Source organism: Salvelinus namaycush, chromosome 5 (assembly GCF_016432855.1).
Source record: "Salvelinus namaycush isolate Seneca chromosome 5, SaNama_1.0, whole genome shotgun sequence".
Lineage (NCBI taxonomy): Eukaryota > Metazoa > Chordata > Actinopteri > Salmoniformes > Salmonidae > Salvelinus > Salvelinus namaycush.
In genome coordinates, this window is record NC_052311.1 from 28719621 (window position 1) to 28784107 (window position 64487).

The 64487-nt window shown below is 42.4% G+C and overlaps 3 protein-coding genes across 6 annotated transcripts in view; 2 read left to right on the forward strand and 1 right to left on the reverse strand.

The window, feature by feature from the left end:
* Positions 1–75: 75 nt before the first annotated feature.
* LOC120047008 (diacylglycerol kinase theta-like) lies at positions 76–17650 on the forward strand. The gene is made up of 23 exons (XM_038992554.1): positions 76–298; positions 1572–1651; positions 2078–2177; positions 2483–2568; positions 3375–3500; positions 3615–3839; positions 5413–5419; positions 7251–7351; positions 7808–8022; positions 10259–10343; positions 10705–10759; positions 10911–10972; positions 11071–11221; positions 11430–11468; positions 11976–12091; positions 12224–12375; positions 13857–14005; positions 14119–14297; positions 14526–14626; positions 14716–14862; positions 15071–15182; positions 17258–17410; positions 17549–17650. Exons 1-23 carry the CDS (start codon positions 76–78, stop codon positions 17648–17650), a joined length of 2766 nt encoding a protein of 921 aa, XP_038848482.1.
* A 9308-nt stretch (positions 17651–26958) lies between these two features.
* Positions 26959–59561, forward strand: LOC120048158 (nuclear factor NF-kappa-B p105 subunit-like). Of its 4 annotated transcripts, none has more exons than XM_038993904.1 (24): positions 26959–27199; positions 27710–27768; positions 33954–34026; positions 39023–39063; positions 39205–39303; positions 45793–45941; positions 48261–48424; positions 48695–48853; positions 51207–51311; positions 52778–52869; positions 52957–53095; positions 53277–53420; positions 53635–53733; positions 53811–53930; positions 54116–54257; positions 54478–54592; positions 54697–54898; positions 54974–55143; positions 56426–56528; positions 56668–56801; positions 57038–57107; positions 57242–57408; positions 57719–57857; positions 57989–59561. In XM_038993904.1, exons 2-24 carry the CDS (start codon positions 27733–27735, stop codon positions 58066–58068), a joined length of 2742 nt encoding a protein of 913 aa, XP_038849832.1. In that variant the 5' UTR covers positions 26959–27199; positions 27710–27732; the 3' UTR covers positions 58069–59561. The 4 variants fall into 4 exon arrangements, with proteins under 4 accessions (XP_038849832.1, XP_038849831.1, XP_038849834.1 ...); XM_038993903.1 differs by having other exon boundaries at positions 27728–27768; XM_038993906.1 differs by having other exon boundaries at positions 27728–27768; positions 52778–52788.
* Positions 59562–62529: 2968 nt separating this feature from the next.
* LOC120048159 (ubiquitin-conjugating enzyme E2 D2-like) overlaps positions 62530–64487 on the reverse strand; it is a 19984-nt gene continuing 18026 nt past the window's right edge. The window contains exon 7 of the mRNA XM_038993907.1: positions 62530–63352. Within this exon, the coding sequence (XP_038849835.1) occupies positions 63307–63352 (46 nt within the window). The 3' untranslated portion in view covers positions 62530–63306. The remainder of the gene's footprint in view (positions 63353–64487) is intronic.

Consider the following 64487-nt stretch of genomic DNA (forward strand, 5'->3'; position numbering starts at 1 on the left):
GCTAGTTTACCAGCGGAAACATATTTGAATTAACTATGTTTTCATTGTACGCGACCCTTGTGATGCACAGATACGATGGCAGACAGCGCTCGAGCTAAGAATGATCATTCCATAATGGAAAGCCCACTCGTTAGCCCCTTGTTCGGGAGGGAAAAGCCTCCACAGTCCCCTGGCTCTCGCTCAAGGTACCAGGTCAGCGCACCCGGACACAGTTTTAGGAAAGTGACTCTCACCAAGCCAACGTTCTGCCACAACTGCAGTGATTTCATATGGGGTCTTAACGGATTCATTTGTGAAGGTAGGTTGTTTTTGATTTTTGAGAAAAGGTGCCTTGGTTCTGTGTGTCCAATGAGTTTGTTTGTATGTGGAAAATCACTGGCTTTTAGGGCTATGCCATCATCATGCACAGACTAACATTGTGATTCTATCAATTAATGTGAATTTAATAAATTCCCTCTCTTTTCCTACATGGTTGACATCAGAAAATGTTGCTCCCTTGAAAAAGATTGAAAACGTGAATAGAACATGTAGTAAGCGAAGCTACCCCCTCGCCTAGCACTAAAGCATATAGGAGCAGCACTGCACAACACAACAGAAGATGATGGATAACACACAGTGTTAACCATGCAGAGTGGAGAGGGGAGATTCAAAGCCTCTGTTGCGCAATCAGCTGCAGATATACTTTAACTGGTCGGCATGGCAACAGGGACCTGGATGCTGGAGAGCAGAGGCAGAGCATCTGTAAAAGCATATCACCCTAGACACAGCATAAAAAATGTATAATGCTACAATGGTGCTATATTTTAGAATAATGTGCCTACTTAAATGCAGTAACAGCCTATTTGTTAATGTGTCAAATTCTAGCAAAACTATGCTAGACTAGTACCTGAAGCGTATACTGCGTGTCGCCTCCATGAAATTGGATGCTTCTCATGGACTCTTGTTGTTAGACAGGTTGCCTTATTAGAGGGCAATGGATGCACAAGGACTAAAGCCTCCCTAGCCAGCTTGAGGTCGACTGCTCCTTTGTGACAAACCTCTGCTCTATGTAATGCACTATGACTGAGTTTGAAGATACGTGGATCTATTAGGCTACTGTGAATGCTTAGCAAATACCATAATGCATTATTGGGTGAAGGCATTACTAATGCATTTATAATGCATTAGCCTATAGAAAGGCAATGTTTCCCTTTAGGATTTATTTCAGCAGCGGTGGCAGGGGTGGTAAAAGGACATTCTATTCCAAAATACATAAACATTTAATTATGTTCTCTTCCTTTTGAAACTCATCTGAAAATTGAGGACAGTTTAATTTGATATCTTGATCTTAATGACATCACCAGCCAATCCTGTATTAATAAAAAAAAAAAAATAGCTAGCATAACGTTACTGTATCTTAGCTAGCGATACACAGCTGCAAAAATAATATAGGGGAAACACTGAAAGGTGGTTCATAGACAATGTTACAACAAAATCTAATTACAAGAATATGAATGGGACTTTGGATAGCCTAGTTACTGATGCTCCTCGACTGACTGACTCTGTTATTTGGTGTCTCCTCCCACCGCTAGTGTGTAACTTTATGTGCCATGAAAAGTGCCTGAAGATGGTGAGGACTGTGTGTTCATGCATGGCCCCAACACAGGTGCGGGTGAGTGACACTGACACCATAAAGTTACACTGCTCTGTTACTGCCTGTGATCTGATGAGTGAGTGCATGCTCCTGTTGAGTGCATGCTCCTGTTGAGTGCATGCTCCTGTTGAGTGCATGCTCCTGTTGAGTGCATGCTCCTGTTGAGTGCATGCTCCTGTTGAGTGCATGCTCCTGTTGAGTGCATGCTCCTGTTGAGTGCATGCTCCTGTTGAGTGCATGCTCCTGTTGAGTGCATGCTCCTGTTGAGTGCATGCTCCTGTTGAGTGCATGCTCCTGTTGGGTGCATGCTCCTGTTGGGTGCATGCTCCTGTTGGGTGCATGCTCCTGTTGAGTGCATGCTCCTGTTGAGTGCACCCTGGCACGGCAATCCTCTGTCATGGTATTTTTGGTCATATTCCTTTTTTGTCCATTTGTGAACTCCAGGTCCCTGTCGCCCATTGCTTTGGTCCAGCAGGGCAGAAAAAGAGATTCTGCTGTGTGTGTCGAAAGCATCTGGAGGGAAACACTGCCGTTCGTTGTGAAGGTTGGTTTTTAAGAGCTTTCACAACATACAATGTACAACTTATGGCCAAAGTTTTGCAGGTTCACTTTGTAGAAGTGTACAGGTCATGATGTAACAAATGAGTGAAATCTAGCAAGCTAAACCTCAGCGTATGTGTAGATAGGCTACATGACAAAGTAAACGCACAAGTTTACACACATAAAGTACATTCTATGTACATTCAAATTGTATTTCAACTTCCTTGGGGGAAATCTGATTGGGAGCCAGTCCATCAGTGATAGTAGTGACTTTTACAGAAGTAACGTAACCATTGGTTCTGCTTTCAGTTTGTGAGCTGCATGCCCACTATGACTGTGCTACGTTCAGTTGTGGCGACTGCCGTCTCTGTCACCAGGATGGGAGTCAGGACTTTGTAAGTATCACAAGCCTTCTGTCTAAAAGGTGCATTCTGTTCACAATGTTCACTTAATTTCCCCAGTGGCATGTTAAGATATTATAAACTCATTAGGCCAAGAAGCTAAACAAAAGACAAGTGCACTTTTGAGTTAAAATGAAAGTCCAATGCAGCCATTCTTATCTCAATATCAAATAATTTCTGGGTAACAATTAAATACCGTACTGTGATTGTTTTCAATTACAATGGTCAAAAACAGGCAAAGAGCAATTTCTGAAGCAAGATTTTTGCTAGGAGTGGTCTGAGTGGGGAGGGGAAAGCTGAAAACTAGCTGACAGAGAGGTTTGGAACTCTCTTATTTGTCTAATAACTAATTTACTGCCTATTGATGTCACCAGGTAGGCCAAAACTCCATCCCACCAAAACAGGCTGAAATTTCAGGCAGTATTTCACAGTATTATTCCAACCTCCGTAGTGTGAAAAATATATATACAACACAGGAAAATCACATTTTTGAATGCACTGGGCACTTCACACTTATCACCTGCCACTGTCAAGGGACGAATCCTCCATAGAGAGTTCCGTAGAGAGGCTTCGAGGGCCTGATTCTGAGAAATCACACTAGAACGGCCTGAGAGAAATGACAGCTGTGCTGAGCAATACCAAATATGTTTGGTCCTTTTAGATTAACATAAAAGCACATCCAACAGGATAATGAGTTTCTTCCTATGTTTTGACTGGTCTACTATTTGCTTATTGTAATGCATCTCTCTCGGTTGTCTTTTTTAAATGTATTTTTATTTATTTTTTCCCTCTTGGCCAAGGATACGTTCCCCCACCACTGGCGGGAGGGGAACATTCCTTCAGGTGCACGTTGTGAGGTCTGCCGGCGCACCTGTAGCTCCTCAGACATCCTGGCGGGGATGCGGTGTCAGTGGTGTGGTATTACGGTAAGACTCAAAACGAAAATAAAAGTACCGCCACAAAAAAACTATTGTAGCTAATAATGCCAGACAGCATGTTGCATGTGCTTGTTTTAACAGTGTTTGTGTCATACTTTGCAGACACACGCTGCCTGTTATCTCATCGTGGCCCCAGAGTGCAGTCTGGGGCGGCTACGCAACATGCTTCTTCACCCTGCTTGTGTGCGAATATGCTCGAGGAACTTTAGCAAGATGCACTGCTACCGCATCTCTGAGAGCTACCAGAATGAGCTGGGTAAGCTTGTGGTCTCCAACATCCATTACCCCTCCCCTCCCCCTACCCAAAGTCACATCCTCTCAGCAACTGTTTCACTCACAGAAATGTACATACAAAGGAATATTAAATTGGACAAAAAATATACACATTGGAAACTATACTGAACAAAAAAATAACCGCAACATGTAAACAGTTGGTCCCATGTTTCATGAGCTGAAATAAAAGATCCAAGAAATGTTCCATATGCACAACAATTTGTTTACATCCCTGTTAGTGAGCATTTCTCCTTTACCAAGATAATCAATCCACCTAACAGGTGTGGCATATCAAGAAGCTGATTAAACAGCACGATCATTACACAGGTGCACCTTGTGCTGGGGGCAATAAAATGCCAGTCTAAAATGTATAGTTTTGTCACACAACACAATGCCACAGATGTTTTGAAAGAGTGCAACTGGCATGCTGACTGCAGGAATGTCCACCAGAGCTCTTGCCAGAAACGCTGGAGAAGTGTGCTCTTCACAGATGAATCCCCGGTATGGCGTTGTGTGGGCAAGCGGTTTTCTGATGTCAATGTTGTGAACAGAATGCCCCATGCTGGCTGTCCAGTTGTGGTATGGGCAGGCATAAGCTATGGACAACGAACACAATGCCGTTTTATCGATGGCAATTCGAATGCTCGGAGACACCGTGACGAGATCCTGAGGCCCATTGTCGTGCCATTCGTCCGCCGCAATCACCTCATGTTTCAGCATGATAATGCACGGCCCCATGTCGCAAGGATCTGTACACAATTCCTGGAAGCTGAAAATGTCTCAGTTCTTCCATGGCCTGCATGCTCACCAGACATGTCACCCATTGAGCATGTTTGGGATGCTCTGGATCGACTTGTACGACAGCATTTCCCAGTTCTCGCCAATATCCAGCAACTTCGCACAGCCACCGAAGAGGAGTGGGACAACATTCCACAGGCCACAATCAACAGCCTGATCAACTCTATACGAAGGAGATGTGTCACGCTGCATGAGGCAAATGGTGGTCACACCAGATACTGACTTGTTTTCTGATCCACTCACCAACACTTTTTTTAAGGTACAGTTGAAGTCGGAAGTTTACATACACTTAGGTTGGAGTCGTTAAAACTCGTTTTTCAACCACTCCACAAGTTTCTTGTTGACAAACTATAGTTTTGGCAAGTCGGTTAGGACATCTACTTTGTGCATGACACAAGTCATTTTCCCAACAATTGTTTACAGACAGATTATTTCACATATAATTCACTGTATCACAATTCCAGTGGGTCAGAAGTTAACATACACTAAGTTGACTGTGCCTTCAAACAGCTTGGAAAATTCCAGAAAATGATGTCATGGCTTTAGAAGCTTCTGGTAGGCTAATTGACATCATTTGAGTCAATTGGAGGTGTACCTGTGGATGTATTTCAAGGCCTACCTTCAAACTCAGGGCCTCTTTGCTTGACATCACAGGAAAATCAAAAGAAATCAGCCAAGACCTCAGAAAAATAATTGTAGACCTTCACAAGTCTGGTTCATCCTTGTGAGCAATTTTCAAACGCCTGAAGGTACCACGTTCATCTGTACAAACAATTGTACGCAAGTATAAACACCATGGGACCACGCAGCCAGCATACCGCTCAGGAAGGAGACGCGTTCTGTCTCCTTGAGATGAACGTACTTTGGTGCGAAAAGTGTAAATAAATCCCAGAACAACAGCAAAGGACCTTGTGAAGAAGCTGGAGGAAACCGGTACAAAAGTATCTATATCCACAGTAAAACAAGTCCTATATCGACATAACCTGAAAGGCCACTCGGTAAGGAAGCAGCCACTGCTCCAAAACTGCCATAAAAAAGCCAGACTACGGTTTGCAACTGCGCATGGGGACAAAGATCGTACTTTTTGGAGAAATGTTCTCTGGTCTGATTAAACAAAAATAGAACTGTTTGGCGATAATGACCATCGATATGTTTGGAGGAAAAAGGGGGAGGCTTGCAAGCTGAAGAACACCATCCCAACCGTGAAGCACAGGGTGGCAGCATCATGTTTTTGGGGTGCTTTGCTGCAGGAGGGACTGGTGCACTTCACAAAATAGATGGCATCATGAGGCAGGAAAATTACGTGGATATATTGAAGCAACATCTCAAGACATCAGTCAGGAAGTTAAAGCTCGGTCGCAAATGGGTCTTCCAAATGGACAATGACCCCAATACTTCCAACGTTGTGGCAAAATGGCTTAAGGAAAACAAAGTCAAGGTATTGGAGTGGCCATCACAAAGCCCTGACCTCAATCCCATAGAAAATTTTTGTGCAGAACTAAAAAAGCGTGTGCGAGCAAGGAGGCCTACAAACCTGACTCAGTTACACCAGCTCTGTCAGGAGGAATGGGCCAAAATTCACCCAACTTATTGTGGGAAGCTTGTGGAAGGCTACCTGTAACGTTTGACCCATGTTAAACAATTTAAAGGCAATGCTACCAAATACTACCGTAATTTAGTGTACGTAAACTTCTGACCCACTGGGAATGTGATGAAAGAAATAAAAGCTGAAATAAATCATTATCTGTATTCCCAGTCGTGAAATCCATTGATTAGGGCCTAATGAACTTAATTTAAATTGACTGATTTCCTTTTATGAACTATAACTCAGTAATATCTTTGAAATTGTTGAATGCTGCATTTATAATTTGGTTCAGTGTAAATCAAGAAAATTATTTTCCATTATGACAATGTAAGACATAGGCTTAATTTATTCACCGCTAACTCCACACAGTCAACTTTGCACTCCCTTTTGTAAGCATTCGTACTTGGGCACCTAGGCTGCCAGGAATGAGAGGTGCTTGGAGCAAGTGTCAACATGTTGTTGGTCACTTGTTCTACGTCAGGCAAGATGAGTCACAAGCCATTTGTCAAACAAGATGAGCAATGGTAAAACTGTGTTTGGCTTTAACCTGAAATGAAAAAGGCATCCATTCTTCAGTAGACTGTTTGCACACAGAAGTGAAACAATGTAAAGTATGTGGGGAAAACCTGTAGCAAATGCAACGTTCATTCTATTTCATCATTGTTTGCTTTCATGTACCTATAACTTGAACTTTGCTTCATCAGATAACTTGGAAGATGCTGACAAACCTACAAAGGAGAGCCAGCTGGCAACCACACCAGATTCAGGTAGGTACAGGATGAGTTGTCACACTGTATTTAGCCAAGCATGTCCCCATTGAAGCCACATGTAAACGTATGATTATTCCCATGTTTCAGCTAGAAAAAAGATTCCCTAACGTTTCTGGTTTAAAGTTATTTTAAAATGCTTTAGCTCTGCTATTTAGAGCGTGACAGTAAGCTAACAGCTGTCCTACCGCTCCTGTTTTGCAGCATTTGCTAATGCTTAGTTATCAAATCCAAGTCTACCCTAATCCTAATCATACAGGTCCATAGAATTGACCACATTGGTCTAAATATTTTTTTTTGTGTGCAAAATTGCAGGGAAGCAGGTTCTCAAGGTGTTTGATGGGGATGATGCAGTCAAGCGTAGCCACTTCCGTTTGGTCTCCATTCCTCGGATAACCAAGAATGTGGAAGTGGTGGTGAGATTCTCCCCATTCCCTAAAAACAGATTTACACTACATTAATTAAGTGCTTCATTGTTTTAAGAGTGCATTCATTTGTGTTTCCACAACTCCTACTACTACTGTAATACTGATCTAATATTGTTGAACTACTACAGCAACAACAGGTACTAATAATATTTATACTATCATCACCAATACTACCGCACTACTATCACTAGTAACATCACTAATGATGATAATAACAATAGTTTTGAACAACCTAATCCAAGGCCAACCCTCCTGGAGAGCAGGCTTTGGCTCCAGCCCTGCTCTAACACACCTGATTCATCTAATCAAGGGTCTGACATGCACCTGATCAGTAGAATCAGGCCAGGTGTGTTTCTAAGAGCAGGGATAGAGTAAAAGCCTGCACATCCAATAGGTCTCTCCAGGAGGAGGGTCACCAGTCCCTGATCTAATCGTTTTCTGCAGGAGTCAGCGTTGAGGGCCTTTTACATCCCAGATGACCCCCTGGAATATGAGCTCCAAGACAACGGCCAGCAGGCTCTAGTCGATGACGACGTCCTCAACCATAACGGCACCCCCGATAGCAAGGCCATCTTTAAGGAGAATGTGCCCGAGGCGTGGCTCCTAAGGGCCAAACCTCAGGAAACCGAGGTCCTCAAGATCTATGCCGGCTGGCTCAAGTGAGTAATGTATAGGGAAACTGCTCAGTTATGGCGCAAACTAGTGATGCATGACTCAGCTGTTTGTTCACCCGCCTGTAGTTGCTATTAACCCATCCGCAACCGCCCAACCATATGTGATAAATGGAAAGTCTGAGGCCTGCACCTGACCCTAACCTGCTAATATAGAAAATGTGCTGTAGGTTAGTCAAAGACGGCGGAACGATTTGCCTGATTTAGATATGTTTCTGCTTATAATTTCCAATGTTTTGGTAAGCTATTTGTTAGTCAACTTGTCTATAATTAGATACAAGCAGCTTCTCTTCTGTCATTATATGTTGCCCTAGAAGACTAAATAAAGCCCTGCTCACCAGAATGTCATAAATCAATAGAATGAATGCTTCAATCTATACTGAACAAAAATATAAATGCAATATACAACAATTTCAAAGATTTTACTGAGTTACAGGTCATATGAGTCAATTAAAATAAATAAATTAGGCCCTAATCTATGGATTTCACATGACTGGGAATACAGATATGCATCTGTTGGTCACAGATACCTTAAAAAAATGGGCCTCAGGATCTCGTCACGGTATTTTTGTGCATTCAAATTGCTGTTGATAAAATTAAATTGTGTTTGTTGTCGGTAGCTTATGCCTGCCCATACCATAACCCCACCGCCACCAGGGGGCACTCTATTCACAACGTTGACATCAGCAGACCGCTCACCCACACGACGCCATACACATGGTCTGCGGTTGTGAGGCCGATTGGATGTACTGCCAAATTCTCTAAAACAACGTTGGAGGCGGCTTATGGTAGAGAAATGAACATTCAATTATTTGGCAACAGCTCTGGTGAACATTCCTGCAGTCAGCATGCCAATTGCACGCATTGTGTTGTGTGACAAAATTGCACATTTTAGAGTGGCCTTTTATTGTCCCCAGCATAAGGTGCACCTGTGTAATGATCATGTTGTTTAATCAGCTTCTTGATATGTCATATCTGTCAGGTGGATGTATTATCTTGGAAAAGGAGAAATGCTCACTAACAGGGATGCAAACAAATCATTTTTTTCATCTTCTTTAATGGAGCAAAGACGTTTAGGGACCGGAGAGAAAATGCAATTACAAAAACAAAACTGAAAAGATTTTCTGTGCAAAATTTCCAAATGACATCAGTTTGACCGGTTGTAAGAAAATGGAAAGCTGTGAAAATGACCCAACATGTTTCTGATAAGATTTCAGTTCGGCTTGGATGCATACTTTATGTGGTTGAAATACTTTCAGCTTTTATGATTCTGGTAAAGATAGCACCTCTACAGACTGTATCTAACTGCGCAATCGCATTCTCTCAAGATGCTGAAATAAATAAATCATATTTCTCCACTCCTGTTCCAGAGTCAAAATTTGCCTACATTTAGTGTATCATTTTACTGCAAGAAATGCTTAATTCTGCGGGAGTTCATATTAAGGCTGTGTGAGAGGTTATAGACCTACAGTTTCCATGTAACCCATCTGAACAGTAGGCCACAGTTCCGATGACCTGCCATAGGCCTATTTGAAGTCCCCGTCTTGTGGCTGTCGAATTTGTGTAGCGCCTCACAATCATCACATAACATAGCTGGCCCGTACTGCTATAATTCTATTTTCCCACTTCAGGAAATCTTTCCCAAACATTACTTTTCTGGCCCTCCCTTTTTAGTTTCAACTCTCCATGTTGCAGCTTTTCTCTTGTATTAAACTGTGACATTGTCCATTTTGCTTCCGTGGATTGACGTGGACTTTTTCTGCCCATTCCCAAAAGCATTTGGTGATTGGTGTGTAGGCTATTTAGTGCATGTGCACTTAGATCTTAAAGCTTAGGCTTACGCACTAATACCAGATAGCCTAAAATAATTAAAGAAAAACCTCAATGTAGCCTATAGATGTAAATTGCACAAGAATTATAAATGTATGGATTTTTTAACGTATTATTTTCTCTTTATTCAACCCGCCCTTCATCCACACAATATTTAATGAACCTAAACCCGTTCGCCCAGCTGATATAACCACATCACTAGCGCAAATCTCAAATGCGCTAATGAGTTAATCTCAAACGACTCATTAGGCATCAGAAAATGCTTTGGTCAAAAGAGCATTGGGCCAGTAATGCAAAGGTCGCTGGTTCGAATCCCTGAGCCGACTAGGTGACAGTTGCCCTCATACCATACCTTTTGATATCTTCCATCGCTACTGCCTGGGTCTGTTTACAGGGTTATTGTGGCGTACATATCCATCTCCAAGAACAGCACTGTGGATTCTGTCATTAAGGAGGTCCTCACTCAACTGGGAAAACAGGTACAGGTTACCAGCAAGTCACCAACATAACACAACCACTCTATCTTAAATACAACTTGGCACAAGTATTGTATGGGCGGCAGGTAGCCTAGCGGTTAAGAACGTTGGGCCAGTAACTCGCTGGTTAGAAACCCTGACCCGACTAGGTGAAAAATCTCTTGATGTGCCCTTGAGCAAAGCACTTAACCCTAATTGCTCCTGTAAGATGCTCTGGATAACACGTCTGCTATATGCCTAATATTTAAATGTATTGTACCCGGAAGTTTCAATTAATGGTTGAACTATTGCTCTGACTATAATATATATCTGTTAATGACAATACTAGTTCAATACTCTTGTTTGGTGATGCTCTTTTCTCCAGGATGAAGACCCATCAACCTTCAATCTTGTGGAGGTTTACATGGGCAGTAAGCAAGGTAAGGAAATAAGAAACAGGACTATGTCTGACCTAAACATCAATGCTGGCCTTTTCCATAAAATAAGAAGTATCTTTGTTTATATGCCTTCATTATTGTATCTTATCAAAGTTCATTGACGGTGTGTGTTTTTTCTTTCTCCACATCCCAGTTCAGAGACAAGTGCTGACAGGCCACGAGCTGCTGCTGGACAAACTGCAGGAGATAAGGAAGGTACAGTATGAGGAACTTCAAGCTGACATTCAAGTTTATGGGTAATTGGGGGGGTGTTTGTGTGTGTGTTTATAGCTGTGTCTTTTTGTTTCTGACAGATCTCCCTGAGGCAGATGAACCAGACCCGTTTCTACATAGTGGAGAGCAGGAACAGGATTGTGCAGGTCAACCTGCTGCTAGAGGGACTGCCTGTACAGCTGAGCAAGGAGGAATATGCAGACCTGCTACAGGAGCACTTAGCTATCAAGAGTGAGTCTACACACGTCGGATCACGATTCCGCTCCTTTGCAAAAAATAAAACGGACAGAATCCCATAGGGTTCAGTGCTGTCCCCCTTTCGTTTCACTTTACCACAGAGATCCTCCTGAACATTTTCCTTGAAATGGACAATAGTTGATTTAAATGTTATTTAAAACTGTTGTTAACTGACTAGATGCGAATTTGCTCTCCTCCATAGGTCACTTGGTCACCATCACACATGTTTACGGGAACCAAGGTGTGTACGTCGCCATGGAAACAGCCAGTGGAGCACCACCCTCCTCCATCTTGTCCCCCTCTCTAATCCTGCTGTCCCCTCCCTAAGTATCACACTCTCTTCTCCCCACAATCCCCTCCCTGTCTCCCTCCCTATGCCCTCATTCCACATCATCCCCAGACGGCCTGTTCTGGGCTATGTATCTGCTTGACACTGCTCAAGTCGCTGCTCTTTTGCCGCAGGCCACTGCAGCAGGGTCCTGCCCCATTCAGTGTTACATAAGTCCCTTTCTTACAGACTGTGAGTGCCCCACTGCTGCTGCCACTGCCCAAGAGCTAAATGGTCCATTTATATCAAGCCTGCTGTATGGCCCACAGCCATTTATCTTGTGATGTCTTTATTATAATAAGCGATTTCTATGCGGAGCAGTTTTAGTGCATTACATACAAAGTGGTAAATGTCATCATAACATTGAATGTGGGAGTTCATCGATTCTGAGGTTTGCCTGTCTATCTGTCTGCGTTGAAGGTGCAGTGGTGTTGCAGATATCGTGTTTCTCTGAGGCTGAGAGGATCTACATGTTAGCCAAAGATACGTCTGTCAGCAACCAGCAGCTCACCTCTCTTGTCCTACCAGAGATCATGGTAATGCTACGTCAATGTGACGTAAACAAACCCAGATCCCAGTTGAATGTGTAATTTACGTGAACTGAACCTTTTAAAGAAGCCGGCTTGCTTTACTCCATTGACATTGCTGTTGTTGTAACTCCCCTGCAGCACAACAAGTTACCCAAAGGTGACTCGCCCCTACTGGTGTTTGTCAACCCCAAGAGCGGTGAGCTGAAGGGCAGAGAGCTCCTCTACGGTTTCCGGAAGCTTCTGAACCCCCACCAAGTGTTTGACATGACCAATGGGGGACCATTGTCTGGGTGAGACAAATGGTGGTTATCCTCATTCAGCAGTGTGATGTCACAGCTGTTGTGTTTGTAGAAGGGGGGGGTCTGGGTTGTGGAATGTTTATTTTCCGCAAGATCTTTGAAATAGTTTTGTCTATCATGTATTTTTGTGAGCCACGGCACGGACACAGAGAAATGTCAGCCAGTGCTTTGTGATGGTCACTCCAATACCTTGACTTTGTTGTCCTTAAGCCATTTTCCACAACTTTAGAAGTATGCTTGGGGTTATTGTCCATTTGGAAGACCCATTTGCGACCAAACTTTAACTTCCTGACTGATGTCTTGAGATGTTGCTTCAATATATCCACGTAATTTTCCTGCCTCATGATGCCATCTATTTTATGAAGTGCACCAGTCCCTCCTGCAGCAAAACACCCCCACAACATGATGCTGCCACCCCCGTGCTTCACGGTTGGGATGGTGTTCTTCGGCTTGCAAGCCTCCCCCTTTTTCTCCAAACATAACGATGGTCATTATGGCCAAACAGTTCTATTTTTGTTTCATCAGACCAGAGGACATTTCTCCAAAAAGTACGATCTTTGTCCCCATGTGCAGTTGCAAACCGTAGTCTGGATTTTTTTATGGCAGTTTTGGAGCAGTGGCTTCTTCCTTGCTGAGTGGCCTTTCAGGTTATGTCGATATAGGACTTGTTTTACTGTGGATATAGATACCTTTGTACCTGTTTCCTCCAGCATCTTCACAAGGTTCTTTGCTGTTGTTCTGGGATTTATTTACACTTTTCGCACCAAAGTACGTTCATTTCTAGGAGACAGAACGCGTCTCCTTCCTGAGCGGTATGACGGCTGAGTGGTCCGATGGTGTTTATACTTGCTTACTATTGTTTGTACAGATGGACGTGGTTCCTTCAGGCATTTGGAAGTTGCTCCCAAGGATGAACCAGACTTGTGTAGGTCTACAATTATTTTTCTGAGGTCTTGGCTGATTTCTTTTGATTTTCCCATGATGTCAAGCAAAGAGGCACTGGGTTTGAAGGTAGGCCTTGAAATACATCCACAGGTACACCTCCAATTGACTCAAATGATGTCAATTAGCCTACCAGAAGCTTCTAAAGCCATGACATCATTTTCTGGAATTTCCCAAGCTGTTTGAAGGCACAGTCAACTTAGTGTATGTAAACCTCTGACCCACTGTAATTGTGATACAGTGAAATAATCTGTCTGTAAACAATTGTTGGAAAAATTACTTGTGTCATGCACAAAGTAGATGTCCTAACCGACTTGCCAAAACTATAGTTTGTTAAGAAGAAATTTGTGGAATGGTTGAAAAACAAGTTTTAATGACTCCAACCTAAGTGTATGTAAACTTCCGACTTCAACTGTATATATATATATATATGTGTGAGTATACCAAACATTAAGAACAACATCCTAATATTCAGTTGGCCCTCCCCACCTAATCTCTTTTATGTTTTTGTTTTCTTATATCCTCCACAGACTCCACACGTTTAGGGCGGTGCCCCGCTTCCGGGTGCTGGTGTGTGGGGGAGATGGGACAGTGGGCTGGGTCCTGGGAGTCTTGGAGGCCATCAGACACAAGCTGGTCTGTCCCGAGCCCCCCGTCAGCATCGTCCCACTCGGCACAGGTGAGCGGGACCCCTGAGGACACACCCTTCTCTTCTAATTGCTGTAGTTTGCATAAGTTAGCTTCAATCAGTAGTTTTTTCACAATATTCCCACCCCTAATGCCTCCCATCAGGTAACGACCTGGCGCGGATCCTGCGCTGGGGGGCGGGCTACAGCGGAGAGGACCCCCACCACATCCTGGTATCTGTGGACGAGGCGGAGGAGGTGCAGATAGACCGTTGGACTATTCTGATGGATGCACAGGAGATCACAGATGACGGCAAGGAGAACGGCTTCTTGGAACCACCAAAGGTCCAATCAGAATAATGCAGATATGATTCATGTTTTTGCAATTGTAGTTTTTATTGTTTACTTTCACAATATAACAATGCACACAAAACAATAACTTGACAAACATGAATAGATATAGAAATATATGATTTATGTTATAACTATTGTTATAACTACATTGCCATTTTAATCGATGCATGGGTGTACTTTTTGGCATGGCCGTTCAACTGGTGGTCTCCCTTGTTGCAGATAGTGCAGATGAACAACTATTTTGGGCTGGGCATCGATGCTGAAGTCAGTCTGGACTTCCACCATGCCCGTCAAGAGGAACCTGGGAAGTTCAACAGCAGGTAGGAGACCACCTCCGGTGAGAAGTTGCTTTAAAATATCCCCAAAAAAGGAATTTCTCAAAAACGACCTATCTTTGGTGTCTGTGTAGGTTTCACAACAAAGGTGTGTACCTGAAGGCGGGTCTGCAGAAGCTGAGTCACACACGGAACCTTCACAAGGTCCTCAAACTACAGGTGGACAAGCAAGACATAGAACTGCCCAGCATAGAAGGCCTCATCTTCCTAAACATCCCCAGGTAGGAAATACACACAAACGGCTAAACTCTACACACGGCTAACAATCAGACACTCATGACGCATGACATTCACTTTAAGATGCATGCTCCTAAACAAGAATGGCCTCGCACACTGGCTTATACACACTGGCCCCACACTGGCCCCCTACACCTTCAGTACATATTGATCTGAAACACAGCACTTAAAACTGTGTGTGTGTGTGTGTAGCTGGGGCTCCGGGGCAGACCTGTGGGGATCAGAGGGTGACTCGCGCTACGGGAAACCTCGCATTGACGATGGCATGCTGGAGGTGGTGGGGGTGACTGGGGTGGTACACATGGTGAGTTAATCACTCACTACAAGTCTTTCCTTACTCTGAGTATGTCCTGTTGCCACAAAGAAGGGATCAGAGCTAAAAAACGATCCCAGTGATCCGAAATGTTTTATCCAGATCAAAATGTAAATAACTCTCATTGATACAGTGCATTTGGAAAGTATTCAGACCTCTTGACTTTTTTCACTTTTTGTTACTTTACAGCCTTATTCTGAAATGAATCAAATATAGTTTTTTTTCTCATCAATCTACCCCAAATATACCCCATAATGACAAAGCGAAAACAGGTTAAAAAAAATGTTGTTGCAAATTTATTAAGTATTCAGACCCTTTGCTATGAGAGTCGAAATTGAGCTCAGGTGTATCCTGTTTCCGTTGATCATCCAATCAGGTTTCTACAACTTGATTGGAGACTACCTGTGGTAAATTCAATTGGTTGGACATGATTTGGAAAGGCACACACCTGTCTATATAAGGTCCCACAGTTGACAGTGCATGTCAGAACAAAAACCAAGCCGTGAGGTCGAAGCAATTGTCCTTAGCGACTCCAAGACAGGATTGTGTCGTGGCAAAGATCTGGGGAAGGGTACCAAAACATTTCTGCAGCATTGAAGGTCCTCAAGAACACTGTGGCCTCCATCATTCTTAAATGGAGAAGTTTGGAACCACCAAGGCTCTCCCTCGAGCTGGCCGCCCAGCCAAACTGAGCAATCAGGGGAGAAGAGCCTTATTCAGGGAGGTGACCAAGAACCCGATAGTCACTCTGACAGAGCTCCAGAGATGGGGGAACCTTCCAGAAGAACAACCATCTCTGCAGCACTCTACCTATCAGGCCTTTATGGTAGACTGGCCAGCCGGAAGCCACTCCTCAGTAAAAAGCACATGACAGCCCGCTTGCAGTTTGCCATAAGGCACCTGAAGGACTCTCGGACCATGAGAAACAAGATTCTCTGGTCTAATGAAACCAAGATTGAACTCTTTGGCCTGAATGCCAAGCGCCACATCTGGAGGAAATCTGGCACCATCCCTACGGTGAAACATGGTGGTGGCAGCAAAATGCTGTGGGGCTGTTTTTCTGCGGCAGGGACTGGAAGACTAGTCAGGATCAAGGGGAAAGATGACTGGAGCAAAGTACAGAGAGATCCTTGATGAAAACCTGCTCCAGAGCACTCAGGACCTCAGACTGGGGCGAAGGTTCACCTTCCAACAGGACAACAACCCTAAGCACACAGCCAAAACAACGCAGGAGTGGCTTTGGGACAAATCTCTGAATGTCCTTGAGTGGCCCAGCTAGAGTCCTGACTTGAACCCAATCGAACATCTCTGGAGAGACCTGAAAATAGCTGTTCAGCAACGCTCCCCATCCAACCTGACAGAGCTTGAGAGGATCTGCAGAGACTAATGGGAGCAACTTCCCAAATACAGGTGTGCCAAGCTTGTAGTGTCATACCCAAGAAGACTCTCGGCTGTAATCGCTGCCAAAGGTGCTTCAACAAAGTACTGAGTAATGGGTCTGAATAGTTATGCCAATGTGAAATTTAAGTTTGGAATTTTTTATAAATTTGCAAACCTTTAAAAAAAACTATTTTGTCATTATTGGGTATTGTGTGTATAAAGATGAGGGGGGAAAAAACGATTGAATCCGTTTTAGAATAAGGACGTAACAAAATATGGAAAAAGTCAAGGGGTCTGAATACTTTCCGAATGCACTGTATGTAGTGTATATACACTCACCGGACAGTTTATTAGGTACACCAGCCCGTTCACGGAAATGGATCGCTCCTACAGACAGTGAGTCACGTGGCTGTGGCTTGTTATATAAATCAGGCATCCAGGCATTCAGTTATAGTTTTATTTGAACGTTAGAATAGGCTAAATGAGGTGCCAGGCACACCAAATCCAGTATCTCAGAAACGTCCGCCCTCCTGGCCTTTTCACACACAACATTGTCTTGGATTTACAGAGAAGGGTGTGACAAACAAAAAACATCCAGTCAGCGGCAGTCCTGTGTGCGAAATGAGAGGTCGAAGGAGAATGGAAAGAATCGTGCAAGCCAACGGAATGTGTGTTGTGTTGTCTAGGGCCAGGTGCAAAGTGGCATGCGCTCTGGGATCCGTCTCGCCCAGGGCAACTACGTGCGTATCACAGCGACCAAGCCCATCCCTGTGCAGGTGGATGGAGAGCCCTGGATCCAGGCCCCCGGACATATCATCATATCTGCAGCAGGCCCAAAGGTAACAGTTTTTTGTTACTATAATGGGACAAATAGTTACAATTTCACTGTGGTATCCTTCACTATGGTTGCAAACCTCTCATACCTTTCTATAAAGTCAACAGCTATTAAGTAATCGTGTACTTGTTGCTGTGTTCAGGTGCGGATGCTGAGGAAGTCCAAACACAAGCAGAAGAAGCAGTCAGCCCCTCTTTTAGGCTGGCAATCTGAAAGCCCTTCGTCCAGCGATGGGGGACAATGAGGTCCCCCCCCCCCCAACATCTGCTCCCTGGTGTCTCCGTGAGAGCATGATGGTCTGTTGGCTGCTCTAAACAGCTGTGGCCTGTGTGCCCAATAGATTCTCAGATGGTTTGTGTAGTTAGCACTAGAGTGGTACATTGACAAAACATTTAGCAGTCACTCCCATTATCATCTTACTGCTTATCAATTTCACTGTTGTTGGGTTCGGTTTGCCCCTGTTAGGATCCTTCAGATTAGCTTCTTGTCTAATTCGTTGGTTTATTTTTTGTTTTACAGTCCATCAGAGTTGTTATGGCCTGGTATTTTATGAGCGACATACATGGTAACAGTTTTATAGTGGTACTATCTGGTACTTATTAAAAATGATTCGTAGTAATCATTTTTAGTAAGTACTAAGTAGAATTTGGTACCAAGTAGTTACAATGAATCAATAAGATACCGAGATGTACTATGTGTATATATACACTGCTCAAAAAAATAAAGGGAACACTTAAACAACACAATGTAACTCCAAGTCAATCACACTTCTGTGAAATCAAACTGTCCACTTAGGAAGCAACACTGATTGACAATAAATTTCACATGCTGTTGTGCAAATGGAATAGACAAAAGGTGTAAATTATAGGCAATTAGCAAGACACCCCCCAAAAAGGAGTGATTCTGCAGGTGGTGACCACAGACCACTTCTCAGTTCCTATGCTTCCTGGCTGATGTTTTGGTCACTTTTGAATGCTGGCGGTGCTCTCACTCTAGTGGTAGCATGAGACGGAGTCTACAACCCACACAAGTGGCTCAGGTAGTGCAGTTCATCCAGGATGGCACATCAATGCGAGCTGTGGCAAAAAGGTTTGCTGTGTCTGTCAGCGTAGTGTCCAGAGCATGGAGGCGCTACCAGGAGACAGGCCAGTACATCAGGAGACGTGGAGGAGGCCGTAGGAGGGCAACAACCCAGCAGCAGGACCGCTACCTCCGCCTTTGTGCAAGGAGGTGCACTGCCAGAGCCCTGCAAAATGACCTCCAGCAGGCCACAAATGTGCATGTGTCAGCATATGGTCTCACAAGGGGTCTGAGGATCTCATCTCGGTACCTAATGGCAGTCAGGCTACCTCTGGCGAGCACATGGAGGGCTGTGCGGCCCCACAAAGAAATGCCACCCCACACCATGACTGACCCATCACCAAACCGGTCATGCTGGAGGATGTTGCAGGCAGCAGAACGTTCTCCACGGCGTCTCCAGACTCTGTCACGTCTGTCACATGTGCTCATGTGCTCAGTGTGAACCTGCTTTCATCTGTGAAGAGCACAGGGCGCCAGTGGCGAATTTGCCAATCTTGGTGTTCTCTGGCAAATGCCAAACGTCCTGCACGGTGTTGGGCTGTAAGCACAACCCCCACCTGTGGACGTCGGGCCCTCATACCACCCTCATGGAGTCTGTTTATGACCGTTTGAGCAGACACATGCACATTTGTGGCCTGCTGGAGGTCATTTTGCAGGGCTCTGGCAGTGCACCTCCTTGCACAAAGGCGGAGGTAGCGGTCCTGCTGCTGGGTTGTTGCCCTCCTACGGCCTCCTCCACGTCTCCTTATGTACTGGCCTGTCTCCTGGTAGCGCCTCCATGCTCTGGACACTACGCTGACAGACACAGCAAACCTTTTTGCCACAGCTCGCATTGATGTGCCATCCTGGATGAACTGCACTACCTGAGCCACTTGTGTGGGTTGTAGACTCCGTCTCATGCTACCACTAGAGTGAGAGCACCGCCAGCATTCAAAAGTGACCAAAACATCAGCCAGGAAGCATAGGAACTGAGAAGTGGTCTGTGGTCACCACCTGCAGAATCACTCCTTTTTGGGGGGTGTCTTGCTAATTGCCTATAATTTCCACCTTTTGTCTATTCCATTTGCACAACAGCATGTGAAATTTATTGTCAATCAGTGTTGCTTCCTAAGTGGACAGTTTGATTTCACAGAAGTGTGATTGACTTGGAGTTACATTGTGTTGTTTAAGTGTTCCCTTTATTTTTTTGAGCAGTGTATATATATATATATATATATATATATACAGTTTATATATATATATATATACACACACACACACAAAAGTTTGTGGACACCCCTTCAAATGAGTGGATTTGGCTATTTCAGCCACACCCGTTTCTGACAGGTGTATAAAATCCGCCATGCAATCTCCATAGACAAACATTGGCAGTAGAATGGCCTTCCTGAAGAGCTCAGTGACTTTCAACGTGGCACCCTCAAAGGATGCCACCTTTCCAACGAGTCAGTTTGTCAAATTTCTGCCCTGCTAGAGGTTCCCCGGTCAACTGTAAGTGCTGTTATTGTGAAGTGGAAACATCTAGGAGCAATTGATCAGCCGCGAACTGGTAGGCCACAGAACGGGACCGCCAGGTGCTGAGGTGTGTAGCTCGCAAAAATCGTCTGTCCTCTGTTGCGACACTCACTACCGAGTTTCCGAACTGCCTCTGGAAGCAACGTCAGCACAAGAACTGTTCGTTGGGAGCTTCATGAAATGGGTTTCCATCGCCGAGCAGCCTCGCACAAGCCTAAGATCACCATGCGCAATGCCAAACGTCGGCTGGAGTGGAAACCCATTGGACTCTGGAGCACTTGAAACATGTTTTCTGGAGTGATGAATCACACTTCACTATCAGGCAGTCCGACGGACTAATCTGGGTATGGCGGATGCCAGGAGAATGCTACCTGCCCTAATAATGGTCTGGGGCTGTTTTTCATGGTTCAGGCTAGCCCCCCCCTCATGCACAAAGCGAGGTCCATTTGTTGAGACAGGTGTGGAAGAACTTGACTGGCCTGTACAGATCCCTGACCTTTGGGATTAGTTGGAATGCTGACTGCGAGCCAGGCCTAATCGCCCAACATCAGTGCCTGACCTCACTAATGTTCTTGTTGCTGAATTGAAGCATGTTCCAACATCTAATGGAAAGCCTAACAGAAGAGTGGAGGCTGTTATAGCAGCAAAGCGGGGACCAACTCCGTATTAATGCCCATGATTTTGGAATGAGATGTTCGACGAGCAGGTGTCCACATACCTTTGGTCATGTAGTGTATTTATAAGATGTAATTACACTGCTTCCATGTAAAATCAAAGTAAATACCAGACTGTAAAATAAAGTGTAATTGTCGCTTTTTTGAAGTTCAGACATCGAGCTGCTTCAGAGAGTCCTCTGTGCCAAATACTGGATTAAAATGTAAAATAGTCCAGAGACGTGTGCTTGGTTTTACAAAGTACTAATGTAAAATAAAAACTTGCTTATCGCAAAATTCATACGAAATTAGATTAGAGGAAAAGAAAACTGACTATACATCTAAAACCACAGTGGCCATTCAAGAACAATTTTATGAGGTTAATGTGAGACAATATTTCATTTTTCAAGTGGAGGCTTACGACCGTCTCGGAAATATACACAGCCGCACACACAAACACACTCGCATCTTAATATTATGTCTGTAGCTAAGTACCTCATATTTTAGTACCTCAACCTTTCTCTGTAGCAGTTGCCCTCACTGCAGAATGTGTTTACCAACACTTAAGGCCTCACAAATGTATTCCAAACATAAGTATCATTGGGAGACGGGAAAGCTGAAAGCTGTCGAGGAAGTTTGAAAGGAATCATGACTTAAACGTTGCACTCCATATGTTGTCTTACAGTATCTCTGTTGCGGCTCATTTTTTATAGTTGATGGAATGAATGCAGGGAGGAGACCACTAGCCAATCCTAAACATGCATTATAAACTAGAGGCTTGTATTGGATTTCTCCAGTCATTTAGTTGGCCTAGAGATCATGTTTCACCTGTTCTCTTGTTGTCAGCACTTCGTCCACATTCCTGATGATGTAGAATTTACAAGAAAATGCAATCATGAAAAGACTCCATAATATGAAAGATCTCTTCTTATTTTTTTTATACATCCCAGGACATGTGATGTAGCTGGAACAGTATTTGTGTTTTTTAATTTTTTATTGAAGTTGTATATAAGTTGACTCACTTTTGTGGCTTGGTGCTAGTGTGTAGCAAAACGTTTGAATCTTTCACCCCACTAGCAGCTTCCGGGCCCTATTCAATCAAAGCTGATAAGTGGATGTCAGGGTTGAGTCTGAATCTGCAGTCCTTTATATACAGTGTGAAAGCTTTTGAATTGACATGCAGTTGATGTTCTTGATTTCGACTACAGGAAATCAAATGTGCATTGACAGCTAGGCTTGAATGAATAGGGTCCTAGACTGTTGGGTCATCATGGCCATTTAGACTTACTCACTATGGTGATTTCACCTTTGGTTCCTCATCGGCCGTGTTCCAATTCTCTCAATGGCTTCCTTTCCTTGTCTCCTCTCCTTCCTGACCACTAGTAAATGAAAGGATTGGATAGGTATTCATTATATACAGTACCATACTTTCACCATTCAAGTCAAGAGACTTATGACAAGTTAATGAACCCATATAAGACTGAGGGGACACAGCTTTTGTGTTGTGAAATGCATGTACTTTTAACACCATGTGTACAGAAGTCACATGGGTAAACAGAGTTTTTATATTGTCCATGTTTATTCCATTTAGAGGCAGAAAGTGTTTATGCATGTACAGTATGTAGAGGTAAGTATTGTGTTTCAGATCAATATGTATCTTTGGTATCTGTCTTTGGTGTCAATGGTCAGCTCTGTTCTGCAGTGCCCATTGGAAAAGACAGTATTTTAGAATAATTGCTGTGAGGCTGTAATCACAACATAACTCCATCCCCAAAAGCAATCCACACCAATGATGGCGATAGTCCAATATGTTTGCCCCTTTAACCCGTTTCATAAGACTGAAAAATGTCCACACCAAGGGATGATATGAAAAGACATGGGATAAGTGATGACTGATTGCTGGTAAATGCATCGAAACACAGTTTGATCAGGGTTTTCAATGTGTTTACCCACAAAAGTGCCATTTATAGTTTTTTTTTCTTTTTCATTTCTCAATGTTGCTGCGCTGAAAACTGCGTAACAGCGTTGATGTCAATGCCCAAGGTACTATTTTTTTGTGTGTTGAATGTCGCTTTTGTGCGTCTCGTAGTAAGTTTACAGCTTATGCGTAAATTGTGCCTGTGCGATGAACCTTCAGGCCAAAGTGTTGTTCTGTGGTGTCATTAGGCCTAAACTCCACGTTGTGCCTCATTCAAGTGCTTCTCGAACCTTGGTGGTATTACCTGTGTGTCAAAATGTTTAACATGATATGTGGTCCACTCCTGCTGGTGCAGTGATTTGAATATTATAATCTCTGCATTTCTAGACCATTTTGAGCTTATGTGACTTATGTTGTCAATTCTGTATTTCTATTTTCCTAATAGAAGGTATTTTGTTTTTTAAGTCTTTAACTGTATAGTTTTAACTGTAAATTGCACTAAATGTATTGTTTTACAGATGCTTTTAGGTGATAAGATTGTTTACTGTTATTTTTTATTTAGTTATTTCAACATTATGTTCAAAAACTAAAAATATATGAAAAGATACTGTGTAACAACTGTGTCCATTTTTTAAATAAAATAAATGGGACATCTTATGTAATATCTACCTGAGTTATTATTGTAGTTGGGTGTCATGTCTGGGGCTGATAATACAAGGCAAAAACTGGTAGCACATTTTTACGGAACTGAAATCACAAGGTATTTTACATTTCATTAAGTAAAGCATAATTTGGTACAAGATAGTAGCATATTTAATGGCCCAGTGCTGTCAAAATTCAGTTTTTTTGTGTTATTTCCTGATAGTTGTTGATTGAAAATACAATTTACACAGGACCTTTTAATCAGGAGGTTTTGCATGGGTGAAGTTTTGGCTTGCCTGGTGACATCCCCAGGCAGTATAAGTTAATAGACCAATAACAGTTCCAAATCTCTGCCAACAACCTCTAGTTTTCAGGTTATACACTGATTGTACAAAACATTAGGAACACAGGCTCTTCATTACATAGACTGTCTAGGACTAGGTGAATCCAGGTGAAAGCTATTATCCCTTATTGATGGCATGTGTTAAATACACTTCAATCAGTGTAGATGAAGCACAGGAGACAGATTAAATAATTATTTTTAATCCTTGAGACAATTGAGACATGGATTGTGTATGTGTGCCATTCAGAGGGTGAATGGACAAGACAAAATATTTAAGTGCCTTTGAAATGGGTATGGCAGTAGGTGCCAGGCACACTGGTTTGTGTGTCAAGAACTGCAACGCTGCTGGGTTTCGCGGTCAACAGTTTCCCAGGTGTATCAAGAATGGTCAACCAACCAAAGGACATCCAGCCCAATTGACACAACTGTGGGAAGCATTGGAGTCAACATGGGCAAGCATCCTGTGGAACAGTTTTGACACCTTGTAGAGTCCATGCTCTGACGAATTGAGGCTGTTCTGAGGGAAAAGGGGGGGCAACTCAATATTAAGGTGTTCCTAATGTTTTGTACACTGTATATCCCTCCCATTAGGTTCCTCACTCCGACCACTCCCAGAAAGTCCAAGCAAAATTCATGATTGAGAAATAGTTTTTTGCTAAAAAGCTATTTTTTGTTGCTTTTTGACAATTTTAATGTTAAACTATTACATGAATGCAATGTATTTTTATTTAACCTTTATTTAACTAGGCAAGCCAGTTAAGAACACATTTTTATTTACAATGATGGCCTACGAAAAGGCAAAAGGCCTGTGGGGATGGGGGCTGGGAATAAAAATCAATTAAATAAAAATAGTGGACAAAACACACATCACGACAAGAGACAACACAACACTAGATAAAGAGAGACATAAGACGACAACATAGCATGGCAGCAACACATGACAACACAACATGAACACAACATGGTAGCAGTACAAAGTACCAACATTGTTGGGCACAGACAACAGTACAAAGGGCAAGTAGGTTGAGACAACAATACATCACGCAAAGCAGCCACAACTGTCAGTAAGAGTGTCCATGATTGAGTCTTTGAATGAAGAGATTAAGATAAAACTATCCAGTTTGAGTGTTTGTTGCAGCTCGTTCCAGTCGCTAGCTGTAGCGAACTGAACAGACGAGAGACCCAGGGATGTGTTTGCTTTGGGGACCTTTAACATTATGTGACTGGCAGAACGGGTGTTGTATGTGGAGGATGAGGGCTGCAGTAGATATCTCAGATAGGGGGGAGTGAGGCCTAAGAGGGTTTAATAAATAAGCAACAACCAGTTGCTCTTGCGACGGGTATACAGAGATGACCAGTTTACAGAAGAGTGCAGTGATGTGTCCTATAAAGAGCATTGGTGGCAAATCTGATGGCCGAATGGTAAAGAACATCTAGCCATTCGAGAGCACCCTTACCTGCCGTTCTATAAATTATGTCTCCATAAACTAGCATGGGTAGGATGGTCATCTGAATTAGGGTGAGTTTGGCAGCTTGGGTGAAAGAAGAGGGATTACGATAGAGGAAACCAAGTCTAGATTTAATTTTAGTCTGCAGCTTTGATATGTACTGAGAGAAGGACAGTGTACTGTCTAGTCATACTCCTAAGTACTTGTATGAGGTGACTACCTCAAGCTCTAAACCCTCAGAGGTAGTAATCACACCTGTGGGGAGAGGGGCATTCTTCTTTCCAAACCACATGACCTTTGTTTTGGAGGTGTTCAGAACAAGGTTAAGGGCAGAGAAAGCTTGTTGGACACTAAGAAAGCTTTGTTGTAGAGCGTTTAACACAAAGTCCGGGGAGGGGCCAGTTGAGTATAGGACTGTATCATCTGCATATACATGGATGAGAAAGGTTCCTACTGCCTGAACTATGTTGTTGATGTAAATTGAGAAGAGCGTGGGGCCTAGGATCAAGCCTTGGGGTACACCCTTGGTGACAGGCAGTGGCTGAGACAGCAGATGTTCTGACTTTTATACACTGCACTCTTGAGAGAGGTAGTTAGCAAACCAGGCCAAAGACCCCTCAGAGACGCCAATACTCCTTAGCCGGCCCACAAGAATGGAATGGTCTACCGTATCAAAAGCTTTGGCTAAGTCAATAAAAATAGCAGCACAACATTGCTTAGAATTAAGGGCAATGGTGACATCATTGAGGACCTTTAAGGTTGCAGTGACACATCCATAACCTGAGCGGAAAACAGCTTGCATACCAGAGAGTATACTATAAATATCAAGAAAGCCAGTCAGTTGATTATTGACAAGTTTTTCCAACACTTTTGATAAACAGGGCAAAATAGAAATAGGCCTATAACAGTTAGGATCAGCTTGATCTCCCCCTTTAAATAAAGGACTAACCATGGCAGCCTACCAAGCAATGGGAACCTCCTCAGAGAGGAGAGACATGTTAAAATGGTCAGGTAGGCTTGGCGATGATATGGGCAGCAACCTTAAGAAGAAAAAGGTCTAAACCATCTGACCCAGATGTTTTTTGGGGGTCAAGTTTGACGTGGTCTCCCCACCATTTATTGTTTCTGCAGTGAGGATTCGCCCTTTTTAGATAATTTATTGTGTAACTTATCTGAAAACAAACGTTCTGCAGTAATAGAGGTATACAAATCCGGGCGCCAAATAAACGGCTCTTCCACCGATGCAATTCGGTTCACCAAAAAGAGCCGATCGTTGGCGAATGACCCACTACTACATACTGATCTTGACGAGAAGTAATTGGCGCGTTCTAGCAGACATCTGCACATTTTCCGTTAGGGAACGCCTCCTCTGTGAAGTGCGCGTGTGCAGTAACTCAAATTCGCCTTTGCAGTCTAAACAACGATATATATTTTTTAGATGAATTGTTTTTCTATTGTAAAGGGGAAAGTCCACCAAACTTAGTCCACTCTGTTCATAACCGATGTTAGTTTTGCGAACATAACTGCATTAAGATCAAATGTTTAATTAATGAGAAAATTTGCAGAATGTCGGCTAAAATCCATCTCTTTCCATCTTCTCCCACTGCCGGCCAATGGGCTTCTTCTCACTACCATATAGTTAGTGGAAACACAAAGCGGATGCTTCATATCCGGTGAAATATCCATATCATTGTTCTATATGTGGCTCGGCCATGGGAGAGGGTAGTTCCCTCTCATTGGCTAGAATGGTCGCACCTGATCTCGCCTCAGTCATTGAGTACATGTATTTCCATTGTTAGAGCGGCCATTCGGCTATCTTGTCAATATAATTGATAATCTTTGCCTGGGTTTTTGTTGCCTTAGGAGGCCTAGTTGTGAAGTTGTGAGGAAACATATCCCAGCTTTGGCCACCTGGGGGCAGGTGCTGCAAAGACCTTCACAAGTCTACGTCACTGGGAATTTCCAGTGGGGAAGTGAAGTTTCTGAACAACTGTACAAGTCGATGTTGCTAGCTAGCACTGTTATATTTCATCCTCGTTAACTGAAGCAAAATTATTAACCTAGAAGTGTTGTATAATATGAACGTTTGACGATAGGATACTGTCAGATTCGGTCAAATCAGTTCACCTAAGCATGGCGCAATAATGTGCAAAACTCGACTCATCTGATGTGGATGTAGGAATCGCATGTGACCTAGGTAAGCTTTGGCTACAATATTTAAATGTAATGATATGAGTAATTATAATAAGTAACCAATTTAAGTTTATTGTTATAACTTTGCTAGCTAGCCAAGTCCACTTCCTCGTTGTCAAATTAGCTAGCTATTTGCATGCTAGCCACAAAAAAAATGAAGTTGAGTAGTTAGCTATCTAACGTTAGTTAGACCAGAGCAAACGGACGGTTGGCTTTGTCTTTGTTTTGTTGTCTTGAAAAATTGACTTAAGAGAGGGTGCTGTTTTCGCTAATATATCTTGACACTTGTGTTTTAGTTAGCTAACTGGTTAGCTTGTTAGATAAGTGGTTTATACACAGCATGCCAATAGAAAATCCAAATGTCACGAGAGGTGTCTAATCAGGGCACATTTGAGATTGGATGAGATGCAGAAAATCACTCAAATCTTTAATTCCGGTAAAACATTTAGCTATGTAATAAAGCATATGTACAGTAAACTACAATTACATTTTATAAGTCATGACTTTTCTCAAGGTATTTATCTTCTCTCAGACGCCATGGCAGAAGAGGAGGCTTACCTGCCTCACCCACAGGTAGGCTAGGTGTTTCATGTCCATGCTATGTCTACACTGGATCTCTGTATTTGTTATATATATACATTGTAGGCTATATCGTTTGTCACAGAGTTTGAAGCAGAAATCTATAGATTTTTTAAAAACTCTTCAGAACAATATAATTATAAAAGTATAGGTTAACATTGTAGCGAAAGATGTACAGTGCCTTCAGACTTTTTACAAAATGTTGTTGTTACCAAGTGGGATTAAAATTGCTTTAATAAAAAAAAAAATGTCAACTATCCTCACAAAATACTCTAATGTCAAAGTGGAATACATTTTTATTTTTTATTAATGGAAAATAATACAATACACCCATCTAGCCTTGGGTTGGTCACCCTTTGCCTCCAGAACAGTCTTAATTCCCTGGGGCATGGATTCTACAACGTGTGGCATTCAGACTTTGCTCAATTGGTATCAAGAGACTAAACGTGTGCCAGGAAAACATTCCCCAAACCATTACACCACCACCACCAGCATGTATCTTTTACACCATGCAGGATGGGGCCACCACAAACAGGCAAATAACAGTGCAGTACAACAGTGGTGTGCAGAACAGCATCTCAGAACGCACAACTCGTCGGTCCTTGTCACGGATGGGCTATTGCAGCAGACAACCACACCGGGTTTCACTCCTGTCAGCTAAAAACAAGAAGAAGCGGCTGCTTACGCCAAATCCTGACACCGCCATCAGCATGACGCAACAGAAGTCGGGATTTGTCGGACCAGGCGATTTTCCACTCCTCAATTGTCCAGTGTTGGTGATTGCGTGCCAAATGGAGCCGCTTTTTCTTGAACGGGGTGGTGTACATAATAAACGGGCACTGAGTGTATCTTGATTATATACAGCCTTATTCTAAAATTGATTAAATTGTTTTTTTCCCTCTCATCAATCGACACAAAAACCCATAATGACAAAGCAAAAACTGTTTTTTTAGAAAAGTGTGCAAATGTATACAAATAAAAAATGATCACATTTACATAAGTATTCAGACCCTTTACTCAGTACTTTGTTGAAGAAACTTTGGCAGCGATTATAGCCTCAAGTCTTGGGTATGACGCTACAAGCTTGACACACCTGTATTTGGAGTTTCAGGTCTCTCCGGAGATGGTCGATCAGGTTCAAGTCCGGGCTCTGGCTGGGCCACTCAAGGACATTGTCCCGAACTTGTCCCGAAGCCTTGTCCCGAAGCCACACCTGCGTTGTCTTGGCTGTGTGCTTAGGTTTGTTGTCCTTTTGGAAAGTGAACGTTCGCCCCCAGTCAGAGGTCCTGGGCGCTCTGGAGCAGGATTTTAGCAAAGATCTCTCTGTACTTTGCTTCGTAAATTTTTCCCAGTCCCTGCTGCTGAAAAACATCCCCACAGCATGATGCTCTTACCAGCATGCTTCACCGTAGGGATGATGCCAGGTTTCCTCCAGACATGATGCTTGGCATTCAGGCCAAAGAGTTCAGTCTTGGTTTCATCAGACCAGAGAATCTTGTTTCTCATGGTCTGAAAGTCCTTTAGGTCCCGTTTGGCAAACTCCACGCGGGCTGTCATGTGCCTTTCACTGAGGAGTCGCTTCCATCTGGCCAGTTTTCCATAAAGGCCTGGTTGGTGGAGTGCTGCAGAGATGGGAGAAACTTCCAGAAGAACAACCATCTCTGGAGCTCTGTCAGAGTGACTATCGGGTCCTTGGTCACCTCTCCCGATTACTCAGTTTGGCCGGGCGGCCAGGTCTAGCAAGAGCCTTGGCGGTTCCAAACTTCTTCCATTTAAGAATGATGGAGCCCACTGTGTTCTTGGGGACCTTCAATGCTGCAGAAATGTTTTGGTACCCTTCCCCAGATCTGTGCCTTGACACAATCCTGTCTCTGAGCTCTACGGACAATTCCTTCGACCTCGTGGCTTGGTTTTTGCTCTGACATGTACTGTCAACTGTGGGACCTTACATAGACAGGTGTGTGCCTTTCCAAATCATGTCCAATCAATTGAATTTACCACCAGTTATAGAAACATCTCAAGGATGATCAATGGAAACAGGATGCACCTGAGCTCAATTTCGAGACATAGCAAAGGGTCTGAATACTTATGCAAATAAGTATTTCTGTTTTTTATTTTTTATAAATTTGCAAAATTTCGACAAACCTTTTTTTCGATTTGTCATGTTGGGGTGTTGCGTGTAGGCTTTTATTTTATCCATTTTAGAATAAGGCTATAACGTAACAACATGTGGAAATAGGGCAGGGGTCTGAATACTTTCCAAATGCACTGTATTCAACCCCCTGAGTCAATACATGTTAGAATCACCTTTGTCAACTAATACAGCAGTGAGTCTTTCTGGGTCTCTAAAATCTTTGCAAACCTGGATTGTACAATATTTGCTCATTATTCTTTAAAAAAATGTCAAGCTCTGTCAAATTGTTGGTCATTGTTAGACAGCCTTTTTCAAGTCTTGCAATAGTTTTCCAAACCGATTTTAAGTCACAACTGTAACTAGGTCACTCAGGAACATTCAATGTTGTCTTGTTAAACAACTCCATTGTATATTTGGCCTTGTTTTAGGTTATTGTCCTGCTGAAAGGTGAATTTGTCTCTGTTGGAAAGCAGACTTAACCAGGTTTTCGTCTAGGATTTTGCATGTGCTTAGCTCCATTCCGTTTATTTTTTATCCTAAACTCCCTAGTCCTTGCTGATGACAAGCGTACCCATAACATGATTCAGCCACCACCATTCTTGAAAACATGAAGAGTTACTCAGTGATGTGTTGTTGGATTTGCCCCAAACATAACGCTTTGGATTCAGGACAAAAAGTTAATTGCTTTGTCACTTTTTTTGTAGTATTACTAAAGTTTAGAGCCTTGTTGCAAACAGGATGCATGTTTTGGAATATTTGTATTCTGTAGAGGCTTCCTTCTTTTCACTCTGTTTTTACCCTTAATACTAACATAAATTACAATGTTGTTCCATCTTCAGTTATCTCCTATCACAGCCATTAAACTCTGTAACGGTTTTAAAGTCACCATTGGCCTGCTGAAATCTCTGAACAGTTTCCTTCCTCTCTGGCAACTGATTTAGGAAGGGCACCTTTATCTTTGTAGTGACTCGGTGTATTGATACACCATCCAAAGTGTAAAGTTAATAACGGCACCATTCTCAAACGAATATTCAATGTCTGCTTTTTTTTTACCCATCTACCAATAGGTGGTGCCCTTCTTTGCAAACAATAGGAAAACCTCAATCAAATGTTTTTGGTCATGTACACATAATTTGCAGATGTTACCGTAGTTGCTGTGAAATGCTTATGTTTCTAGCTCTGACAGTGCAGTCATTACATATAAATATATAGTGTTACGTTCCCCAGCATGAAAACCAATAATGTCGCTCAAACAGAAGGGGGAACTAACAGACCGACAACAAAACCGGTGGGGTTTTAAGAGGGGTTCTGAGAGACACTCATGGGGGTGTCCCACTGAAAGTTGACTAGCAACAACAACTGGAACCTAAAAGACACCCACTAAATTTGCCCAACAAGAGGTAAACAAAATTTAAAACCCACACCACACTTAGACAGTAAGCAAACCGAAAAGGTGGCGCTAAACAAAATCAGGGAAATCAGATAAAGGATTGTTTATCTAGCAATCAAAATAGGGAGAGCCAACTAAATGTGTTTAACCCTCCACATCTCTCAAGAGCACTGGGCCAGCACAGGTGAAACACCTTCCCACTAATGAGATTGCAACCACCACAGGTGTAACACATACTGACTAATGAGTTGACTCCAATCGGTGCGCCTTATGTGCTAATGAGCTATACTCGCTAAAGTCCAAACTCAAAACATAAATGGAAAAACCAAAGCCTGTAACAATATGTGAACTCAGCAAACAAAGAAACGTCTCTTTTTCAGGACCCTGTCTTTCAAATATAATTAGTAAAAATCCAAATAACTTCACAGATCTTCATTGTAAAGGGTTTAAACACTGTTTCCCATGCTTGTTCAGTGAACCATAAATAATTAATGAACATGCATCTGTGGAACGGTCGTTAAGACACTAACAGCTTACAGACGGTAGGCAATTAAGGTCACAGTTATGAAAACTTAGGACACTAAAGAGGCCTTTCTACGGACTCTGAAAAACACCAAAAGAAAGATGCCGAGGGTCCCTGCTTATCTGCATGAACGTGCCTTAGGCATGCTGCAAGGAGGCATGAGGACTGCAGATGTGGCCAGGGCAATAAATTGCAATGTCCGTACTGTGAGACGCCTAAGACAGCGCTACAGGGAGACAGGATGGACAGCTGATCATCCTCGCAGTGGCAGACCACGTGTAACAACACGTGCACAGGATCGGTGCATCCGAACATCACACCTGCGAGACAGGTAAAGGATGGCAACAACAACTGCCTGAGTTACACCAGGAACGCACAATCCCTCCATCAGTGCTCAGACTGTCCGCAATAGTCTGAGAGAGGCTGAACTGGGGGCTTGTAGTCCTGCTGTAAGGCAGGTCCTCACCAGACATCACCGGCAACATTGTCGCCTATGGGCACAAACCCACCGTCACTGGACCAGACAGGACTGGCAAAAAGTGCTCTTCACTGACGAGTCACAGTTTTGTCTCACCAGGGGTGATTGTCGGAGTCGCGTTTATCATTGAAGGAATGAGTGTTACACCGAGGCCTGTACTCTGGAGCGGGATCGATTTGGAGGTGGAGGTGTCGTCATGGTCTGGGGCAGTGTGTCAGCATCATCGGACTGAGCTTGTTGTCATTGCAGGCAATCTCCACGGTGTTTGTTACAGGGAACTCATCCTCCTCCCTCATGTGGTACCCTTCCTGCAGGCTCATCCTGACATGATCCTCCAGCATGCCAATGACACCAGCCATACTGCTCGTTCTGTGTGTGATTTCCTGCAAGACAGGAATGTCAGTGTTCTACCATGGCCAGCGAAGAGCCCGGATCTCAATCCCATTGAGCACGTCTGGGACCTGTTGGATCAGAGGGTGAGGGCTAGGGCCATTCCCCCCAGAAATGTCCGGGAACTTGCAGGTGCCTTGGTGGAAGAGTGGGGTAACATCTCACAGCAAGAACTGGCGAATCTGGTGCAGTCCATGAGGATGAGCTGCACTGTAGTACTTAATGCAGCTGGTGGCCACACCAGATACTGACTGTTACTTTTGATTTCGACCCCCCCTTTGTTCAGGGTCACATTATTCCATTTCTGTTAGTCACATGTCTGTGGAACTTGTTCAGTTTGTTTCAGTTGTTGAATCTTGTTATGTTCATACAAATATTTACACATGTTAAGTTTGCTGAAAATAAACGCAGTTGACAGTGAGAGGACGTTTCTTTTTTTGCTGAGTTTATATGATGTTTATAGACATTCTGCACAGTATATGATTAGAAAAGGTGTGTACACAGTATATACATATGAAGTGAGTTAAACATTATTAATGTGACCAGTGTTCAGTTACTCTTTGTGGTTGAATATGTACTTGAAATTCACTGCTCATGTATACATGTTTTAATTTACCTTTATTTTACTAGGCAAGTCAGTTAAGAACAAATTTGTATTTACAATGACGGCCTACCAAAAGGCCTCCTGTGGGGACACGGGCTATACATTTTTTAAAATATATATATATATATTGGACAAAACACACATCACGACAAGAGAGACAACACTACATAAAGAGAGACCTAACTTGGGGACCTTACAGAGAATTGTATGTGTGGGGTACAGAGATGGGGTAGTCATTTTAAAAATCATATTAAACATAATTATTGCACACAGTGAGCCCATGCAACTTATTATGTGACTTGTTAAGCACATTTTTATTCCTGAACTTATTTAGGCATGCCATAACAAAAGGGTTGAATACTTATTGACTCAAGACATTTCAGCATTTAATTTTTTATTAATTTGTAAACATTTCTAAAAACATAATTTCACTTTGACGTTATGGGGTATTGTGTGTAGATCAGTGACACAATCTAAATTTAATACATTTTAAATTCAGGTTGTAACACAGCAACATTTTCAAAAAGTTGAGGAGTGTGAATTCTTTCTGAATCTTGAGCTGACAGGTTTGCCTGTGTCTCTTTCATAGTCGTACCCCTACATTTGTCAGTGAAATTAGATTTAAATAACCGTGTCCTCTCTTGTTTTCTTTTCTTGTAGTACTATGACATAGAGCCAATATGGGATCCTCTGAATTTCCCTCCCATGTCACTCACCAACTCACTCCGGACAGGTAAGAAGTCATGACTTCATGGCAGAGCATAATCTTTTTTATCTGACCTATAAACCCCTTTTGAATAAACCACTTTATAACTTGGGTCAAATGTTTCAGGTAGTCTACCACAAGCTTCCCACAATAAGTTGGAAGTCAGGTTTGTAGGACTCCTTGCTCTCACACACTTTTTCAGTACTGCCCACACATTTTCTATAGGATTGAGGTCAGGGCTTTGTTATGGCCACTCCAATATTTTGACTTTGTTGTCCTTAAGCCATTTTGCGACAACTTTGGAAGTATGCTTGGGGTCATTGTCCATCTGGAAGACCCATTTGCGACCAAGCTTTAACTTCCTGACCGATGTCTTGAGATGTTGCTTCAATATATCCACATAGTTTTCCTTCCTATTGAAGCCATCTATTTCGTGAAGTGCACCAGTCCCTCCTGCAGCAACGCACCCCCACAACATGATGCAGCCACCCCCGTGCTTCACGGTTCATGGTGTTCTTCGACTTGCAAGCCTCCACCTTTTTCCTCCAAACATAATGATTGTCATTATGGCCAAACAGTTCTATTTTTGTTAAACCTCTCTGGGATATGTGGGACGGTAGCATCCCACTTGGCCAAAAGCCAGAAAAAATGTAGCGTGCCAAATTCAAATATATTACTATAAAAATCTATCTTTCATGAAATCACACATGAAAGACACCAAATTAAAGCTACACATGTTGTGAATCCAGCCAACGTGTCTGATTTCAAAAAGGATTTACGGGGAAAGCACACCAAATAATTATGTTAGCTCAGTACATAGCCACAGAAAAACACAGGCATTTTCCCAGCAAAAGATAGTAGTCACAAAAAGCAGAAATAGAGATAAAATTAATCACTAACCTTTGATCTTCATCAGATGACACTCATAGGACATCATGTTACACAATACATTTATGTTTTGTTCGATAATGTGCATATTTATATCCACAAATCTCGGTTTACATTGGCGCCATGTTCAGAAATGCCACCGCTGTCAGATTTAAAAAATAAATAAAATAAAATAAAAAAAAAATACGTAAAAAGCACACCATGCAAAAATCTGAGACGGCGCTCAGATTTAACAACATTTCTCCGCTATATTGGAGTCAACAGAAATACGAAATTACATCATAAATATTCCCTTACCTTTGATCATCTTTATCAGAATGCACTCCAAGGAATCCTAGTTCCACAATAAATCGTTATTTTGTTCGATAATGTCCATTACTTATGTCCAAGTAGCTACTTTTGCTAGCATGTGTAGTACACGTGTCCAAACGCTCGCGCAGATGCAGGCAAACGTCGGACAAAAACTTTATAGTTTTATATTACAAGTCGAATAAACTGGTCAAAGTAAGTAGAGAATCAATCTTCAGGATGTTGTTATCATATATATCCAATAACGTTCCAACCGGAGCATTCCTTCATGTCTGTAGAAGTTATGGAACGCAAGGCGATATCATGAGGAAAGCGCGTGACCAGGAACTGGCAATCTGCCAGACCACTGACTCATTCCCCTCTCATCCAGCCCCACAACACAGTATAAACTTCATTCAATGTTCTACCGACTGTTGACATCTAGTGGAAGGCGTAGGAAATGCAAACAGATCCATATATTACAGGGAATTGAATAGGCGATGAGTTTAACATCGACCAGCCTCAGAATTCTCACTTCCTGTTTGGATTTTTTCTCAGGTTTTTGCCTGCCATATGAGTTCTGTTATACTCACAGACATCATTCAAACAGTTTTAGAAACTTCAGAGTGTTTTCTATCCAATAGTAATAATAATATGCATATATTAGCATCTGGGACAGAGTAGGTGGCAGTTCACTATGGGCATGCAATTCATCCAAAAGTGAAAATGCTGCCCCCTATATCAAAGAAGTTAATCAGACCAGAGGACATTTCTCCAAAAAGTATGATCTTTGTCCCCGTGTGCAGTTGCAAACCGTAGTCTTGTCTTTTTTATGGTGGTTTTGGAGCAGTGGCTTCTTCCTTGCTGAGCGGCCTTTCAGGTTATGTCGATATAGGACTTGTTTTACTGTGGATATAGATACTTTTGTACCTGTTTCCCCCAGCATCTTCACAAGGTCCTTTGCTGTTGTTCTGTGATTGATTTGCACTTTTCGCACCAAAGTACGGAGACTCTAGGAGACAGACCTCGTCTCCTTCCTGAGAGGTATGACGGTTGCGTGGTCCCATGGTGTTTATACTTGTGTACAATTGTTTGACAGATGAACGTGGTACCTTCAGGCTTTTGGAAATTTCTCCCAAGGATGAACCAGACTTGTGGAGGTCTTCAATTTTCTTTCTGAGGTCTTGGCTGATTTCTTTAGATTTTCCCATGATGTCAAGAAAAGAGGCCCTGGGTTTGAAGATAGGCCTTGACATACATCCACAGGTACACCTCCAATTGACTCAAATTATGTCAATTAGCCTATCAGAAGCTTCTAAAGCCATGACATCATTTTCTGGAATTTTCCAAGCTGTTTAAAAGGCACAGTCAACTTAGTGTATGTAAACTTCTAACCAACTGGAATTGTGATGCAGTGAGTTATAAGTGAAATAATCTGTCTGTAAACAATTGTTAGAAAAATTACTTGTGTCATGCACAAAGTAGATGTCATAACCGACTAGCCAAAACTATAGTTTGTTAACAAGAAATTTGTGGAGTGGTTGAAAAACGAGTTTTAATGACTCCAACCTAAATCTATGTAAACTTCCGACTTCCGATTTAATTGGCATCGGCTTTTTTTGGCCCTCCAATAATCGGTATCGGCGTTGAAAAGTCATAATCGGTCGACCTCTAGTGTATATTGTGCATTCGTAAAGTATTCAGACCCCTTATACTTTTCCCACATTTTGTTATGTTATAGCCTTATTCTAAAATGAATAATAAATAAAAAGTATTGTCAATCTACACACAATACCCCATAATGACGAAGCAAAAACAGGTTTGATCGTGTTCAAGTCACTCAAGGAACTTCAGAGACTTGTCCTGAAGGCACTCCTGCGTTGTCTTGGCTGTGTGCTTAGTGTCGTTGTCCTGTTGGAAGGTGAACCTTCGCTCTCTGGAGCAGGTTTTCATCAAGGCTCTCTCTGTACTTTGCTCCGTTCATCTTTCCCTCGATCTTGACTAGTCTTTCAGTCCCTGCCGCTGAAAAACATCCCCACAGCAGGCTTCCATCTGACCACTCTACCATAAAGGCCTGATTATTGGAGTGCTGCAGAGATGGTTGTCCTTCTAGAAGGTTCTCCCATCTCCACAGAGGAACTTTAGAGCTCTGTCAGAGTGCTCATCGGGTTCTTGGTCACCTCCCTGACCAAGACCCTTCTCTCACGATTGCTCAGTTTGGCCAGGCGGCCAGCTCTAGAAAGTGTCTTGGTGGTTCCAAACTTCTGCCATTTAAGAATTATGGAGGCCACTGTGTTCCTGGGGACCTTCAATGCTGCAGAAATGTTTTGGTACCCACAATCCTGTCTCGGAGCTCTACGGACAATTTCTTTGACCTCATGGCTTGGTTTTTGCTCTGACATGTTCTGTCAACTGTGGGACCTTATATAGACAGGTGTGTGCCTTTCCAAATCATGTCCAATCAATTGAATTTACCACAGGTGGACTCCAATCAAGTTGTAGAAACATCTCAAGGATGATCAATGAAACAGGATGCACCTGAGCTCAATTTTGAGTCTCATAACAAAGGGTCTGAATACTTATGTAAATATGATATTTCAGTTTTATTTTAATTTTTTATACATTGGCAAACATTTCTAAAAACCTGTTTTTGCTTTTTCATCATGGGGTATTGTGTGTAGATTGATGGAGGGGACTATTCAATACATTTTAGAATAAGGCTGTAACGTAACAAAATGTGGAAAAAGTGAACGGGTCTGAATAGTTTCCAAATGCACTGTAGGTATTTTTTCCAAAATAGAGATTAAATGGGTCTCTCCAAAGATGTAATTTCGTGAATGCCAGTGGTAGCCTAAAACTGGAGCGCTTACTTTTATTGTCAAGAGTAAGCTCTTCCTCGCCACCTCTCTTCTTTTCATGAAAAGGTCGTTTTTTTAAACTCAGTTTTATGTCATGATATTATTGCAGAGTTACAATGTAGACATAAGCCTACTTCTCCTTCTGTAACTTTCACTTCTCCATTGTTCTCAAGTGGGCTGTTTTAAAACCAAGGTTTAAGCGAGACTAGTGGTTGTTTAGGCAAGAGTAATGGTTGTGGGAATGGGAATAATGGGGGATACCCATCTCTTTACCAACAAATGGCATATTCAAGAGCAGTCTAGATGAATGGACATACCCCAAAATCTCTTATATTGATGCTCATTACTTCATTAATCTTACAAGTATGGATACAGCCATCCTGTGAGGGCTCTGCTCCATTTTTAGAGCTGAAGGAAATTGTCGAATTTCAATGTCCGGATGAAGGTTGTCTGTTCTATAGAGAGCTGAAGCCGAGTATAATTTGGCTGATATGGTGCTTGATTGAAGTTACATCGGTGGGAGGATGTGGCTTAGGCAGCGGGCTCTGCATTAGGCAGGAAGAGGAAGAGGCTGGCTCAGCAAACAATTGTTTGAGGAGCAAGATGAGACAACTATCACAAGGGGTTTTGTCATATTTAGTAAAAGACTCAAAACCATTGTTTTGTTGATATGGTCATAACTTTGTTAGTTTTGTTTATCTGATTCAAAATACGTCCTCTACTACAGCACCTGAGCTCAATTAAAGATGTTTGTTAAGAGGAGGGATGGCCCTAGAGAGCTACTGGTTGTTCAGGGTTTTGTTCCAGCCTTGCTCTAACACCTGCTTTCGCTAATCAATGTCCTCATTGGCCGCTTATTAGTTAGTAGAATCAGGTGTGTTCGAGCAGAGCTGGAGCAAAAGCCTTCACAGCCAATACAGTAGGAGGAGGGTCAGCCAGTCCTGCTGTAAAACTAACGTAAACCATTGTTTATTTGTTCTTAATTACAGCAGATGGACCCTACCTCCAAATCATTGAACAGCCTAAACAGGTAACCCTTGTCTTCAGTGTGCTCCTTCTCTCAGTTACAGCATAGGCTATGTAAACAAGGTACACTCAAAATGAAAATGTTAACAAATTTCAAAGTGATATTACAAAAGGTTTATTTGACTACTATTGATGTCTGTTCCAGCGGGGCTTCAGGTTCCGTTATGGCTGTGAGGGGCCCTCTCACGGTGGGCTCCCAGGGGCCTCCAGCGAGAAGAACAGGAAGTCATATCCCCAGGTCAAGGTAAGTCCCACCCATAGAGAATGATAGAGGCCTCTAGTGATCAAAAGGCTGTATTAGCATGGGCAGCGCCATTGAGGGTAGAGGTCTTCTCGGGTCCAGAATGTTGGACCCATTTCGAAATGGACTAGGGACTTTCCCACTTAGACCCAATATGCATAAATCATTTTTTAAATATAGAGACCCGTTTCGAACGATCCCGAAGACAGCTAGATCCCATCTGTATAGACCTGGTCGGCTGCAGACCCGATCCGAGTGAGGGAAGAAGCAGAAAAGTAATTTAAGCTGCCTTATTAACCGGCGCTGATAAAGCGCGAGTGTGAGCGAGTGACAAGTTGAGTAGGAAGAGACAGCAACCAACCAAGCTGACGCGCGCTATAGTAGACTAATAGCTACATAGCTAGGTTATTTATCATTCAATATGATTACGTAGTACCAGTCTTGACTGCATCAAACCGGGAGAAGCTAGTTAAGCTAGCTAATGTTAGCTAGCTAGCTAGGCTAATTGAGGCTGCATGCGCTTTCTCATCCTACAGTTAATAATAACAACTCCATTCAGAAAATTAAGTAGCAGCCTACACGTTGGCTCTTGGTCGTTGTAGCCTATCCGCCTCCTTTAACTTTTAATTGTCATTTTAATTCCATCTTCCCTTGATTAGATATCTCCTAACTTTTGCCACAGTGCGAGGCTCTATGACTGTAGCCTATTGCCGCTTTGTTGACTTAAGATTGTCAAACAACAAGCCACACTTTCCACTCTCGTGAAAAGCAAGAGCAGCAGCATAAAGGATCAAATGTCTCTCTCTCTACTGCAGCAGTCGTGTTTGGATCTGTACGGGCCCTTCCGGACAAGTCATTTAAAATTATACATACCCAAGACATATCAGATCCGACCCAGACCTGTGACATTATTTTGAGTTATTGTTCGGGTACAGGTGGATCCGTGAAGACCTCTAATTGAGGGCTTCCACCATTTTAATGTAGTCAACTGGGTGGGACCTGGGTGGGAGTCATGTACGAATGGGTCATCATGAGGGATCAGCCAATCGTGAAGAAGAAAATTGACTACTCTGCCCATGCTGTCACAGATGGTATAATGGCATAGATACAAAGATGAGTCCTTTATGTATCTCTATGGTCCCACCAACATGTCCTTCCTGATGTTCTTTTTTTCCTTCCTTTCTTCAGTCACACCTTCTGTCCTTCATTCTGTCTTTCCATCCATCCTTCCTTCCTTTGTTCTTTCCCTCCCCTCCTTTACTTTCTTTTTTTCTTTCCCTCCTTGAGGCCTGCTGTCCGTCCTTTTCTCCTTTCTTCTTTTGATCTTTCAACTAAACAAGCGGAAGTAGGAATTCCCCATGAGATTCCTAGGAATTTTGTGTTCACGTGTTTGAGGTGTAATAATTATTTTCATGTGTGAATGAAAACTTTTTGATCCGCCTGTATTTCAAGCTAACATTTAAATGTCCATCCTGACAGAAATCTGTTCATACAAATAACACCATTTTGCCCCTCACAAAAACACACACAGCACAAATACAATGTATCTTTAGGCAATTTGAACTATGTTCAGACTGTACTCTGGGAAATCCCCTCTTGTTGTGCCTCCAAATATTTCCCTCAAGCAGTAAGAGTAGGTATTGTCTGTTGGTGATGAGTCACTTACTCCAACCTTTCATCTTCTGAGCGTGCTTTTGTTTCAATACATTTACACCTGAGGGTTTTTTGCTAAAAGGTTTTAAGTGATCTTTTATTGGAGCAAGACATGAGAATGGATAGTCATTCAATGGTCAGGGGAAAGAGGAATGCTCTCTTAATTTTTCAGTAAGCTCTAAGTTCTGTTCACATGATTGTTTTTGTAGTACTTTTTTTTTTTTTTTTGAATATACCTTTATTATTCCCCGCAAACCCTACCACCCTTCCCCCAATTGGAGTAAACTAATAAAAAAAGACATTTAGGCTTCTACCTTCAGTTTTATACTTATTTTACAATAGTTATATTTTGTTTGTTTTTAGTCCTTCCTCTATTTCTGATGTCCATCCAGTTTGATTTCTATTTGTAACTGTGCTATTTCACAATATTTCTGAACCTATATTCATTTTACAGACCCCGTATGTTTTACGTTTTACATCTTGTTATTAGTCCCACCCTTCAGCTCCATTCAACCCCTCCCATCTATCTCTTGACACCATCCATTTTGGATTTCTATTTGCCATATATTTTTCAACTGTGCTGTGATGCTTCACAACAGTACTGAACCGTTCTATTCTCATAGCTTCTACAGATAGTAAATTAAAGATATATATTTTTTTGCTACAATAATGATTATATTATTGATCGATTGACTATGGCTTTTCAAATCACCCAGTGTTGCTATCTGCAGCGTTAGTTCTAGGTAAATGTTGCAATTCTTCAGCCATTCCTGGACCTGTGACCAAAAAATGAGCTACATATAGACAGTACCAAAATAAATGATCTAATGACTCTGCCTCCTCACAGCAAAATCTGCAGAGCTGGGAAGATTGTATCCCACATATATATAACATTCTATTGGTTGCAAGAATTTTGTATAATAATTTAAATTGAAAAGTTTTGAATCCGGGGATGTTTTGCGTGTCAATTCATTAACCATGTGCCATGGAACCAGTACATCAAAAATCTCTTCCCAACTATTTTGCAATTTATATGGCACAGCTGTCAATCTTTTGGTCCTTAAATGAAATTGGTATATGTTTTTATTTATCACACTTTTCTTTAACCATTTATGTTGTTTAATGCAGGGTCGACAGACAAGTTCCTTACTTTTTCCCCCTTCTACTTGCCTCTTCCATTTTTGTGGTAATGATGCAATAAGTTGGTTGTAATTTTGGGTAGAGCAGACATTTCCATATGTCTGTGTTAGCTGCATGTGTGACAACTCCACCAGTCCTGTTTATGATACTTTTTCAAATTTATTATAAATTATATAGGAAAATACATTGTTTTTAAAAATCAATTGGTATATTTGAGTTCAACCACTATTTGTTGTATTATTTGTTCTGTCTTTTCAGGTGGATTAAACTGAAATGAAATCGTACCCGCAAAACACCAGTCTCAACGTCAAGAGTGAAGAGGCAACTCCGGGATGCTGGCCTTCTAGGCAGAGTTCCTCTGTCCAGTGTCTGTGTTCATTTGCCCATCTTAATCTTTTATTTTTATTGGCCAGTCTGAGATATGGCTTTTTCTTTGCAACTCTGCCTAGTAGGCCAGCATCCCGGAGTCGCCTCTTCACTGTTGACGTTGAGACTGGTGTTTTGCAGGTGCTATTTAATGAAGCTGCCAGTTGAGGACTTGTGAGGTGTTTGTTTCTTAAACTAGACACTCTAATGTACTTGTCCTTTTGCTCAGTTGTGCACCGGGGCCTCCCACTCCTCTTTCTATTCTGGTTTGAGCTGTTCTGTGAAGGCAGTAGTACACAGCATTGTACGAGATCTTCAGTTTCTTGGCAATTTCTCGCATGGAATAGCTGTAATTTCTCAGAACAAGAATAGATTGACGAGTTTCAGAAGAAAGTTCTTTGTTTCTAGCTATTTTGAGCTTGTAATCGAACCCACAATTGCTGATGCTCCAGATACTCAACTAGTCTAAAGAAGGCCAGTTTTATTGCTTCTTTAATCAGAACAAGCAGAACCCATTCAACTTGAAGGAGCTGGAGCAGTTTTGCCTTGAAGAATGGGCAAAAATCCCAGTGGCTAGATGTGCCAAGTTTATAGAGACATACCCCAAGAGACTTGCAGCTGTAATTGCTGCAAAAGGTGGCTCTACAAAGTATTGACTTTGGGAGGGTGAATAGTTATGCACGCTCAAGTTCTCCATTTTTTTGTCTTATTTCTTGTTTGTTTCACAATAAAAAATATTTTGCATCTTCAAAGTGGTAGGCATGTTGTGTAAATTAAATGATACAAACCCCCCCAAAATCTATTTTAATTCCAGGTTGTAAGGCAACAAAGTAGGAAAAATGCCAAGGGGGTGAATACTTTCGCAAGCCACTGTATATAAAGTGCTTTAGTTTCTAAATATTTAGATTTGTTTAACACTTTTATGAATTACTACATGATTCCATATGTGTTATTTCATAGTTTTGATGTCTTCACTATTATTCTACAATGTAGAAAATAGTAAAAATAAAGAAGAACAATTTAATGAGTAGGTGTGTCCAAACTTTTGACTGGTACTGTATGTGATGCATCATTGTGGCGGGATTAAATGAATGGTATCAGCCTTTGACAGATCAAGCATGTTGTTTACACTATTGTTGGATCTATGTTGGCTTCCTGTTAGTTCGAACATAACTTTGTGAGACGTTGGTGTATGTGTCATAGAAAGTCATTCATCTGCATGCCATTCATATCTGTTCACTGAAGAGAAGTGTGCATTCTCTTTTCTGTGAAGAATGGGTGACTGATACGCTGAGGGGTTTCCCGTGAGGGGTTTTGGAAGGATGGGATCTTTAGCTGAAGTTGTGGAAGAACTTGACATTTTACCATTGTTTGAAAATAGCTCTGGTTACATGAAGGACTGAGATTGTGAAACCTACCCTAACCCAGGGTTCTACATTAACGTTTTCCACTGGTGGCACTGGTGCTACTGACTTTTTTAGTTTGTGACACCAGCACATGTTTTGGTCGCACCAATTTTGAAAAATAATTTATTACATTTATTTTAGAGGAGGACTGTGATTTTCCCCCAGTTTTCACTATCAAAATCACACTTTTTATATAGAAAAACAACAACATTGGAGTTCTTAACTGCACAACAATTCTTAAACAACATAAGGGACAATTCTTTTAGGTCTGGGTAAAATATTAGAAATGTTGATTTGTTTTTGTGTAATTACCCTTTTAATTCAGATGTGCACCAGCCAGATGGTTTTGTTTGGCTAGCTGTGTTTCTGTAGCACACTTGTGATGGAGTGTCAAATCAAATGGCCACTGGAGTGGTAGGCATAGTTACCTTTTTAATTGCCTTACCCTAACTGTTTTAGCAGTGGTGGAAAAAGTACTCAATTGTCATACTTGAGTAAAAGTAAAGATACCGTAATAGAAAATGACTCAAGTAAAATTGAAAGTCACCCAGTAAAATATTACTTGAGTAAAAGTCTAAAAGTATTTGGTTGTAAATATACTTGAGTATCAAAAGTGAAAGTATAAACCATTTCAAATTCTTTTTTTTCTTTTTTTAATGACGGATAGCCAGGGGCACACTCCAACACTCAGACGTAATTTACAAACGAAGCATTTGTGTTTAGTGAGTCCGTCAGATCAGAGACAGTAGGGATGACCAGGAATGTTCTCAAAACAAACTCTGAATCAACTATATTTGTTTGGGAAAAGGTTGAAACACACATGAAACATTTAGCTAGCTAGCTTGCTGTTGCTAGCTAATTTGTCCTGAGATATAGACATTTGGTTGTTATTTTACCTGAAATGTACAAGGTCCTTTTTTTTTTTTGCTGGATCTTTGTAGAATTTTGACCCATTTTTGAGTCACACAAAATCGTGTGTTCTCTACTCTGACAATTAATCCATAGGGGAAACCTAGTTAGTTTTTAGTAATCTCTCCTAGTTCAGTCTTCTGTGGATTTTTTATGGCAGTTGGCAACTTTCAACTTTCAGGTGCATTACTGCAACCTACTGAAGTGTGGGCCTTGTTCATCTGTCAATCACCCACGTGTATGTGTGTGGGGAGAGGTGGGACTTGACAGCGCGTCAAGTGTCTAGAATAGAACCATGTTCTATTTTATCACCTGGTAACGTTTGGATGAAATTATTGAATAAGATTTATGTGTACATTTATTTTTGCAACGCTCTCCCACACAACACAGGCGGTGTGGTCAGCATGTAGCCCTTTGTCAAAATCTCAGCCATGTGTAAAACTGTTTTCATTCAGCATTTCTTTCATGTATTCATTTGGTTGATGCATCACTCAGAAATTGTTTACCATTTGGACTGGCATATTCCACTGTTTTGAATGCTGTGTGTTTATGTGTGACTTGTATGTATGTGTTTTTTGACGTATGAGTGACACACTTCCCCCCCTAGAGAAAGTGTGTGACTAACCTCATTTGGTTAATTCATCACTCAGAAATGGTTTACCATTTGGACGTGGATTTTTAACTGTTTCGAATGATGTGTGTGTTGTTGTTGTTGCAAAAGTGACTCATTTCCCCCCGAGAGAAAGTGTCTGAATAACCACATGAGAAACAAAGCACAAAGTGACAGTAACACTCCAGCTCCTAACTGAGCCTGTCACTCAGTCAAGGTATGACTGAACTAGCTACACAGGCTAAGAGCCAATAAACCAGAGAGCACATTTTAGATTTTACAATATTTTTTTTCTTTACACAAAACACCACCATACTATGTAAGCAGTCTGGCACACGAGGCTATCGTTCTAATATCTTGTCTAAAAAGTGTCTCCCTCTAAAAAGGACATTGCTGTTGTCTTTGCAGATCTGTAACTACCAGGGGTTGGCACGTGTGGTGGTACAGCTGGTGACCAACTCTAAAGATGCCCACCTCCATGCCCACAGTTTGGTGGGCAAGCAGTGTGACAAAGGCATCTGCATCACAGACCAACAGCCCAAAGACTCCAGCATCAGGTGTGTGTCTCCACCGCTCTCTCTAGTTAGCGTCGCGCATGAACACACACTAGGGCTGGCAAGGTAATTGTATAAACATGTAACCAACAGTTTATGGATGAAGACCATAAATAAAATAACAGTTTAATAGATCATTTAAAAAAAAGTTTTAATTAACTTTATTTTCAATAGTAGATATATTTGACACAATAGCAGTAGGGTAAATGAATGATTATGAACAATTGTGTTGCTACCTTAATCCATCTAGATATCAAACTGTCTCCACCTCCTCCCGACACACGCTGTCTTGGCACACACTGTTCTTCAAAATGCACACTCCCTTAGATGCTGCTGTAGCCAGTTGCAGCGCACATAATTCTCCGGTTTGTAAAGATGTAAAAATATGCCGAAATCTGACCACTCTGTCTGCTGAATTTAGCTAGCCAATGTCATTATTGGTGAGTGTGGACATTTTCAGTGCATTCAGCAAAGTATTCAGACCCCTTGACCTTTTCCACATTTCGTTACGTTACAGCCTTATTCTAAAATTGATCAAATTTAAAATACATTTCATCATCAATTTACACACAATAACCCATCATGACAAAGGTAAAACAGGTTATTTGAAATTTTTGTCTATATAAGGTCCCACAGTTGACAGTGCATGTCAGAGCAAAAACCAAGCAACGAGGTCAAAGGAATTGTCCATAGAGCTCCGAGACAGGATTGTGTCGAGGCACAGATCTGGGGAAGGGTATCAAAAAATGTCTGCAGCATTGAAGGTCCCCAAGAACACAGTGGCCTCCGTCATTCTTAAATGGAAGAAGGTTGGAATCACCAAGGCTCTCCCTCGAGCTGGCCGCCCGGCCAAACTGAGCAATCAGGGGAGAAGGGCCTTGGTCAGGGAGGTGACCAAGAACCCAATGGTCACTCTGACAGAGCTCAAGAGTTCCTCTGCAGAGATGGGAGAACCTTCCAGAAGGACAACCATCTCTGCAGCACTCCACCTATCAGGCCTTTATGGTAGAATGGCCAGACAGAAGCCATTCCTCAGGAAAAAGTTACATGACAGCCCACTTAGAGTTTGCCAAAAGGCACCTAAAGGACTCTTAGACCATGAGAAACAAGATCCTCTGGTCTGATGAAACCAAGATTGAACTGTTTGGCCTGAATGACAAACATATCTGGAGGAAACCTGGCACCATCCCTACGGTGAAGCATGGTGGTGACAGCATCATGCTGTGGGAATGTTTTTCAGAGGCAGGGACTGGGAGACTAGTTAGGATCGAGGGAAAGATGAAGGGAGCAAGGTACAGAAAGATCCTTGATGAAAACCTGCTCCAGAGCGCTCAGGACCTCAGACTGGGGCGAAGGTTCACCTTCCAACAGGACAACAATCCTAAGCACACAGCCAAGACAACGCAGGATTAGCTTTGGGACAAGTCTCTGAATGTCCTTGAGTGGCCCAGCCAAAGCCCGGACTTGAACCCGATCGAACATCTCTGGAGAGACCGGAAAATAGTTGTTCAGCGACGCTCCCCATCCAACCTGACAGAGCATGAGTGGATCTGCAGAGAAGAATGGTATAAACTCCCCAAATACAGGTGTGCCAAGCTTGTAGAATCATACCCAAGAAGACTCGAGGCTGTAATTCCTGCCAAAGGTACTTCAACAAAGTACTGAGTAATGGGTCTGAATAGTTGTAAATGTAATATTTGTTTTTTCGTTAACATTTTTTTTACAAACATTTCTAAAAACCCTGTTTTGGTTTTGTCATTAGGGGGTATTGTGTGTAGATTGATGAGGGAACAATCAATTTGAGAATAAGACTAACGTAACAAAATGTGGAAAAAGTCAAGAGGTCTGAATATTTCTGAATGCACTGTATAAGCAAAAGTGAATTATAAATGTTATAAAAAACGAAATTGAGATCAAATAGGCTAGCAAACGTCAAGTCTATGTGCATAACCCAGAGGCATGACCACTGCACGTGATAGATTGACCCACTAGAGGACAGAAGATTTGCCTGCCTTAATTTTGCAAACCGTTAACCAAAATTCCATGATCTTCACAGCCCTAACACACACCACCGAAAGAACCAGTTAGCTTACCGGTAAATGAGTATGTTTAACACCTTTTAACTGTTTGCTTATTGACAACATTGCAGAAATGTCTGGACATCCTTTAGGACCATTATGGATCCTTCCTTTGAGATCATATGTAATGATGTGATTTCTCACGTAGGGTTTCCCCATCTAACTTGAATTGACCTTATGGTGTTATATCTTGCAGTAATTCTTAAAAAAGTACCACATGTAAATCAGACATTCCTTGTGACAGTTTCCCCAACCTAGGCATCCTCCACGTGACCAAGAAGAATGTGAGTAAGACACTGGAGGACCGCATGACTGAGGCCTACAGGATGGGTTACAACTGTGGCATTGTCATCCACCCCGAGATAGACACCATCCAGGGAGAGGTTCGCATCCCCCGGGAGCTCACTGGTCAGTCACCTTTAAGACAATTTGATTGAATGAATGTATTTCTGCAGAGCACTAAGAATATTTGTTGTTTTGCATATATATGAATATATACGCATCGCCAACTTCACACTCAACCTTCGTGTGTGTGTGTGTGTGTGTGTGTGTGTGTGTGTGTGTGTGTGTGTGTGTGTGTGTGTGTGTGTGTGTGTGTGTGTGTGTGTGTGTGTGTGTGTGTGTGTGTGTGTGTGTGTGTGTGTGTGTGTGTGTGTGTGTGTGTGTGTCTGCCTTCAGATCACCAGAGAAGCATGATCTGCAGTGCAGCAACCAAGCAGGCTAAAGAGATGGACCTAAGCGTGGTGCGCCTCATGTTCACAGCCTTCCTCCCAGATAGTGACGGGGGCTTCTCCCGTAGACTGGACCCCGTCATATCAGACCCCATTTTCGACAGCAGTAAGTCACTAACAGCCACCTAGTCACTTAAGCACCAAATCAACTTCAGTTCTTGTGAAAATGTGCCCGTTGACATCAATGCATGATTTATGAAAAAAATGATTAGGCCATTAGTGCTGTGTTTCCCAGTGCGCTGTGACCCCAACAAAACAACGGTTCTAGCTAGCTAGCTGAAACCGTCTTTAGCCATGACCCAAGAAGAACGGTCTGTGCTCCACCATTTTGTTTCTTCTTTACATTATCAGTGAAGGATGTTCCATTACCCTTCACTAAATCCATCTATGACAAAGGTCCCCCACCTCACCATAGACACACACCATATTAGGCTACATAGTACCCAGCAGTGCCTCAGCTTAATGAAGCTCAGGAAGGAACTACTGTTTTGAACAAATTAATAGAACCATTCTTGTGCCTCTCAATACTGAATTCATGTAATTAGTCACTGAGTTTAAGATGTATTGAAGTAAAACCACATCAGTGTGCACTGGTTTCATTTTCCTAGCTCTGTTCTTCCTATACGTCACGTTTCTTACTCGGCTTCCTCTCGCAGGCTGAAACTAGGCCTTCACTTTCATTTTGATGCCTGCCCTTTACTGTGTGAAAGCATCCACACAGTTTGTGTCAAGTTATTTTTTCTGCATTTGGTGTCTCTGTGGTTTTTTGAAATTAGAAAATATTTTTGAAGAGAAACAAATAAAATAGTGGTTCCAGTTTGATAACAATGGGCAATTTCAAGGATTTACAAGGAATCCAATATGGATTATGCACAGTAAAGACAAAAGTGTTTTCGTTACAGTGCCTTCAAAGTATTCACACCCCTTAACTTTTTCCACATTTTGTTTATGTTACAGCCTGAATTTAAAATGAGTTACATTTTGATTTTTGTTACTGGCATACACACAATACCCCATAATGTCAAAGAGAAAAATGTTTTTAGAAACGTTTACAAATTAATTAAAAATGAAAAGCTGAAATGTCTTGAGTCAATAAGTATTATACCCCTTTGATATGGCAAACCTAAATAAGTTCAGGAGTAAACATTTGCATGGATCCACTCTGTGTGCAATAATAGTGTTTAACATGATTTTTGAATGACTGCCTCCTCTCTGCACCCCACACATACAATTTATATTTAAGGTCCCTTAGTCGAGCAGTGAATTTCAAACACAGATTCAACCAAAAAGACCAGGGAGGTTTTCCAATGGCTTGCAAAGAATTGGTAGATGGGTACTTTTTTTTTTTTAAAGCTGACATTGAATATCCCTTTGAGCATGGTGAAGTTATTAACTACACTTTGGATGGTATATCAATACACCCAATCACTACAAAGATATAGGCGTCCTTCCTAACTCAGCTGCTGGAGAGGAAGAAAACTGCTCAGGGATTACATCATGAGGCCAATGGTGACTTTAAAACAGTTAGAGTTGGCTGTGATAGGAGAAAATGGAGTCTGGAGCAACAACATTGTAGTTACTCCACAATACTAACCTAATTGACAAGTTAAAAGGAAGCCTGTACAGATTAAAAATATTCATTCTGTTTGCAACAAGGCTCTAAAGTAATACTGCAAAAATGTGGCAAAGCAATTAACTTTTTGTTCTGAATACAAAGTGTTATGTTTGGGGCAAATCCAATACAACACATCACTGAGTACCACTCTCCATATTTTCAAGGATAGTGGTGGCTGCATTAGGCTATGGGTATGCTTTTAATTGTTAAGGACTGGGAAGTTTTTCAGGATAAAAAATAAACGTAATGGCGCTAAGCACAGGCAAAATCCTGGTTCAGTCTGCTTTCCACCATACACTGACAGATTAATTCACCCTTCAGCAGGACAATAACCTTAAACACAAGGCCAAATGTACACTGGAGTTGCTTACCAAGAAGACATGTTCCTGAGTGTCCGAGTTACAGTTTTGACTTAAATCTGCTTGAAAATCTATGGCAAGACCTGAAAATGGTTTTCTAGCAATGATCAACAACCAATTTTGAGAATTTTGAAAATAGTAATGGGCAAATGTTGCACAATCCAGGTGTGGAAAGCTGTTAGAGACTCACAGCTGTAATCGCTGCCAAAGGTGCTTCTACAAAGTATTGACTCGGGTGTGAAAACAAACATTTCTTAAAAACATGTTTTCACTTTGTCGTTATGGGGTATTGTGTGTAGATGGGTGAGATTTTTAAATTTTTTAACCATTTTGAATTCAGCCTGTCATACAACAAAATGTTGAATAAGTTAAGGTGTTTGAATACTTTCTGAAGGAACTGTACCTATTAGCTGTCAATAAATGAGAAGTAACGGTATTCTGCCTGCACTAAACAGAAGATCTGAGTTCCCTTATTCTGTTTGCAGAAGCTCCTAATGCATCCAACCTGAAGATTGTGCGGATGGACCGCACAGCTGGCTGTGTGACAGGAGGAGAAGAGGTCTACCTGCTCTGTGACAAGGTCCAGAAAGGTACAGTATGTGACAGGGGAATGGATTTGTCATCTATGATCCCGAGTGTGATTTATCACCGTTATCATGAAGATAACGTAGTCTGAAGCAACACGTAGGCTGAAGCAACACGTAGTCAACACGTAGGCTGAAGCAACACGTAAGCAACACGTAGTCAACACGCAGTGTGAAGCCACATGCAGTCTGAAGCAACATGTAGTCAACACATAGTCTGAAGCAACACGTAGTCTGAAGCAACACGTAGTCAACACGTAGTCTGAAGCAACACGTAGTCAACATGTAGTCTGAAGCATTATCTCTCCGGCTCTTAGTTCTGTGTGACATCATCATACTGTTCATGAAGGAAGTCCTTCGGCCTGCTTTTCCAGGAAGAGGTTTATAGCGGTGTATTGTCCTCTCTCTACCTTTTTTTGTTTTAGCCGTATTGGCCTGTTGGCAAAACGTCAACAAACCTGGAATGCAAGATCCTCTCTTGGGACAGAAGTTCGTATTTTTTTTGTGCTCTGCTGTTTGACCTCCAAACAAAGGGCCTCATCTCGAGTCTAGTTCTACCTTTTTATTTATTATTTTTATTTAACCTTTATTTAACATGGCAAGTCAGTTAAGAACAAATTATTATTTACAACGACAGCCTACCAAAAGGCAAAAGGCCTCCTGTGGGGACGGGGACTGGGATTAAAAATATAGGACAAAACACACATCATGACAAGAGGCACCACAACACTACATAAAGAGAGACCTAAGACGACAACATAGCATAGCAGCAACACATGAAAACATCATGGTAGCAACACAACATGGCAGCAGCACATGATAGCAGCACAAAACATGGTACAAACATTGTTGGGCACAGACAACAGCACAAAGGGCAAGTAGGTAGAGACAACAATGCATCATGCGAAGCAGCCACAACTGTCAGTAAGTGTCCACTCGCTGTATCATGCTTTGCAGAGTCAATCAGTGATATACTACTCTAGCCCTTCAGGCTTTTATTTCAGCCCAGCTCTAAGACACTTCCTTCAGACAAAACATACTGAAGATCACGATTTTAGTCGATTCTTTGAAATATTAGTGTTGGGTTGGAGCAAAGGTCTGCACATCCAGCAGCTCTACCAGGACTTGAGTTTTCTTGTCAAGGACATGTACGGTGCAGCTAAAACATTCCAATAGGATATTCAAATACTTCTGTCTGTAGTTGTGGGGCTGTCAGTTGTGGGTGGCACCACTTCCTGGTTACCTTGGAAAGACATTGACATTTCCTTGTGGTTCCATGACCGATGACACGTGAAAGATTCTCATCAACCCTTGAAGGCTATATGCGCAAACATGTTGGTTTTGAAAATAAGTATATTTTTTCCTAGTCATCTTCTATTATCCTCCAATATCTTTCACGTCACCAATTTGTTCTTTTACTCCTAGTTTGAAAGTGGGGTTGTGACAGTGTACCTTTTCCCCTGTAATTACAGATGACATCCAGGTACGCTTCTATGAGGATGACGAGACCGGGCTGACATGGGAGGCCTTTGGGGACTTCTCCCCCACTGATGTGCATCGACAGGTGCACAATAAAGTCTGTTTTTATATTTCCTCCCCTGTAACAGTACTATAACCTAACCACTGGTAAAATCTCCACTCCCTTCCACAGTTTGCCATTGTTTTCAAGACCCCCAAATACAGAGACCTGAACCTCCAGAAGCCCACCTCAGTGTTTGTGCAGCTGAAGCGTAAATCGGACAACGAGACGAGCGAGCCCAAGCCCTTCACCTACCACCCACAGATCATAGGTGAGCCGGTCTGAAACACCCCCAGACCTGGTCCTGGAGAATCCCTGTGCATGCTGGTCTCTATCCCAACCCACTATAGTTTGTGCCATTCTTATGGCACAGGGTTCAAATTGGACATAACCCACTATTCTGTCAACTGTCATGTCAATCTGCTCATCTTACCCCTGGTCTTCATCCTCAGATAAGGAAGAGGTGCAGAGGAAGAGACAGAAGACCCTGCCTAATTTCCAGGACTACAGCGGCCAAGGTGGATCAGGGGGCATGTACCGGGGACCAGGGGGAGGAGGCTCCGCTACGGGGGGAGGACCCGGCTCAGGTGGAGGAGGTACACCCCCCAAAAATTCTGATGAGTCGTTCATTTTTACACAGAAGGAATGTGATTCTAAGGTGAACGAGACAAGCCATGTAAACTTCAAATGGGCAATTTCTCAAAGTCCTTCACACGATGAGAGGGTACAAGTTCAAAAGCTTTACTGTCTATTTAGGCTAAAAGGAAATGTGTAACCACTTAAAAAGAACATCTTTGTTTTATCTTTTAGGTTACTTCCAGGCCTATTCCACCTACAATAACTACGGCACCGGCTATAGCGCTGGCTTTTCCCCTGGCATGAGTGGTGGCGGGGCGGGCATTAAACATGGTGAGCGTGTTTGTCTGTCCGCAATTCCATTTAAGTTCAGGATAGCAATGAAGCTCAACCATGTTCCCTCGACACAGCTACACAGGGCAGAGCGGAGGACAGCGGTGATGACAGCGACATGGGCGATGACCCGTCCTCGGGGGCAGTGGTGGCGGACCGAGCCCAGTCGGAGGAGGATGCCTCTGCTGGGGAGACAAGTGAGGAGAGAGGGGCTGGTGTGGAGCTAGGGACAGGACTGGCAGTGTGCCCAACAGGGAAATTAGTATAATGATTAGCCAGAGTGAGCCACTGGACAAGGAAACAGACTACTGTACTTGTCGGTGTAGGACTGTGTGTTTGTGCTGGAAGCCAGGGTAGTTAATGACAGTGTCTTTGTGTCCAGAATGCGTGCTGGAGGCCAGGCTGGTGGATGTGGCTGAGAGGCAGGCTGAAGCCCTCTTCCATTACGCCGTCACTGGAGACGTCCGCTACCTGATGGCTCCACAGCGCCACCTCATGACGGCTCAGGACGAGAACGGCGACACGTACGTCCCCTCAACCTATCACTTCAGACCTAATCCTAACATAAACATAATTCCGAACTTTCACTGCATTTGTCTAACTTCTTTAACTGCATTGATTTGCTTCCATTTTGTGTCCATCAGCATTCAGCTTTACATTGATGCCAATGGGATATATAACCCTGATATGGCATAGTTTCTCCAGTAGCACATGCCAATCTGGACTTGTCCTCTGTTTCTCCAGTGGTCTCCATCTGGGGGTGATCCACAGCCAGACAGACGCTGTCAGGAGTCTAGCCCAGGTGCTCTCTGCCCTGCCTGGAGAGGAGGTCCTCAACATGAGGAATGACCTCTACCAGGTAACAAACACATACACTAACAAGCCTTGTGTTTCTGTGGTGATCTTAGTCCATCTGTGACAGAACAGGCAGTAATATCCTATATTTGTATCCCTCTATCCCAGACTCCTTTGCACCTAGCGGTGATAACCCAGCAGAAGGAGGCAGCCGAGGCCCTCGTATTGGCTGGGGCTGATGTCACTCTGTCTGATCGCCACGGAAACACGGCTCTACACCTGGCCACTCAGCAGAAGGAGGGAGGGATGGTGGGATTTCTACTAAGACACAGAGAGGTGGTGGAACTAGTGGACCTCCCCAACACAGCAGGTACAACACACACAGACACATGCATAGTAGAAAGTGAAGAGTCAACTAGAGCATGACAGTGCTTTTATCCTCCAGGATTTTGCTCCCTCCACCTGGCTGTGCTGGCCAACAGCCTATGTTCCCTCAGGGACCTCCTGGTGAGCGGGGGCAATGTGGAGGTCCAGGAGAGGAGCTGCGGCCGCACGGCACTCCACCTGGCCACTGAGCTGGACAACGTCTCCCTGGCAGGCTGCCTGCTACTGGAGGTACGTACCGTAGAAGCCTTGCCTACCTCCATACCTACCACCCTGCATCTTTCTACTGGCTGGCATCTTGAGGCTAAGCAGAATTGGGCCTGTTCAATACCTGGAAGGGAGACCTAGAGTGTATTTAGTAAGGTGAAACTAGAACGTAACAAACTAGCACAACTCAAGTAGCCCTTTCCTTGTGACGGTGGATGGGTCATGGGTGTAAGCAGTGGCTATTTTAGCATGTACATTTTGGTGGGGCAAACTAAATGTAAAAATAATAATTATGCATGCCAGCAAAGCCACTACACTAAACAATACATTAATTGCGCTATAACGGTGTCAAACGGTGCCCACAAACTGTTAGGGCCTACATAAAGCTGTCCCAACATCTTACCACTGATACACCTGGCTATCAGCGGAGCCTTGTCTGGCAGCGAAACAGTTCATTCAGCCTCATTTACTGGCTTTTAAAAAAACATAGCTGATATGTTTAAACAAATGTAGTTTCTACTGACAATTGAGATGTACAAACTATGGCATAAGGGAACGACGAGCGGATAAGAGGCAAACCGTAATTTCGATGAAGACATTAATGAGCAAGTAGTCGATATAACTATTTGTTCAGCACTTTAGAAATGTACAGCGACAGAATTCAGGACATGAGCCGTTCTTACAGTATTCTCCCTGTACACCAAGTCAGAACCGTTGGATAAATAACATGGGCATATAAGCAATGAAAGCTCTTACAATATTCGATGATTACATTTCTCTAAAACAGGCTATAGGCTAATTAAGAGGGGAAAAGGGACCAAATTATTAGCGTGAGCCACATGGAGGGAGATGATTACATTCTTAGCCACCGTATACATATCTCCCTGGCATATTACATAATTTATGCATCAGCATACAATACATATTTGGACTCACCTTCCAAACCACTCATTGTTGAATTTGCGATTTCCAACTTGTTGTGAAATGTTTGTGCAATGGCCGATGAGCACCGATACGTTTTATCTAGAATTTCTCTTCATTATTTATCGTCACATGACAAGGATTGAAAAGGATTTGCCAGTAGATTGTCGACTTGATTCATGATGATGACTACTAGCTAAGCTCTTGAAAGTATGATGTTGACATGATCAGTCCAATCAAAGCCTCTGTACATATAACATGATTTGCCGTTATTTTATCTGTGGCCAATGACCGTGAGCTTTCACGGATGGGCACTTCTAATGTCAGAATGACGGGTCGCCACTGGGTGTAAGATGTGTGTTGACAGTGTTCTTTCCCTCCGCAGGGGAATGCTGATGTGGACTGTTGCACCTACAACGGCTCCAGCCCTCTCCACATAGCAGCAGGCCGGGGCTCTGTCAAACTGACCGCTCTCCTCATGGCTGCAGGTATGACTGAGTTTCTTCAAACTGTCCCCTTTTGTGAAAATGGCTTAGTTCGATGTCTTTCTTGTCTCTGTAACTGCTCTTTGGTAATATAGTCCTAGCTCAAAGGCAGACATGACTTGATCAATCTTTTCATGTCTAGGTGCCAATCCTCACAAAGAAAACTTTGAGCCCCTGTTCTTCAGAGAGGATGACTGCTGTGTGGATGAGGAAGAGGAACAGGATGAAGGCTACATCCCAGGGATGACTCCTCTTAACATGGCTGCCACTGCTGAGGTGGGTTCCACATGCACACACTTTGATGTGTTTTCTGGAAGTCATTTTCCTCCATGTTCTGCTATCGTCTCGCACATATCTCACTCAACTGACTAATATTGCTACAGTCCTTTCTCACACCTTTCCATGTTTACTCTAAAGATAACATGCATGTCATTTTATGACGACGAAACTACTGGCGTGAATTCACGAGTTGAAAGAACGTTCGTTAAATATTCTCTCTCTTGTACTTCTAGGTATTGGAAATTCTGAATGGCAAAGAGTACAAGCCAGAGACCACCATCCCAGTCTTCATCCCCCCTCAAGGTTGGCTCCTGCACTTCAGTTTAAACAACCCCTTTCATTGTGATCTCTACGTCTTAAGCCATAGGGTTATACTGCTGTCTCATCTTGGTTCTTGTCCACTGTGGAGTACAGCTAACGGTGTCATGTTTCTGTAGGCGACATGCGGAGCCTGGGCTCAGACACAAAGCGGGCATTATGCCAGGCCCTTGAGTGCCAGGGGGGGAGCTGGGAGAGCCTGGCAAACACGCTGGGGCTGGGCATCCTCAACAGTGCCTTCAGACTCAGCCCCTCCCCCGCCAGCACACTGCTGGACAGCTACGAGGTACACACACACACGCACACACACTATCCCAACCTAAGAAAGCTGATGTTTCTCTGGAACTTAATCCAGGACACATTCATCAACATTCAGACAAAGACATGAGGGGGAAACATAGGCATTGTAAGATTAGAAATTTCACATTGATAGTTTCTTCTATTTTGCTCGGATTTCTCCCACCTTGAATTCAAGTCAGCACAGAAAATGAATTCATATGTTCTCATTGAAACTTGGGGACTTTTTTTCAACACTTCCGTTTAATTTGGACTCAATAGTTGGTCGATAAGTAACACTTCTATGCCCCTGTCTGTAGGTGTCCGGGGGAATGGTCATGGACCTTTTGGAGGGACTCAGGATGGTGGATAACTCCACCGCGTTGACAGTACTGCAGGGGGCACTGTGTGAAACAGAGCAGGCTCCTCTAGCTCCCCAAAGCACCACAGAGCTCTTAGGTAAGCTCAAAAAGGACTCAGCCAGTAGCTCAATGTACAAAATATATACTAGCATACCTTATAAGATTTAAATAGAATCATCTGGGATATAAGTCACCTGCCCTTAACCCCCTCCCCCACTTGTCTCTCAGGACGTGTCCCGGATCTGAAGCTGGACGGACAGGAGGACAGCGGCGTGTGTGACAGTGGGGTGGAGCTCTCCACAGCGTGACTGCCAGATTGGTTTATCACACATCAGGGCCCTGACCTTGTCAGGATTTCATGAGGCTTCTACTTCCTATAAGCAGGCTACAGACAATTTCTCTCTGAAAGGGACACTCTAGCAAGCTCTTCTCCTCACACATCATGCTAAATATCCTTACTTTTAATGTTTTGAATACGTAAACATAGTATGCATGTTATGTTTGCATAATGACATTTCAGGAAACCTGAATGTAATCTATTTGAATCTTGTTTGAATTAACATCATGAATGTGTTTTATTCAGGGAAAAACTCAAGAGGCTTGGTATAAATGTGGAAAATACTTTTTAAATAACTTGTAATTTATTAGATTCAAAATGATATGATCAGAAATGTTCTCCCCACACTACAGTTCATTTGGAGCATGGAGGTAAAAAATGCAGCCGATTCAAATAACCAATTTTGAGTGTGGCACTCTGGACCTTGGCAAAGCCCGAGAAAAATACGTTCCAACACCCCCTGGTTTACAAGGCGTAGACCCCATACAGAATGAGCTAACTGTAAGCCACTTTGGAAAAAAGTGTCTGATAAATTATATTAAATGAAAATTGCCCCTTTATACAGCAGTAGTTGCCAAAAGGATAGCCCGTTATGTATCCCCCACTCATAAAGTGACTCCGTAGCTGTGGAAATATCACATGGATAGAATGGTTTACTGTTCAGTGGTTTGTATTGAAACCAAGCAACCACTAATACATGCTCCTGCAATGTTTTTGTATCATGTACAACAAAGTCAAATTAAATTTCCTATGGAAGTGGTGCTACCAGTGAATTGTACGTATGATAATGGTTTATTGCAATAATCATGAAGCCTGTTAAAGCACAATCCTCAGCCTTGACTACAGTACAGAAACCACTTTTGAATAGCCTTGAGTTCATTCCTGTGTAGACAAGCTTTTCATCGTACCAGTTATCATCAGTTAGTGTATCCCTTCATTTTATCCATTGATGTCTGTATGAAGTAGGGTCTAAACTCACTTTTGGAAGCCATTTGTTTCTAGTAACATTTTTCTGTTATCAATGCACTTGATGGAGTAAGTTGAATTGTTTTATCAAACGTTCATAGCCAGGTTATCAAGTTCTGCTTCAAGACCACGGTGAAGACATGTTGGAGAATGAGTGGTGCTTTATTTTCTTAATTGCAAAATGGGGAAGAACAATTAAGTATTCAGTGAGTCATTTGATATTCCTAAACCCTCTTTTTTATGTTATCGACATCAGATGGGCATTGAAAGAGATTTGTTTCAATCAAGTTTGAAGCTGTTCCAACATTTTCCTGACAACACTGGCATTTTGAGATGAATATCAATCCCAAACCAAAGATTTAATAGCCAAGCACCGCTTCACTTTGTGGAGCTTCAATATTTATACCTGTACCCTGTGAAACTTTTGTATAGTCAAAGGTTTGCTTTTTAATGGGTTTTATTGTAATACTTTTTTAATAAAATTGGTAATTGTGTGCATGTCTTTTCCCCATATTCTAGCAGCTTCTTAGTGGTGGACAAAGTCCAGTACATATTCACACACTTGCACAACAAGTTGGGAGAAGATGGCAAGTATCTGACCATAGAATTAGAATACTAGAATGGATATTAATCTTATGACAGTCTAAAGGTCAGCCATTGTTTGCCAGTGCTTTGATAAACTCTTAAAATGCATATCTTATCTCCACTATGTTCTGATAGCTAGCCACAGTTTGAGGAATGATACCATACATTTTGTATATTCACTGCCAACATTCCATTCAAACAATGCAGTTAATCTACAGCCTGGCTCAAATCAGTTGATAGGACTTTTTAGACAAGTTGTAAATGAAACAAGTACTAATATTGCATCATAATAGCACTTGAAGCTATCCAAGAAAACAAATGTAAGACATTGAGGATCTTTATAGAGAAAGAAAAAGAAACCTGTATACAGTCATGGCAAAAAAGTTTTGAGAATGACACAAATATTAATTTTCACAGTCTGCTGCCTCAGTTTGTATGATGGCAATTTGCATATACTCCAGAATGTTATGAAGTGATCAGATTAATTGCAAAGTCCCTCTGTCATGCAAATGAACTGTATCCCCAAAAAACATTTCCACTGCATTTCAGCCCTGCCACAAAATGACCAGCTGACATGTCAGTGATTCTCTCGTTAACACAGGTGTGAGTGTTGACGAGGACAAGGCTGGAGATCCCTCTGTCATGCTGATTGAGTTTGAATAACAGACTGGAAGCTTTAAAAGGAGGGTGGTGCTTGGAATCATTGTTCCTCTGTCAACCATGGTTACATGCAAGGAAACACGTGCCGTCATCATTGTTTGGCACAAAATGGGCTTCACAGGCAAGGATATAGCTGCCATTAAGATTGCGCCTAAATCAACCATGTATCGGATCATCAAGAACTTCAAGGAGAGCGGATCAATTGTTGTGAAGAAGGCTTCAGGGCGCCCAAGAAAGTCCAGCAAGCGCCAGGACCGTCTCCTAAAGTTGATTCAGCTGCGGGATCGGGGCACCACCAGTACAGAGCTTGCTTAGGAATGGCAGCAGGCAGGTGTGAGTGCATCTGCACGCACAGTGAGGCAAAGACTTTTGGAGGATGGCCTGGTGTTAAGAAGGGCAGCAAAGAAGCCACTTCTCTCCAGGAAAAACATCAGGGACAGACTGATATTCTGCAAAAAGTACAGGGATTGGACTGCGGTAAAGTCATTTTCTCTGATGAATCCCCTTTCCGATTGTTTGGGGCATCCGGAAAAAAGCTTGTCCGGAGAAGACAAGGTGAGCTCTACCATCAGTCCTGTGTCATGCCAACAGTAAAGCATCCTGAGACCATTCATGTGTGGGCTCACTCACAATTTTGCCTAAGAACACGGCCATGAATAAAGAATGGTACCAACACATCCTCCGAGAGCAACTTCTGCCAACCATCCAAGAACAGTTTGGTGACGAACAATGCCTTTTCCAGCATGATGGAGCACCTTGCCATAAGGAAAAAGTGATAACTAAGTGGCTCGGGGAACAAAACATCGATATTTTGGGTCCAGGGCCAGGAAACTCCCCAGACCTTAATCCCATTGTGAACTTGTGGTCAATCCTCAAGAGGCGGGTGGACAAACAAAAACCCACAAATTCTGACTATGCAAGACTGGGGTGCCGTCAGTCAGGATGTGGCCCAGAAGTTAATTGACAGCATGCCAGGGGGGACTGCAGAGATCTTGAATAAGAAGGGTCAACACTGCAAATATTGACTCTTTGCATCAACTTCATGTAATTGTCAATAAAAGCCTTTGACACTTATGACATGCTTGTAATTATACTTCAGTATTCCATACTAACATCTGACAAAAATATCTACACTGAAGCAGCAAACTTTGTGGAAATTAATATTTGTGTAATTCTCAACTTTTGACCACAACTGTACACTGTATAATAGGACAATATTTTATACAGAAAAATAAACATGCAACAATTAAGATTTTGTGGAGTTACAGTTAAGGAAATCAGTCAATTTAAATAAATTCATTAGGCCCTAATCTATGGATTTCACAGGCCACAGCCATGGGTGGGCATGGGAGCACATAGGCCCACAAAATGACAGAATTACTATTTCGCATCCCCTCCATCCGGACATGAAGGTCCTGGGCTGGCGTGGTTACTTACACGGTTGTGAGGCCGGTTGGACATACTGCCAAATTCTCTAAAATTATATTGGAGGCAACTTATGGTAGAGAAGTGGACATTCTCTGCAGTCAGCATGCCAATTGCATGCTCCTTCAAAACGGGAGACGTCTGTGGCATTGCGTTGTGTGAGTAAACTGCACATTTCAGCGGCCTTTTGTCCCCAGCACAAGGTGCACCTGTGTAATGATCATGCTGTTTAATCAGTTTCTTGATAGGTGGATGGATTGTCTTGGCAAAGGAGAAACGCTCACTAACAGGGATGTTAAATTTGTGCACAAAATTTTAGAGAAATATGATTTTGGTACGTATGAAACATGGGACCAACACTTTACATGTAAACTTTATATTTGTATTCAGTGTAATAGGGTATCTAAGTCACTCTGGATAGGTCTGCTAAATGACCAAACTGTAAATAAATATTTACTGATTCAAAATGCAGGCATTCAGCTTCCAGAGAACAGCGTCCAGGTGCATCTCAATACTGATGTGGACTTGCTCTGACCATTCCAAGTCTTCAAAGATTTGCTTAAATAGAGGTAAGGAGTCTAGGAAAAGACATGGCTACTATTACATCTGAAAGGCCATAGCTGTTCTAGTCATGGGGGGCCTATAAATAGCCCCACAGTTGTTGAAGGGTTCTCAGCGGCATATCGTTTTCTACTTGTAGTGCAACCAGAACAGACTAACAACAACAGTCCCAATGCATCTCCATGTTCATACATTTAAAAAGTAGTTATGTTACAAAACACACCAGAATACCAGAGGGTTATTTGTTCAACTTTATTGAGAAAAAAAATAAAAGTAACCATTAAATAGCAGAGCTATTAGTTGATCGATCAGCCATCGAGAGCTTTGAATAACGTATTCAGTGCAAAAGCGAGAACAGTGTTGTGGATGATGGATTAACTAATGGCTCCCGTTCTAAAAACGACAAAAGGAAAAGGATTAACAAAAAAGGTGAATCTTTAAAAAGTGGACACGTTTGCTCTCAACTCTTTTCATTCTCAGCAGCACATAAACCAAATATTTATCTTATCAACATGCATAAAATGTTTGTCCTTATTTACTGCAGATAAAGCTAACTTCAGCAATTCTCCATTCAAACAGTTAAGAGTAAGTGTATAATATTCACAGACCTCAGTTCTCTAACGCTATTGGCAAATCTTACAAAAATGTGATTGCACCATGTTGATCCTCTCAATACAGAAATTGTGGCATTTGGAGAATCCTTATTCATTTTAGTTGGCACTTTCTGTGTGAACTTAGAGAAATCAAGAGCTCTTCACAAAGTGGCTGTGGTTGGCTTTATACATGCTCCATTGAGAGTTCTGATCAATTGGCATCTTTTGGAAAGAAGGGGGCCATGGAGACGTTTTTCCTTGTTAAGAGCATGTAAATAAATGTATGGGGTGGGGGGGCGAAAAATAAAATTACTGTTATTGGCTGATGTTAAGGGGTTGCGGCCGAATGGGCAAAAGAATTACAGTAATTGAAAGTTTATTCCATCTATAATGCAAGTTGTTACGACCATGACAGATTATCACATGGCATACTTCTGAGTCCATTCCCGGGCTATTCTGTTGTACCTGTGGAGATAGAACAAATCAGCAAAAAGAAAATAGACTATCAATACACAATAGACAAGGGGTGTGAAGATCACGAACGCCATGCATTACAACACAGCAACAGGTTGCCAACTACCCAAGTTGAGATCCACGACGTTCACACATAAAACCCCCCATAGTCCCACCAAAATGGCATTCAATATTGTCAATAAACAGTCCCAGACAGAAATACTGTCAGTACCAAGCCAAAATCTACCGATGCAAAGGCAGATTTATTTAGAGCAGCCAAATATATGTCATCCTAGAGTTAGTTGAAGTGCTGTCAATAATATCACTGTCACAACCAATGACTGTATATATCAACTGTTTTAGGCAGCGGTGGTCCCGGCCCATCCACTGAAGAGCCAGGACCACCCAATCATATTGAGCAACAAAAAAAGATATATACACTGAACAAAAAATAAAACGCAACATGTAAAGTGTTGGTCCCATTTTTCATGAGTTGACAGAAATTTTCCATATGCACAAAAAGCTTCTCTATGGAATTCACATGACTGGGCAATGGCGCAGCCATGTGTGAGCCTGGGGGGGCATAGGCCCACCCACTTGGGAGCCAGGTCCCTCCACTGGGGAGCGAGGCCCAGCCAATCAGAATTAGTTTTTCCCCACAAGGGCTTTAATACAGACAGAAATACTCCTGAGCACCCCCCTCCCCATTCTCAGATGCTTCCGCAGGTTAAGAAGCCGGATGTGGAGGTCTTGGGCTGGTGCGCTTACATGTGGTCTGGTTGTGAGGCCGGTTGGATGTACTGCCAAATTCTCTAAAACAACGTTTGAGGCAGCTTATGGTTGAGAAATTAACATTCAATTATCTGGCAACAGTTCTGTTGGACATTCCTGCAGTCAACATGCCAATTGCACGCTCCCTCCAAATTTAGACATCTGTGGCATTGTCTTGTGTGACACAACTGCACATTTCAGAGTGGCCTTTTATTGTCCCCAGCATAAGGTGCACCTGTGTAATGATCATGCTGTTTAATCAGCTTCTTGATATGCCACACCTGTCAGGTGGATGGATTATCTTGGCAAAGGAGAAAAATGCTCACTTAACAGGGATGTAAACATCATTTTAGAGATTAGGGCCTAATTCATTTAT

Coding starts and splice junctions, on each gene's coding strand:
- LOC120047008 (XM_038992554.1), top strand. CDS start 76: ATGGCAGACAGCGCTCGAGCTAAGAATGATCATTCCATAATGGAAAGC. Junction 10,760..10,910: donor TTACATGGGCAGTAAGCAAG/GTAAGGAAATAA, acceptor TCCACATCCCAG/TTCAGAGACAAGTGCTGACA. Junction 11,469..11,975: donor ACATGTTTACGGGAACCAAG/GTGTGTACGTCG, acceptor TCTGCGTTGAAG/GTGCAGTGGTGTTGCAGATA.
- LOC120048158 (XM_038993904.1), top strand. CDS start 27,733: ATGGCAGAAGAGGAGGCTTACCTGCCTCACCCACAG. Junction 53,421..53,634: donor ACCCGGCTCAGGTGGAGGAG/GTACACCCCCCA, acceptor TTTATCTTTTAG/GTTACTTCCAGGCCTATTCC. Junction 57,108..57,241: donor AGTCTTCATCCCCCCTCAAG/GTTGGCTCCTGC, acceptor ATGTTTCTGTAG/GCGACATGCGGAGCCTGGGC.